The sequence below is a fragment of the Centruroides sculpturatus genome, unplaced genomic scaffold (assembly GCF_000671375.1).
Source record: "Centruroides sculpturatus isolate CEXI.00-Female unplaced genomic scaffold, Cexi_2.0 scaffold448, whole genome shotgun sequence".
NCBI classification, from domain to species: Eukaryota; Metazoa; Arthropoda; class Arachnida; order Scorpiones; family Buthidae; genus Centruroides; species Centruroides sculpturatus.
The window spans coordinates 474695-529987 of record NW_019384639.1 but is presented as its reverse complement, the minus strand read 5'-3'; the positions used below and the strand labels follow the sequence as shown (position 1 = coordinate 529987).

Sequence of the window (55293 nt, the reverse complement as noted above, 5' to 3'; positions counted from 1 at the left end):
GCGCACGTTTTAAACGTGTAAACGTGTACGTGTGACGTTCGGCGCCGCTTTCCCGTAAGCCTAAAAGTTTGACAATGGTGTTTGGATAGTCGGTGGAATCACGCTCGACATTTCAAACACCATCGTCAAACTTTTAGGCTTACGGGAAAGCGGCGCCGAACGTCACACGTACACGTTTACACGTTTAAAACGTGCGCCTCAAACTCTCTATTATTGTACTAACAGAACTTGTAGTCTATAAATTTTATTTTTGTAACTGTAACTAGTTTTAGTATGATATACTGTATATGATTCTAATTGTATAGTATGATATGATATATATATATATGTATGAAAAATAAATACAGTTTACTCTAAATTTACATATTGAATGCTTCACATCTGTAAGTAATTATCATTAGCCTTTAAAATATACTAACTGCCAAATACAGAAACACATTAAATTATTATTATTATTATTACTATAATACTGTATTTTCTATACTTGTGGTTTGTAAATTTAGTTATTAATAAAAAATATGGTTTTAGCTATCTTTTGAACTTCTGCTTATATCTTTATACTATGGCTGGATTTGCACGTAAGCTAAACAAGCTGCAGTTTATGGTCTGTTCAATAGTGCTTACTGGTTGGTTAGTAGTGTTGAATGACATCATTGGTAGTTGGTCATTTTCTAACTTGCTTTTGAAGATTGGAGAGCCTGGGAGCAACCAGTATATCACCGGAAACTTTGTAGATAATATTTTTGAATGATGCCCAGTCTTGGCTGTTGAACTGGCAAACATCTCTGAATGGATCCTTTTAAAGTCTTGTATTATGAGTCTATACCTTAGGACCTCATTTTTTTACATGTATGATTGTTTGGTGGAGGGTCAGGGCTGTTTTATGTTTTAGTTCAGGGCTATAACAAATTTAAATCAACTTCTGATCTGCACTATAACTCATAATTAGATGTATGTAGAAAATATCATTGTTAGATGTAAGAGAATCAAATTTATGAGACAAGATGTGAAAAGTGTCCTTTGTGTTGAAAATAATACAGTTACTTTATATTATTTTAAATGTACTGTACAGTACATCACTTTCAATCTGTTTGTGCACCTGCTTTAATCTGTCACACCTTTGCATTGCATCTGTTTTTACTTGCACTATACAATATTAAAATCCTTAATAATTTATAATATAAAAAAGAAAAAGTTGGGGTGTCTTTGTCACCTTCATTTCATTCCATTTTCTGAAGGTATTTAATGACTTTTATGTCATTTGATACTTAATAAGTTATAAATTATTGAATTTGATAACAATTTTGTTTTATCTTATTGAAAAGTCTTTTAATTAATTAAATTCATCAAAATTAAATTAATGACTTCAAATATTGTTGTAAAATGATTTAAATATTGTTAATAAATTGTATTTAAATAAGGAAAAGTATGGTAAATTTATTAATCTGTATAACTATATATATTTATATACCGTATATAAGTTCGATATACATCATCAGTAAAGCATATATAATGATTAATATCTTGTATAGGACTTATTTTTAAAACATGAGTTTAAATTATTTATATTTTAAACCATAACCTGACCATTATTTGTTATATTGATTGATTATATGGAAAGAGAAGTTTGTTATTAATTCTCTGTAAATTCTTTATAATGTATTGGAAGCAGAGTATATAGAGAATATATATATGTAGGAAAGTAAATATAGTGTACTTCTTGGAAGGTTGCAAGAGTAGAATTAAAGTAAATTTAATACTGCATGAGCTTTATTCTCTGAATTCTCAAGGACAAATATAATAAGAGAAACGTTACTTTTATCATGCGTATAGAGCTTAACCTTTAATGACTTGCAAATGTACATTACCAGAGTGCTGAGTTTCTAATGAATGAAATTAGAAGCAAAGAAAATTGAACAAAGAATGTATGAAAAGAATTATGTAATGCAGATTTTTAGAATTAATTAATGAAAGAATGAAGTAATTTAAAATTAATAGTTTAAGTAGTAAATTATAATACAGAACTATATACAAAGATAGATATAAATGAACGCATCGACAAAAGTAATTGTATTTACTATAAAAATTATGTGATAGAATATTTTTATCTTTTATTTTTATAATTTTTAGAAAAATTTTATCTTTTGGAAATTTAATTATGGAAGAAACAATGAGATACAATCTCTGTATAAGAGCAGTTGTATCTCATTGTGTGCATTGTATTTCTTGTTATTAAAAGGAACTTTTCTCTCAGTTTAATTAAGAGTTATTGTGATTTTAGATACAAAAATAAGACTAAATTTAAATTCTGAAATAAATTAAGATATGAAAAATATAAAGGAAGTATTAAGAACTATACACACATTTTTATCTTTTATCATTGAATGTGCTGATAAAAACAAATTCGCATAAACTTCATGTCAGATATTCATAAAAAATTATTGTAAAATTTCAAATTAAATAAATAAATTATGAAATTATAGTAATTAGACCTATTCATAATCAAAAAATTGGTATTTGTGATTTTAAATTTTTATTGTAATAAATTTAATAAATAAAAAAAGAACAAACATTTACATGAGATAGTGAATTAGTAACATTGTCTTTTATCATTAAATTCTACAGTTTGACCAAAAAAATATAGTGACTTTATTCATAAAAAAGTCCATCTTCAGACAATTTAAACATTATCTTCAAAATAAGACCTTCCTGCTACAATACACTTAAGGAATAATTTTTATTTTTAATCTGAAAATCTTCTGTTTATAACCAATTGTTCATTCCATGATTTTGTTCTTGAATTTGAAAATGTCTTTTTAATGCTTGCTTTGAAGCATGGAAAAAAAAATGTTTATCAGTGACAGATCCAGGGAGTAAGGTGGACAGGGAGTGAAAGTAAAGAATTTGCTGCCAAAAATTCCTGCATTAGCATGGTTGTACGGGGTGTTCCAGCTAAAATTTGGAATTTTAATTCTTAATATCTCCTGAATAAATAAGTTAAACAATATAAACTGAACTTCTGTTTATCCATATACTTATTTATTTTCGATGTTGTCAAATGAAGTGTTCAACATGTCTGCCTTTGCAAAACACCAACTTGTGTAATCATGTGCAGAAATTCCTGAATTTCCTGATCATGTGCAGAAATTCCTGAAATCACATATTCCTGGTGTAATAGCTTGCAAAACTTGAATTATACAGATGCTCAATCTTAATGCTTGTTATGTGGCATCCAAGCTCTTCCTTTTTTAAGAATCCCTATGAAAAATAATCACATGGCTACTAATGTGTCCATGTGATTATTTTTCTGGTTATAGGTCTATACATTAATGTGTACAGACCAATATCCATATACAGGTATACCTCGACTTACGTTGTTTCGAGTTACGTCGTTCCCGATTATATGTCGTTTGTCAAAAAAGTATACGGAAAAATAAAAATCAAGTTTAAGTCATTTTATTCGACTTTACGTCCGTCTGCCACAAATATTGAAGTCGTAATATCACTAGAAAAGCGTTTAAAGCACATAAAATCATATTAAAATATATACATTTACAAGTATGTACTGTATTTACAGTACAGTACATGCATTCGTAAATTTAGATTACTTTTTTCTGTACTCTATAAAAACTAAAATTTATTTGTTTGTAAGCTTAAAATAGATTCTTATTAACCATATATTATTAAAAATGCATTAATAAATAAAATACAGAACTGGAAATAGTAATTTATGGTTTAGCCTAGTGACAAGTAGATTCGGAGACAAGTAAATTTGACTTACGTCGTTTTTCGACTTAAGTCGTTTTCCTGGATCCAATTACCGACGTAAGGCGAGGTATACCTGTATATGTAACTAATATTGAATCTAATATAACTCTTTCTAACCTGTTACCGGTGCGTCTACTAACTCTTAACGATCCAAAAATGAACCAAAACTAACATTTTCGAACCTAGACGCACCGGTAACAGGTTAGAAAGAGTTATATTACTATTTTCCGGTGTTGTGGTAAAGATGTCTAATATTGAATCTTTCTGGACAGCAATGAGAAATTACTCTCACTTTGAATACAGTGCTAATAAAATGCAAAGCCTTGTTTGTAAGGTTCTGCCCCATCCAGCATGAACCATACTTCAATGTTTGTTCTGCTTTGATGTTCATAAAATTGTTTAAGAATATGAATGCATTATTCAGTTCTAATTCTCATAAATGCCATGTTTTCAAGAACACAAATACTTTCTTGACACATGATGAAACCAAAGAAATGGCACTTTGGTTTGAAAAAAGTGCAAAGAATTAAAAGGATGTGCTATTGAGAATTAAAATCTTGACTCTTTGCTAGGAAACCCTGTACGTGGACTTGCCTTATCATGAGTACGTGCCAAGTTTCCTTCCACAAATCTGATCCTTTTTTTTTTTTTTTTTTAATCAAATTTGCTCTAGACATTGCAAAATACAACTCCAGCATCACTGACATTTGTTCCAAATGATACATGTTTATGACACACTAATTCACAGCAGTTGAAAAACACAATAAGCTTAACTTTCACATTTGGATGATTTGTGCTTGCTTAATTTTAATAAGGTTTATTTAATTTTCTTTATTTTGCAATATTATTGTTTAGTTTTGATGTTATATTGTAGACTTTGGTTGTAACACTTGTAATAATGGATTTCAGAACATTTTTAGCTTTTCTTCAGCCTTCTCAAGCAGATCCTTGTCAATTTCAAAGCATTGATGTTTCTGTTCTTAACTTAAGATTCTAGGAACAAATTTTGCAGCAACACTTGTTTTCCAGGCTATCAAGGATAGCTTGACAAGAATTGTAAAAAGTGTTGGTCAGAGATTAACAATACATGAATTCTTGTATTGTTAATCTCTGATTTTGCCTAACCAAAGTTCTTTTTGTTATTGGAAGTGGATGTTGGCAGTTTTCCTGATCTCAGAGCATCTTCAATTGACAAGCAACCAGTGGCTTGTGGTGACATTTGATGATAGGGAAGCTGTGCTGGTCCTGGATAGAATTATTGGAAGCATTATATGATATTTTTGTGTGTAGCATCCATGAGCTAAACCATGTGAGGTTGGTGCTCTGTAAAGCACATGCATGTAATCTGGCTGCTTTACACCATTCAAATAGTTTGGCCATGGAAGCTATCCTGTATTCGACAATACAGAGCTTCCATTGGGAACATGCATGTATGAATTTATATTTGAATGTGCAATAGATATCTTATCTTTTTTTTCACAAGTAATATAGTAATTTGTAATAAGATACATAATGCAGTTATAATAGAATATTAATTTTAATTAATTCAAAGTACATTAAAATATGAAAATGTATTTACTTTTTTTTATGTAAAAAATTATGTAAAATGTATATATACATATGTATAAATGCACAGTATGTATTTATATTTATTGTAAAATCACTTACGTGTTGTGGCATTACCACAGTGAATTATTCAAATATAAATATAAACTGTTCATGAGCACTTTTGGTAATGTACAGTTACCATCTTCAGGTGAAATGAATACTACAGTTTTCTGTATCAGAATTATAGCACTTCTTGAAAAAGCAGTGCGGCTAAATGGAACTCCAAAATAAATCAAAATTTTCTTGCACTTCAAAAATGTTTGGAAATGGAACGAAAAATTGTAGAAATTTGCAAACTATGGTTTCTATGTGACCATGAAGCTCTAGCAATCTAATTTGTAATATTTAAATAAAATAGTCCACGTTCCATTTAGCTACACCGCTTTTTCAAGAAGTGCTATAATTCTGATACAGAAAACTGTAGTATTCATTTCACCTGAAGATGGTAACTGTACGTTACTGAAAGTGCTCATGAACATTTTATATTTATATTTGAATAATTCACCATGATAACGCCACAACACGTATTTTACAATAATTATAAAGTCGGCGTGAAGCAATAACCTATTTTATGTATTTATATTTTAGAAAATACAAGGGAAGCTGCACTTCCGCAGCTTCCACAGACAGCACGCCACTGCAAGCAACCACTTTTAGATCTGTTATACCATTCAGAAATCTTTGAATGTGACATAGCTTTTTGATCATTTCAACAATTTCTGCATGCATTTTTCCCAAATTAAAGCAAAATTTGATGCATTTATACTGATGCTCTTTGAAATTGGCTGTTTTGCACAATAGCAGAACATCAATCAACTTAATTAATAATGTTATCATAAGCCAACAAAGATAATAGAACAAACTTGAAATTTGACTCAGGATTAGGAGCATATTCATTTTCTCTTCTTTTCCTTGTAATTTTTAATTTTATTGCTTAAAAACATAATGGTCCATAAAATAAACCCTTATATGTTTTGATCAGACTGTATATTTAAAATAATAGTAGTTATTTAGAATAATGCAAATGTTTATAAAGAATTAACTTCTGTGAATTGTGTTATTTACATCATTTAAAATGCAAACAAATAATTGTACATGAAACAATGAACTTCATAAAAAATGCAGGTGAGTCACAATCAATAAAAGTGCCACTTCTGTTCAACGTCGAAAGAAATTAACATTCTTAATCAAAATTTCTTGCTTTCTTTTATGAACATTAAGTAGTTTTTATCTTTTACAATTTAAGATTGGTGCTAGTTTAAGGCTTAAATTAAATTTGTGTCAGTGGATTGATAATTTTTAAAATTTCAAATCCTGTGTAATGCTATAAATAAAACCAATTAATTTAGATGCTGATGCATTTTAAAATGCGTAAATATAAAATTTATCATGATTAGAGACTTTAAATTTGTACGTAAGTTGCTTAAAATAGAAATTTTTAACACAAATTGAAACATGAATGTTTACATTAGTCGTCTATGGAAATAAAAGTCTAGATTTAAGCCCTAGTTTAAATTTCTCTCTGCTTATTTTAAATCTGTTTTATATGGTCGACAATAATCAGTTTACGTGGTGTGAGGGGGAAGAGTTGATTGACACACAGTGTTATAATATTTATTATTCTTTATTGATGAGTTTTTCCTTGGATGTATTATATTTATTTGATTTTTTAATTGGGTTATGTTGGATTAGTTGAGTGTTTTTGCAATGAAAGATTGCACTAATTGGTCAGTAGGTATGATTAAATAAAATATTAATTGCAAAATATAGTGTTTTCAAGAAAGAATGCTATCATTTTAAATTATTGTTCAAGAATATCATAATGTACCTTAAAACATTGGAAAACTGTCCAAAGTTTTACATTTGCCTATTATGTTTCTCAGTGTGTACACCTTATGTCATGTGGCACACATCCAACTAATATGCAATTTCTTCCTATGCTTGCTATGGCATATCTGTTGTCGCTCCTTCCATGGCAACCACAATTCTACAGCTCCACAGCTGCAAGAGCTGTATAATTGCTATTTGGCTAATATTTTTCATTAATCATTTCAAAAATAATATACAAAAACTGGTGATGTTCTTGGAGTCCAAAAAATTTTATCTTGTACCATAGATATTCATCATCATCCATTGTATTCTGGCTTTTTTCATATCAAGACACCCAAATGTGTTAAGCTGTCTTTATGCTGTGGTGAGTATAAATTACAGCTGTGGCTGGCAAAATATTGCAAGTTGAGCCAATTGATTTTGAGCTGTGCTATTAACTACCAATTTAATTCTGCAGTTTACAATAAGATGAAATAAAAGCAGTGGGATCTGAGCGGGTTGAACAATAAATTGAGGTTCACAGGGTTGTCTGTGTATGCTAGTTCATATACTATTGATGCCAGTAGTAGATCCAGTAGTACTCAAACTTAAAAATTAAAAATATTTGAATGATTAATAAGTACCTTTTATTAACATTTGTGTGACAGTTGTATTGTGGCAAATCCAATAATTCATTTATANCATCATCAGTAAAGCATATATAATGATTAATATCTTGTATAGGACTTATTTTTAAAACATGAGTTTAAATTATTTATATTTTAAACCATAACCTGACCATTATTTGTTATATTGATTGATTATATGGAAAGAGAAGTTTGTTATTAATTCTCTGTAAATTCTTTATAATGTATTGGAAGCAGAGTATATAGAGAATATATATATGTAGGAAAGTAAATATAGTGTACTTCTTGGAAGGTTGCAAGAGTAGAATTAAAGTAAATTTAATACTGCATGAGCTTTATTCTCTGAATTCTCAAGGACAAATATAATAAGAGAAACGTTACTTTTATCATGCGTATAGAGCTTAACCTTTAATGACTTGCAAATGTACATTACCAGAGTGCTGAGTTTCTAATGAATGAAATTAGAAGCAAAGAAAATTGAACAAAGAATGTATGAAAAGAATTATGTAATGCAGATTTTTAGAATTAATTAATGAAAGAATGAAGTAATTTAAAATTAATAGTTTAAGTAGTAAATTATAATACAGAACTATATACAAAGATAGATATAAATGAACGCATCGACAAAAGTAATTGTATTTACTATAAAAATTATGTGATAGAATATTTTTATCTTTTATTTTTTTTATACAGAAAAGGTTTAATAAATAAATAAAATGAAAAATTAATTATATTTTCCGGTAATAAATGTATACACACACACAATTCGAAATTCTGAAGCTCTATAGTATTTATTGATAAGAATATTATAGATTGCAAGCGTGTAAATTTAGCAGAAGTAAATAATAAATAGAGAGTGAATGCACCGGTGCTCGGCGCCATCTTTGAATCGGAAGTATGATGCACCTCCCCCTTCTGGCAGTTTCGCATTTCCAGCTGCTGTAATGATATTTTGACGTTATTTAAAGAATTTATATACCTGAAGTTAAATTTCAGTGAGATAGGACGTTGGGAAAATGTTTTTTTAATATTTTAGGAGATAGTTATCGTTTGGCTGCAATTTTAAAAAACTAGACCTATAAATTACCGCTTGTGTCCGTCCGTGTGTCTGTCCTCCTTTAATCTCGAGAATAGAGTTAGTTAGTTGAAAGTTGAGACCGGATACAGAAAGCTTAGGAGTGGGAAAGTCTCGATTAACACTATATGAACTTCTGGTCAGAAAGTTATGTTATTTCAATTAAACAATTTTCTCCCGAACGGAGTCAGATAGATAACTGGCATGACTCCATTCTTTATGAGAAAGTATGATGTGTGGGGGCAAGATGCTACTAAAATTGAGAGCATTGTGATGACACCACAATAAATAATTGCTCATATATACTCGTATTTCTTGTGGAAGAGCGATGATCAAATATTTGTTAACTAAGAGAGCTGCCTGCATTTTCCTAAACAAAATGGTCTCAGATACCAATTAGAATAGAGAGGTTGAGGCGCACGTTTTAAACGTGTAAACGTGTACGTGTGACATTCGGCGCCGCTTTCCCGTAAGCCTAAAAGTTTGACAATGGTGTTTGGATAGTCGGTGGAATCACGCTCGACATTTCAAACACCATCGTCAAACTTTTAGGCTTACGGGAAAGCGGCGCCGAACGTCACACGTACACGTTTACANCTGATCTTTTTTTTTTTTTTTTTTAATCAAATTTGCTCTAGACATTGCAAAATACAACTCCAGCATCACTGACATTTGTTCCAAATGATACATGTTTATGACACACTAATTCACAGCAGTTGAAAAACACAATAAGCTTAACTTTCACATTTGGATGATTTGTGCTTGCTTAATTTTAATAAGGTTTATTTAATTTTCTTTATTTTGCAATATTATTGTTTAGTTTTGATGTTATATTGTAGACTTTGGTTGTAACACTTGTAATAATGGATTTCAGAACATTTTTAGCTTTTCTTCAGCCTTCTCAAGCAGATCCTTGTCAATTTCAAAGCATTGATGTTTCTGTTCTTAACTTAAGATTCTAGGAACAAATTTTGCAGCAACACTTGTTTTCCAGGCTATCAAGGATAGCTTGACAAGAATTGTAAAAAGTGTTGGTCAGAGATTAACAATACATGAATTCTTGTATTGTTAATCTCTGATTTTGCCTAACCAAAGTTCTTTTTGTTATTGGAAGTGGATGTTGGCAGTTTTCCTGATCTCAGAGCATCTTCAATTGACAAGCAACCAGTGGCTTGTGGTGACATTTGATGATAGGGAAGCTGTGCTGGTCCTGGATAGAATTATTGGAAGCATTATATGATATTTTTGTGTGTAGCATCCATGAGCTAAACCATGTGAGGTTGGTGCTCTGTAAAGCACATGCATGTAATCTGGCTGCTTTACACCATTCAAATAGTTTGGCCATGGAAGCTATCCTGTATTCGACAATACAGAGCTTCCATTGGGAACATGCATGTATGAATTTATATTTGAATGTGCAATAGATATCTTATCTTTTTTTTCACAAGTAATATAGTAATTTGTAATAAGATACATAATGCAGTTATAATAGAATATTAATTTTAATTAATTCAAAGTACATTAAAATATGAAAATGTATTTACTTTTTTTTATGTAAAAAATTATGTAAAATGTATATATACATATGTATAAATGCACAGTATGTATTTATATTTATTGTAAAATCACTTACGTGTTGTGGCATTACCACAGTGAATTATTCAAATATAAATATAAACTGTTCATGAGCACTTTTGGTAATGTACAGTTACCATCTTCAGGTGAAATGAATACTACAGTTTTCTGTATCAGAATTATAGCACTTCTTGAAAAAGCAGTGCGGCTAAATGGAACTCCAAAATAAATCAAAATTTTCTTGCACTTCAAAAATGTTTGGAAATGGAACGAAAAATTGTAGAAATTTGCAAACTATGGTTTCTATGTGACCATGAAGCTCTAGCAATCTAATTTGTAATATTTAAATAAAATAGTCCACGTTCCATTTAGCTACACCGCTTTTTCAAGAAGTGCTATAATTCTGATACAGAAAACTGTAGTATTCATTTCACCTGAAGATGGTAACTGTACGTTACTGAAAGTGCTCATGAACATTTTATATTTATATTTGAATAATTCACCATGATAACGCCACAACACGTATTTTACAATAATTATAAAGTCGGCGTGAAGCAATAACCTATTTTATGTATTTATATTTTAGAAAATACAAGGGAAGCTGCACTTCCGCAGCTTCCACAGACAGCACGCCACTGCAAGCAACCACTTTTAGATCTGTTATACCATTCAGAAATCTTTGAATGTGACATAGCTTTTTGATCATTTCAACAATTTCTGCATGCATTTTTCCCAAATTAAAGCAAAATTTGATGCATTTATACTGATGCTCTTTGAAATTGGCTGTTTTGCACAATAGCAGAACATCAATCAACTTAATTAATAATGTTATCATAAGCCAACAAAGATAATAGAACAAACTTGAAATTTGACTCAGGATTAGGAGCATATTCATTTTCTCTTCTTTTCCTTGTAATTTTTAATTTTATTGCTTAAAAACATAATGGTCCATAAAATAAACCCTTATATGTTTTGATCAGACTGTATATTTAAAATAATAGTAGTTATTTAGAATAATGCAAATGTTTATAAAGAATTAACTTCTGTGAATTGTGTTATTTACATCATTTAAAATGCAAACAAATAATTGTACATGAAACAATGAACTTCATAAAAAATGCAGGTGAGTCACAATCAATAAAAGTGCCACTTCTGTTCAACGTCGAAAGAAATTAACATTCTTAATCAAAATTTCTTGCTTTCTTTTATGAACATTAAGTAGTTTTTATCTTTTACAATTTAAGATTGGTGCTAGTTTAAGGCTTAAATTAAATTTGTGTCAGTGGATTGATAATTTTTAAAATTTCAAATCCTGTGTAATGCTATAAATAAAACCAATTAATTTAGATGCTGATGCATTTTAAAATGCGTAAATATAAAATTTATCATGATTAGAGACTTTAAATTTGTACGTAAGTTGCTTAAAATAGAAATTTTTAACACAAATTGAAACATGAATGTTTACATTAGTCGTCTATGGAAATAAAAGTCTAGATTTAAGCCCTAGTTTAAATTTCTCTCTGCTTATTTTAAATCTGTTTTATATGGTCGACAATAATCAGTTTACGTGGTGTGAGGGGGAAGAGTTGATTGACACACAGTGTTATAATATTTATTATTCTTTATTGATGAGTTTTTCCTTGGATGTATTATATTTATTTGATTTTTTAATTGGGTTATGTTGGATTAGTTGAGTGTTTTTGCAATGAAAGATTGCACTAATTGGTCAGTAGGTATGATTAAATAAAATATTAATTGCAAAATATAGTGTTTTCAAGAAAGAATGCTATCATTTTAAATTATTGTTCAAGAATATCATAATGTACCTTAAAACATTGGAAAACTGTCCAAAGTTTTACATTTGCCTATTATGTTTCTCAGTGTGTACACCTTATGTCATGTGGCACACATCCAACTAATATGCAATTTCTTCCTATGCTTGCTATGGCATATCTGTTGTCGCTCCTTCCATGGCAACCACAATTCTACAGCTCCACAGCTGCAAGAGCTGTATAATTGCTATTTGGCTAATATTTTTCATTAATCATTTCAAAAATAATATACAAAAACTGGTGATGTTCTTGGAGTCCAAAAAATTTTATCTTGTACCATAGATATTCATCATCATCCATTGTATTCTGGCTTTTTTCATATCAAGACACCCAAATGTGTTAAGCTGTCTTTATGCTGTGGTGAGTATAAATTACAGCTGTGGCTGGCAAAATATTGCAAGTTGAGCCAATTGATTTTGAGCTGTGCTATTAACTACCAATTTAATTCTGCAGTTTACAATAAGATGAAATAAAAGCAGTGGGATCTGAGCGGGTTGAACAATAAATTGAGGTTCACAGGGTTGTCTGTGTATGCTAGTTCATATACTATTGATGCCAGTAGTAGATCCAGTAGTACTCAAACTTAAAAATTAAAAATATTTGAATGATTAATAAGTACCTTTTATTAACATTTGTGTGACAGTTGTATTGTGGCAAATCCAATAATTCATTTATAAGAGCCTAGAGGCTTTCCCTCTAGGCTCTTATACACGAAATAAATTTATAAATTTTATTTTTAATTATTTCATTTGGATTAAGTTGTTTTTATGTTGATGTTTGTTTTTTTTATTAATATGTATATAAATTAATATAGTTGGAGAGACTCCAAAGATATATATTTGTTAAAGAGTACCACACTATATCATATCAAAACTATTTTTAAAACTTCCTGATAATTATTTAATTAGATTCTGTTATACACAATAAACAGGAAGCTACATTTTTTTTAAAAATTGGATTTAACAGAAGTTATATATTGTGTTAATTTAAAAAAATTATTTAAATTAAAATATCTTGACAGAAATATGCTTGAAATTGTTTCCTTTTTTTAATGTGTTCTACCAATTTACAAAATTGTCAAGAACACCACTTGTAAACACTGACTATTCTATAATATATAAGTTTTTCTAAAACAAATGTGCAAATTTAAGATAATTTTGCTTTAATTTTAAGATAGTGAAAATGATAAAACAGAAATTTTCAATATTTTTGTTTTGGTAACATGTTTTATATATGGTAAACCTATAGCATTTACACTTGTAGTTGTTATAACAGATACAGGAAGTAAACTTCCTGTAGCTGTTATAACAACTTTAAATTCTTCTTCAACCAAACTATGATCATATACATTATGCATAATCAGAGTTATGGTAGTAATTCTTACATTAATGTCACTAAGATATTCATAAATATTTTTGGTATACTGTATATAAAAACTAGAATTAATATAATTCTTGTTTTTGTATATTTTTTTATAATTAGGATTCTTCATTATGTTGTTGTTACAAATTAAAATTCTTTACCATAATATTTTTATATGATCTCCAGTTTATCTTAAGAATATCTTCAATCCAACTTCATGAAACATTTAAAAAAATATATATATACATTATTATGTTTTAGTTATCAAAAACTAAACTTTAAATTAATTGGCTGTTTGAAAATAAACAATATTCTATCAACTGTGAATTAATCTACTGACAGTTTGCAGAATATTAACTACTGCCTTTTTTTTTTATCTGTGAAAATTTGTTTAATTTATGTCAGATAAAAAGGTTTCTTACATTTTGGATTGTTTAGTCTGTTTAATAATTATCATCATCATCATTTCCTTATCTTGTCTAAGTATATTGTAATAGATGCCAGCTGAATACTGATTAAAATGTATTAAATCGACTGACTCCAAAACCTAGAAATGGCAAAATTTCACTTACTATTCATACAAATGTTTTCATCCACTTTCAATTGGACATCTTCAGGCTGTAGATTGAATTGTAACTGTATGATTTGAAACTGATTGTCTCATCAGTTTCCACACATTTTCAAATTATTCAAAACTTATGAGACGTCAATTTCAAATCATGTGGTCTACAGCCTTAAAATGTCCAATTGAAAGTGGATGAAAACATCTGCACAAATAGTAAGTGAAATTTTGCTGGTTTCTAGGTTTTTGTAGAGTTTTTTTATTGTTTTTGTCTTTAATCTATCTCACATCCTAGTCAGTTCTATCTTTAACTATATTCTTTAAATTTTGTACTTTCTTATAATTTACTCTCTCTAACCTTTAGACATATATGTCAAATTTTTCATTTTATTACATTTTGTTTTTATTTACTTTATACTTAAATGTTTTAAAAGTTATTTATATGCTGCAGATAACATAAATAGAAAAATATATCTACAGATGTATTGCATTTTACCCTGGTAGCAATATACGGTGGAAACTCTATTATCCAAAATTCCAGATTATCTGAAATAATTTAGAAGGGAAGAGCAGACCACAAAGTTCAGTTTATGTTTACAATGAGATTTAAAAGTTTCTACTAACAAATTTAAATCTTCTTGTAGTTGATTGGGGTTATTGTTATATATGTTATGGACAAAGTGATTAATCGGGCATTATTCATAATGACCGGGCATTATGAATAATGACCAAATAGGGCGGGCAGTATGATAAATATTGATTAATTTATCAAATTGACCGGTCATTATGAATACTGCTATCACCTAGTCGGGCAAAGTGATAATAATAAGTTGAGGAGTGATCATCTGACATACGCTAGCCAATCGGCACGCTGAGTTGCGTGTGCGTATCGTACAGCGTTTAGTACAGAATTTTAAACTTGATTAAAAAAACTCCACTTATTTCATTTATAAATATTTATTTTTTGTAAATTATATCAAAGTACTATTAACTATATTAATTAAACTAATATTAACGAAAAGTATTATTAACAATTTTTGGTATAAATTATATAAAAAATTAAATGCTTTTTAGTTTATTTATTTGAGCAATTAACATTTTCATGACATTTGGAATTACATAATTTTTTTTTCTTTGGTAGCATTTGCATCTATTAGATTTTCAACCAATTTTTCAGCAGCATTAACTATAGTTGTGGCCATCAGGAATTGATGACATTCTTGCACATTCTCTAAGCGAAATTTCTGCACCCGGTACATCTCCAACAGAAATAAAGTTTTCTTTACAAACAGTAAATTGGTTTCTGGAATATAATAGATTTAATATGCCATGTTTGGTACCCAGTTTGTAAAGGTTTTTATCTTTAACCGCAACAACGACACCTAAAATATTTTTTCCATCACTGCGGGCTCGATCTTCATCAGGTACACGAATCCTTACTGTATCACCAACAATAGCTGCTGTGTATTTGGAATTTGATGTATTAATCATTTTTTCTGCTTGCTTTTTAAGATTAAACAAAGCCCTTGTTTTAGACACACTTCTTATTTTTTCTTCTTTTTTTGGATCAATTGTTTGGATTGTTTCTTCTTCATTCACCAATTCTGTAATACTAATAACATCCTGGTTTAGATTTTTTTCACGTGAAGACGATGTAGATCTTTGAACTTCATCAGTTATATTGCTATGTAAGGGTGGCATTATCAGATAATATTTCATAATGTTTTCTTGGACGGTACCCGGACTTTCAGAGTTTGAGCAACTTTGACTTACTTCGTTGATAGTTTTAAAATGTCTCTGTAGATCCTCTTCCGTATTAACGTTGAACAACGATTCGTTGGGTATAAAATTCTTTAGTCCAACTTTTAACTTTGCTCCAAACATGGCCTCATAGGGGCTGCAGTTTATACCAGTATGATGCGCTCGATTTTTCATCAGTAGTACAAAACGTAATCCTTCCGACCATTTGTTAGTATTGTTAATCTCCAACCAAGAACTAAGCATATTTTCTACGTCTTGATTACATCTTTCTACTGAACCCTGACTTTGTGAGTGCCTGGGCTTTCCATGCACCATTTTTAACTTGGACCGCATATTACACATTTGTTTGATGATATTATTGGCGAATTCTCTGCCATTATCGCTTTGTAGAATACTTGGTGCACTGAAAATTGTAAAAATATCTAAAAGACCATATGCTACTTCTTCAGCCCTTTTGGTTTTTAACTCATTTAATCGGTTGTTGAAGCGATTATTCATATCACTTAATGATTCCTTCATGATCGTTACTTTTGTCAAAGAAGAAAGATTAACTACTGGTCACATAAATTTAAAGTTCGGTACTATATACAATATGCTTGAGCAAGTAAGATGTAAGTTCTGATTGGCTAACGTATGCTGGATGATCACTCCTCAACGTATTATTATCACTTTGCCCGACTAGGTGGTAGCATTATTCATAATGACCGGTCAATTTGATAAATTATTGAAATTTATTACAATGCCCGATTTTGTTGGTCATTATTCATAATGCCCGTATTAATCACTTTGTCCATAACATATATTTTAATGCCATTGTCATAAATTTTAAGGCCCATCTTCAGGTAATACAGAAGGTATATTATGTTGTGCATAAACTGATTATTTAGCTTCAAAATTTCACAAGATTTCACCTACTGTCAAGTGCTTAGTCATACAAGAGCATTGAGGAATTTTATTGTGTTGGACTATGGAGATTCTGAAAAGATTTGGATTTTTATACTTTTATAAATGTAACATTCAAAAATTTTTAGCATGCTTGCAACATGTATAATTTGGTTTATGTGAGATTTTATCCTTCTTAGATACGGAGTAATATGTAGGTCCATTCGTTGATTAGGTATGAAATTGCTGGGATCCACATAACATTTTTCAGCTCCGAAGGGGAAAGCTCGGAGACAACAAATTATATCAATAAATTTTTATTTAATTATTCAATTCTTTTAGGGTTTTTATTATAAGTAGATTATAAAATATACAGTAGTATTGCATCAAAGCATCCCATGATCGAGGATGTAAGGTCTGTCACTTTTATGATTATAATTTATGGAATTGTTTACTTGATTTCGAGAAGGGGCAAGCACCCCTCTCTGAGAACATCCTTGCATACAATTATTATTGAGCAATTCTGGGAAGATCTACCTGAAGACAGCTGTAAAAACAGCTGAACTTTTTTACAAAAATAATAGGAATTCTATCAGATCTACAGTAAGAGTTTTTATGTGAGTTAATTGCATTTGTAATTTCAAAAAAAAAATACAGTGAGTGATCGGTTAACGAACATAATCCGTTCCAAGACTTTGTTCGTTAACCGATTATCAATTTACCATTTGTTTGTATGGGAATTTGATTAATTCGTTCTGGAGACCCCAAAAATTAAAAAATATATACTTTCTTACTACGTTCATTTATATGCAATAATAAAAATACATATATACGCAGTCTTGAATTTTTATTAGTTATGTTTTGTTTTTGTTTGTGGGGGTTAAGGAATCTGTCTAAAGTCAATTGCTTTTCTCTCTTCTTCAGGATTTTCAAAAGTAATTACAGTAATAGCATTGTAATTGTAGAGATCCCCAAGCCTATTAATCTCAACCTGGTTTTATGCCATTCTAAGACCGTTGATCTGACATCCCCCACTTCTTCAAAAGATCTTTAATTAATAGCAGATATCGGCATCAATCCTCTTTTTCATAATAAAACATATCTCGCCGAGTTTCTTGGTGTTCTTTATTTAAGAGTTCTTGACGTTCTTCTGTCGTCAGATCAGTTTCAGGTTCTATTATGAGCTCTTTAATGTTCTTTATTTCTCAGAAGTGATTTTTGTTACTCCTTTAGCTGCTTGAGTCTTCTTGATTATACTTTATCTTTCTTAGATAAGATTGAACTGCACCCTACTGTAGATTTGTTCAAGCCATACTGCCCAGCAACATCAGACATCTCGCGAATACTATAAAAGAATTGTTTCTGTCAGAAAAATAAAAGGCTGGAATTACAAGGGAGAGTTTCAAAGTTCGGAGGACTACTATCTGATCAGTATATTCCGAGTTGAGTGTCAATGTCGACGTCTCCAATGCTCCGAAAAGTTTCGAATTGTTGTCTGAAGACAAGGGGAAATTAATTAGTATTTGCTATTTTCGTCGCTTTTTTTTTTATGTCTGTTCAGTGAAGTGTCCATTATCCGAACATGTGTTCGTTGTCTGATCATAAAAATCTTTCGCGAAAGTGTTCGTTATCCGATTTGTTCGTTAACAGATCTGTTCGTTAACCGATCACCCACTGTATATCAAATTTAAAAGAAGAAAATACAGTATTAAATTCTATAGGAGATAAATTTTGATTGTCTGTGACAATCAGAATTTATCTCCTGTAGAATTTAATGTGACAGTTCCGTCAATTAGTGGCACTGTCACAGATGAATATGCTGAAAGTATGCAAATTTAACATGTATCCAATGTTGAGCACCCAAGAATTTCTTTAAAAGCCCCATCTCTGTGAACAGTGAGTTAACAACTTTCTATCTGGATATGCTGCACCCCATTGTTGCAGCTGTTGTTACTATACTAAATTGTGTGTTATACTCTATGATGGAGGACATGTCAAATACTTGTTTTCTAATAAACATATTGAAAGTTATCTTCATTGTTGTTTGCATGTCTATTCATTGTCTTTTGTATGTCAATGCCACATATGGTAAATTTTAGAACTAATTTTTCCCCTTATCAACTGCAAAAACTTACCGTACGATACTTACTTATTTTTTGTTTTCACGATACTTACCGTGCAAACTGCATTCATTCTGATAATTCTTCCTCCATCTTTTATGCATTTTTAAAGTTTTTGTGGACTTTTTGCCCACCTGGCATTTATCATCACTTAATGTAAATGCATTAAGAACTATTTTGAAATTCTTACCGCTTCATTACATTGTTATTTATTTTTGAACTAGTTCAGAAAATATCTATTTTATTGATTCAGTAATGCCTCGACTTACGCTACCCCGACTTACGTGAACCCGAAGTTACGCATTTTTTAAATCTCGTCGATTCGTCTTTTGTTTGAGCGCCACGCAACTCTTGATTACTCACTCCCCCCATACTATTGTTTAGCTTACATGTTCGGATGTGTCGCGCAGAATCGACCCGTAGCTACAATTCATTTTGTGTTATTTATTTCTGTGTTTGTTATATCTACTGAGACTCGAGAAACTCTATGTGGTGATTTCTTGTAACCGTGAACGAATTAAAAGACGAGATAAGATTAACGAGAACATTTATTGGCTTACATACATTCGACTTGGATTTTACACAAATTGCGAAATTATACCCCGACTTACGCGATTATCGCTCGGTCCCACCTATTGCGTGAGTTCGGGGTATTACTATACTTGAAATTTAATTACTTCAATTTTTTTTTATAATTACCAAATTTTAATTTTATTTTCTGTTTTTATATAACTTATTTAATCTCTTAAAATTTTTTTCTTGTTTATATTTTTCATTAAGAATAACTTACTATATCAAAAATTTTATAATTTCAGTGTTATTTTTCAAATGTACCAAATCCTAAATTGAAGAAGCTTTCTCTTGTCAAGCTTTTATCTGTTACCCACTTAACATTGTTTTGTTTATGTGGGCTCACTACATTTAAAATGTTTTATTAAAGATCTTACAATTCTTTTCTGCTAGGAAATGTTCCTGAATGTACAGTAAGTGAAATAAATTAATTATATGTTATAAGCATATAAACATTTGATGATAAAATGTATAATTCTTTCCTAATTTAAGCCATATCACTTTCCTAGACTTAAAAACTTGCCCCATTTGAACTCATTTGCTTGCGTCGAGTATCACTTTCTAAAATATTTTAATGGAAACTGGACTCGTCAAAGTTGAGCTAGTTTATCGTTGTTTCTCTTTTTGATGGGCTCGGCTGCTTGTCCAAGTTGACCTCATTTGTGTGTTGTGGTTTATCTAATCTGGTTCTCAAATTTTTTTTGTCTCATGACTTCTTTTGGAGGCTTGCTTGGCACTGGTCCATCTTGTTTGGAAAGTTTCAGTTGGTATTTGTGAATAATATCTTATTGGTCGTCTGATTTGGCACAACATACTGACTAGGAGTGGGGAAAATGGCGAATACAAATATTAGTCGCGAGTAAATCGTCCACACTACTCTTTATTGGTCAAATCTTTGCTTGGCATTTGGTGATATTTGAACGTGTGGAAACACGTTTATAGTGCAAAATGCAAGTAGATGTATAAGGGTGTATAACAATTGTATACAATTTCTTTACATGAAATAAAATATATATTTTTTCTCTGTTTTCATACTTTTTTCCTCAAGAATAATGTCATGTGAATCATTAATTCATACATCAAAATGTAAAAGATTGTTTCCAAACATCATTTCAGTGCTATGCATTCTGAATAAGAAATTGTGACAGGTCCTGACCATCTCTAAGCAAAAACTAGATGATTACTTTTTTGTTTATTTTGTCTTAAAATTTCTAAAATTGTGTTTTAGCTCAAGAGTTTGTTAATGGGGGTGGTAGTCATACATACTTTTAAAGCTTTATCCATAATAATAATTTAAATAAATAAATTACAATGTATAAAAATCGGCGACAAAACCGGAATAAAACTGGAAAATAAGTGAATAGATGTAAAACGGTATATAAAATCATAACCTTCGTGAAATCATTACACATTAAGTTGCTTGACAAAAATTTTGTATTTATGTCTACTGATTCATTTTATTATATTGTTCAGATAAACAGATGTTTTGATGTAAAAATTACTTTTAAGATATTCTGTTTTGATAGAGCTTAATTTATTAAGTAAATGTTTCTGGAACATTGCCATTTGTCTTCCAAAATCTCTAATTTGTTTTAAATGGGATGAATCGTCTGTAATTTGTGCAAATTGGTAATGAAAATGAATATAATTCTTTCTTATATTGAATACATTGCTTGTATCAATAGAAGAATATAGACCAGGTGTGGCCAAACTTTTATCCCTTAGGGGCTACTTTTTTGGTAAAATATAGTCTGTGGGCGACTATGAATATGGGCAAACAATTTTAGGATTTTTATATGCGCATGCGTTAACATTCGTTTGCATTGTTCATAGGGATAAATACAAACAGTATGGGTACGTTTCACAGACAGTCTATTATTATAAGAAAAAATTATCGAATTTAGATTTTTAAACATTAATTTAAGTGAGAGCAAATTGTTCAACTTTAGCTTCATGGCTACTTTCAAAACTTTTGCGGTCGACCGGTTGACCATCCCTGATATAGACTGTGTGAGAATTTGATGTTTGAAAATGAAGTCAATTGCTATATATTAACTAGTTTTCTATGTTTGATGATATATAATATGAAGATAACAGTTGGAGTTTGAATATTTTTTATATTTGAATTTTTAGGAGATGAATACTAAACCCTTTGAACTGTTTCTCAAATAAGAGAGTAGCCAGACATCTGTTAAATTCTTTTGACTTGACAGTCTCCTATATTCTGGATACTCTGTCCACTCTCATTTGTAAAAAACCAATTTTTCCCATTTATACTCTTCATTCTTTACAACCTTTTCTTATAAAATTGTTATAGTCATTAGTTGAAAGGGATTTTGCTCATTCTTCAAAGACTAGGAATGCATTTGAGATACTTAAAGTTCTTCATAATATTTCTTGGCTTATCTCATCAAACTAAATCTTGCTGCCTTCCAACTAGCATATGTTTATCGTTACTTAAATCATTATTATTAATTGCAAGAAGCATTAAATAGCAGTTAAGTTGAAATTTTATTAAATGTAACTGAACATTGTTTATCTTTCTATAATAATAATAAATCTTTGTTCCACATACTTACTAATATGTATAATATATGCATGCATGCACGCACATGTGCTTGTAAAGTAACATTAAAATTAACTCATTGTAAAATATTAGTGTGCTTTATTTATTTAATTTGTATAATAATAAATTTTAATCTGAAAGATTTAACAGGACAAAAGATAGTCATTAAGATAATTTGACTTTTAAATATATTATTTTTATCTTAAAACTATTTTTCTTAAGATTCAATTACAATAAGAAAGAAGTACAAGTAGAGGATGGATAAATATTGTTTTATAGTTAACTCGTTCTCTAGATTCCTTTGTTAGAGCTTCTATGTAAGTTTTTTTCTTATGACCTATATTTTCTGACTGGTAATTAGTAACGTTGAATGAATCTTGCAATGCCAGTTTGTTACTGAAGATTTAAAACTAGGCCATAAGCATATTAAAGCTGCAATTTTTAAAATGCTGATAATCCTATTATCCTTGTTGTTGTTTTAAATGATGATATAAATTTTTATATACATCAGCAAAACTCCATGCACGAGTATCAGTTTTATATCAACAGGTGGAATACCAAAAATGGTTTGTGCATATTCTCTTAATATATACATCAATTCTATAGCAAAGAAACCTAGATTTTAACACACATTAGAATGCATATCGATTTGTTAAATGCTCAAGAAACCAGAAAAATATCTTTATTATTAAATTATAGATTAATGTTTTTGCAATGTTTATCATTTCATTAACAGATCGTTGTAGTTTAAAATGTTTGAATTGCAGAATTCTAAACAAGTTGTCCCATTTGAGTATACAGAATATATATGTAGATATGAATTAGTTTGAATTACATTTTGTTCTTTAAACATCTCAAAATGATAATCGGACTTTTAGATGTCACGATGGAAAAAAATACTGCTCGAGGAATGAATTCTGGTGTGAGAACTGACTGCATGAACTGGGTCTGGTGGTTATTTGAGACATTCCTCTGCTGAACCTGCTGTTGAACGAAAGTCCTCGTTTTCCAATTACTGTTGTATTAGTTGTATTAGTATTAGTTCCAGATCTTGAGAAATGGTCAGTTTTATTGGTATTCTGAATTTTGACTTTTAGATAAAATATAATAATAAAGAGAAGGACCAAGTATTGGAATAAATGGTTTAGGATTGGCAGTTTGAACATCTGTTGAACACAGACGATGGAATAATAGACATTGCAAAATCTTTCACTTAATAAAGACATTTTTTGATATTTTGAGAACTTTCAGTGCTTGTTTAACTAAACAATTTATCTGTATGAGCCATCATATTTCCAAACCATTACCTAAAGTAATAATCAGACAGCAATGTATCCCATATGTTATTGTAGAAACGGAGTATTCCAACAATCAGGACAATAAATGCCGAAAACACCAGTTTCAATTGAACTTTATCACAAAGAAGCAAGTAGCCTATAACTTGCCAAAATGTATAATGGCTGTATTCAAATACATATTAGAGTGGATCTTGTTCTCATTTCTGTGAGTGTTATGTATATATGTGCATACATATTTTATTCAAATAATTTATTGAAATGAAATTGCACTTATTTCAATGGTAATTTTATTTAATTTAGTTGTCGGAGCCACATTATTTCTTTCATGATCATGTTGTGTTATGGAGTATTGCTAAGCATTACATACACCCCACACTTTAATTTTAGCAATGCAAGAATTGCAAACCAAATAATATTTTTTAAACTCTAATTTAATTGTAAATTGTTATTGTTAAATTTAAAATGAATTACTTTATTTTATTAACAATTATTTTTTTACAAAATTAAAAGTAATTTAATTCTATTTTTAATTCGTAGATTGGACAACTAGATTTGCTTTAACATGCAATGAGAAGAGTTTTTCAAGTTACCCTTTCTTAACTCTTGATTTCTATGTTGAAAAATCCAGGTATTCCCTTTGAAATTTCATATTTGTCAATTTGATTTAAAAATTAAATGTTTTTAAATAAGTTAATGAATAATGAACATATTTAAACACAAAATTTATTTTTGTTTATTTTCTTGTAAGCTTTTCGGTCATCTTTAAAATATGTCAGTGTTAAAACATTTTCAGAACTTGGGTATTAATTCTTTTGTTTAGGAAGCCACAGTCAACTTCAGAGGAAGTTTAGAGCATTGTTTGCATGTAGTACTTGAAAGCCTATAAAATAAATAAAATTACATACAAATGGAAATACTTATAAAACACTGTGTTCTATTTGTTCTATTCTAACACTTAACTCATCTCCAACTAAAATAAATCTCTGGTGTTGAGTGTGGCTTTGTAATTAAGAAAACTGATAAATGAGTTTTAAAAAAATAGAGAAAAGGAAGTGAATGGAAAATGTCTCTTTTTTTTTCGTTTGCTTTCTACATAAATGGAATACAATGTTTTGTATGTTTCCATTTGTGTTATTTTATCCAGTTTTGTACACGAAGCTCTAAACTAATTTGTTAATAAACTGAAAATTGTACAAACTTCTCATTTTCATTGATTTTTATGAATTATTTTATAGCATTTTGCTCATAAAATATTATGCTTCGGCTTTTAAAAGTTTACATATTTAAAATTGAACTATGTAAAACCTTACAACTTTGGAAAATTTATAGAACTGAATGAATGAAATATCTTCCTCCTAATTATAAAGATATAACTTTTCCATAAAGAACTTCAGTCAATTATTGTCCATAAGTATAGCAGATGAATTATTGGGGATAAATGACTAAATCTCTCCATTATTACAACTTTATCTGTGGTAAAAGTAACAATGTCTTTGCAACAAATATTGAACATTGCTAACTTAGCTTGAAATATCTCTCAACATTTTTCCACTAGCATTTTTTCCATTAACCTGTAGAAGATTAATATCTCATGATTTATTTTTTCTGCCCATTATTTACATTCATGCATTGGCACATTTCTTGTTGATGTCCATTTATCTTGCATTACACTAAATGAAGCTGGGGTTTTCTTGCAAGAAAATATTTCAGCATAATCCAGTACTATTTTTCTAACATTTGTTGGGAAATTTACACAGGCTTTAGAAGGCAGTAACTATTATAAGATGACTATTATAGAAGACTATCAAACTGTAAGAATGTTAAATGTATATTTGTAAAAGAATATTGGTAGTAGGAAGAGTATTATCAGTAACAGTATTACTGGTAATACAACTTCTAATTTCTTGCCTTTAATGAAAAATCATGAATAAATCAAAGCCTATGAATAATCTGACAATTTGTTTTAGTTCGGGTAATGACTTTTGTATTAACATAAAACTATTATCTTCACTAATATAATGCCAAAATTAATAATATCATTAAGATATTGAATCTTATTTCCATAGTTTAGATAAATAAATTGAATAAAATGAATATTTTTTTTTCTTTCAGTTAAATAATATATATCATTTTACAGAGAAACTGTCTCCCTATGATTATCAAAAGATTCCGTTGACTGGATCGGTCATGCGGAATTCTCGCTTGCGTATCTTCCTTTATGTGTTGTTAGGAGCAGCTTTATGTTGTGTCGTATATTTATTGAAAACAACTCATTCCCGGTTTAAAGAAATAGAAAATTCTCGTGAAAAATGCTTACAGCAAAGAGATTCGTTATCTGCACAGTTGCAAGGTTGGTCCAATCTTTTTATTTAAATTTAAAACTTGCAGTACTGGTATCCCTCGTGCAATATGGCACTTCTATGGTGCAGTTTTACACTAACACGATTTGAAAATTGGGGAAATCACCATACAACACAGTTTCTGGCTTTGCTCTAACATGGTTCAAGAATTTAGAAAAATCCCTCAAACAAAATTTTACAGTTTTTAACTACAAGCTCTGTTATTTGATATTTTTTCTTCAAGTGAGCATGCATGTCATCTCAAATTTTCCCACAAATTTTAGAATATTGAAAATTTTCAATTTGTTTTGTGCATTTCATCAGGTTTGCTTTAATAAAAACTGATAGTAAAAATTTTTTTCTTTGTTCTAGCTTTCCTATCCACCTAGTATCATTATCATTGCTTTCAGACTTTAGCCTTTAAGACTCTCATGTGTTTTGCTTTTATAGATTTATCTTTGTATTTAGTAAAATTTATTTAAACATGTTTAGGTAAGTGTTATTAAACTTTTTTAATTGTAGGTAAGTAATCATTTATAAAAATGACTAATGAAATATGGCAATATAGTACTTGAACAATTCACTATTTGAATACAAATTCTGCGGCCAAAGTTGCTTGGTTCTTGTCTGAACAAATGTGATCCACTAGAACAAATTTTTGATCAATAACATATTTTTATTTTGTTGACCATAAGAATTTTTTATGATAAAACTAAACGTCATGAAGATGTTGGTGATATTAAGATCAATGAAAAAGCTCGGAAGATGAGAATACTTTTAAAAAGAAAATGCTTTTGTTTAACTAAAGTTAAAATTAATGTGTAATATAGTATTTGCAATTGTTAGTTAATTATTGCTTGATTTAATAAACCTATTTCTCTTGGTAACGAAAAATAATGGTATACTTTTGTTAACTTTTGGAATCTAACCTCATGTTTTGTATTATTCCTTTGTTTCATGTAGCATGGATTTGCATGACACTGCACTTTTTCAGAATGTAACTACCATGTTATACAAGGGATACCTGTAGTTAGATTATTATTCATTTTAATCAAGATTAATAGTGATTTTATTCTCTTGCAGTTGTTTATGAGCATAAAAACAGACTTGAAAAGTCTCTACAACAAGAAAAAATTGACCATAAACACACCAAAGAAGGTAAATGATTTTATCATTTTAAAAATAAAACATAGATAATAAAATAACATTGTAAAAGAAAAGCAGTCTATATATAATTAATTTTAATTTCTTTATACTTTATTTAAAAAGTTATTTTTAAAGATCTATTATTATTAGATTTAATAATTCTATTTTTTTTTATGTCATTTACAAGATTGATTTGCAAAATTCTGAATATATTTGTCATAAAATGACTGCATTAAATTGAGTTGTGTTACAGTATATTAAAGATATTTTGTTTTTTATATCATGTACATCGTAGAAACATGTTTAAACAATAGCAATAATGATTAAAATGAACATATCTAACATCTGAATGTCTTTGTTTTTTATTATTAAGATTATATTAACTTACTATTATTAATATCATTGGAAACAATAGTATGAAAGTTTGTTCATAAATGAATTTATAGTTACATTAAACAATAAATATATTATACACTTACCTCATATGCCAATAACAATTAAAATAGAAATTATTCTTGAAATAAGATAGATAAATGTATTTAGAGCTGATCTTCAGTTTTTTTTTTAAACAGTACAATTTGAGTAGAAGCAGAATATTGTCATAGATTGGTAAGCAATACACAAAATCACACTTTGCAATATTCTAGTATTATGCTTAATACTAGATGTAAAATCATCTGTAAAATGATGTAAAATCCATCTAATTATAAACAATGAATATTTTATCAATATTTTCATTTTTCTAAGCACTAAGAGTTTTTTTGTCGTCATAGCTTATTCAGCTTCTAAATAAAGTGGTTAGATTAGATGGATGTGTCCAGGTCAATCTTGGATTTGACCAGACTCAGATCTGGGTTCTTCATAGCGAGAAACTGATGCTTTTACTACCTTGGCTATTTGATCGTTTTTATCAGTTCTAATGTTTGTTTATTCAAATAGCTTATCATTAAACAGGGTCATCAAAAAGTCATGCAACTTGTGTAGGTAACAGTTTATTTGTATTTTATTCTTACATCAAATGCTGAAATAACCACTTCCTCGGTCTTCACACTACCAAAGCATTTGATCATTCGTGAACATCACGAAATGACATCTATGGAACCTTCTGCGAGGTCTCCACAGATATTATTATTCATGATGCTCAGAATGTTAACTTGTAGTTAGGCATGTAAGTGAGGATGATTGTTGTATACAGAACCCTTCAAGTAACTTTACAAAAGAAAATTAGAGGGGTTCAACTTGGGCTGTCTGAGGGATACAGCTCTCTGGTTATCAATGATACCATAATACCATCATCATATGAAAGGAAGAATGAGCAATAAATGACTAATTTGTTCTCTCATGGATTGTATGACTATTTGAAGATCTGATAATATAATATAAGGTTCAGTGATAAATGAGATATCCATTTTATAAAATCAGTTTGAGAAGAAGTAGACAATATGACCAGATTTTAAAAAGTAGTTAAAATTATTTATTTTAATCATATATATATAATAATTAGTTTTGAATAGGATTACCTTTTACCTGTTATAGTGGTGCATTTTTCCAAACATTCAATACATTTTTTCATTCTGTGCATAAAAATTTTTGTTTGTTTTTTCTTCAATCCATTCCTTACAATAGTTTTAATTTCTTCTTCTGATGAAAGTGTTGATTTTTCAGTACCTTTAATTTTGGGAAGTCTGATATTGCTGGATCTGGACTGCAAAGAGTGTTTGGAATAACTTATAACTTCAGTTTCTTAAGAGTTTTCATTTTTTTTAACTGCAGAGCAATCTTATGTTATCATGGTGTAGAGAAAACAACAGTTCTTTTCTGGCATAACTCTGGGAATACATTTTGAGTTTTCATACAGTTTTACTATACCTCCCCTGATAGTTCCTTCTTTTTTTGAGTATTCTAATATTAAAGATCCAGTTATTGATCACTACATTGTACGAAATGTGGGAAATGACTTTATGTTGACTTTTGCTGCAACAATGCAATACAATGAATTGCAATTTTGCATTCTAGACTAGTGTTTCTTAATCTTTAATGAATTGTTGCCCCCCTTCAATAAAACCATTGCGTAGTATCCACCCCCTTCACTTCAAAAACAATTTTGTTGGTTTATTAGTTTAATTTTTTACAAAGTATATAATTATCAAATAAGCATTTATTTACTCAGAATACGTATTAGATTTTGATATAATTAACAAAATTAAAATTAAGCATTATTCACTGTGAATTCCTACTGCAAGCTTCAAAATTCCAATGCCGAGGGCCGAGGCTAATGCCAAATTCATATTGCATTGAATAGACTAGTGACTAGTATAATGTTATTTGTTTAATTATTGTACGATATAAAGAATAAAATATCTAATTATTCTTAATATAATGTNAATGCCGAGGGCCGAGGCTAATGCCAAATTCATATTGCATTGAATAGACTAGTGACTAGTATAATGTTATTTGTTTAATTATTGTACGATATAAAGAATAAAATATCTAATTATTCTTAATATAATGTTTTACTATATTGCCCAGAAAATTGCTTTTTGCCCCCAAAATGTAAATTGTTACTAATTGCCCCCAATATGGAAAAATGGCCACACGGAGTGATATTGCCACCGTTGAGAAACACTGTTCTAGACACTTCAGTTATTAAATGGCAGTAGTCATGTGTTTCTGTTCTCAAACTTCGCAAAAGGAGAGCTTATTTATCAATCAATCCTCTATATTATTTAATAGCTATATACCAAAGTGGCTAAACCTTGTTAGGATAATTTCAGTTTCACCAACACCTAATTTTGCTGAGCTTAAACTTCTTTTATTTTTACAAACGTTTTCAACCTATTTACTATAGGCCATTGTCAGGTTTAATATTATAAATGTTAGGTTAGGTTAGATAAAAGCCATATACTACTAATCAGAAATATGAGAACAACATCCTATATTGAAAGAGTATTTTACATATAATCTATATACTGTATATATATACACAGACACAGACACACATACTGTACAATATATATATATATTAAAAATAATATTAAATATTGAATAATGTCCTCCATGCTGGGGATAACATGTTGTCCCCTAGCATTGTTATTACATTTACATCCAATACAAACACATTACATCTTCTGACAGTCAATCAGACATTTGTTTTATATATTAAATTACTACATTCCATCATATATTCTGTTCTGTTACACATTTCCAAATAAGTTTTTTAATTTGAGGATTGATTGCTAAAAGTAATTGAAAACATTTATTGTTTCCATTGTTGTGTTTCACGAGCTGGATTTTTGGTTTTGTAAGGTTTGTTTTGAATATTATTCAGTATTTATTATGTTTATTACATATGACAATGATTAATTTAAATAACTATTGTCGTAACCTGTTGCTGTTTTAAGGAACAACAATACTGTTTTATTTAATTCTCAAAAAATGTAGACAAAAAGAATTAAATTAAGTGGCAAGTAATATGGCAATAAAATATTTACAAACACAACTTTAAATCACGTGATTTTTTCTGTGGAAATTTAATTATAGGTTCAAGTGTGCTGTGAGAGAAAGGTTGAAAGACACTGACTTAATTGACAGATGTCAAGACATTTTAAAGACAATAAAAATGTTGTTGTTGTTTATTTTCTCTGCATTATTTTAAATTATGCATAACTTTCTATTGTACTATTGCTTTTATTTATTAAATTTTTTATTAAGTTATTTAATCTATATATAGCATTAATATTATTTATATAAAAAGTATTACAGATTGTAAAATATTTATGTATAAAAAGTATTATTTGTAAAATATTTTATATCCAATTGAAATTTATCAGTATCTCTAATAATAAGAAATAATTTTATGATGTATAAAACTCTGATATTGCTAATTGTAAATTTAAAAAACTATAATGTATAATGATTACATAGCAAAACTTGTAAAATACAAATAATTCTTTATCATCAAATAAATGAATTTAATACATTTTTGAATTACATTTACAATATAAATACTCAGATATTTTATTTATACTTTACTAATATATTTATTTGATATTTTATTTAGAACAAGATAGACAGAAAAATGAACTTCATGTACGAATGGAAAGAGAAAAAGTAGGCTCATTTTTAGTTTAATCATAGTTTAAAGCAGTAGTTCTCAAAATATGGTTTGTGGACCACTGGACTCATACCTGGTCTGCAGACTGACCTAGTAATTTTTTAAAATGCAATTTTATGCTTTCTAGCCAGAGAAATGACATTTTAATGCACCACATATCTTACATTAGGTTACCACATTCTATATTTTGACATATAATTTATCATTATCTAAGGTGATATTTACAAGATAAGTGGACGGAGGGTATAGGTTGTCCTCGCTTTATCTACAACTTGGTTCAAGTGGTCCAGAGGTTGATAGCTTTGAGGACAATTGGTTTAAAGAAATGTAGACTTGAATAACCAACCTAAAATATTCTAATAAATATCAATAACTTTGGATAAATACTAAAATTTTATTATGTTGTGAACAATTTTCAGCATTTAAAATTTCTATTTAAACGAAGAAACACCCAGAAAGTTATAAACGTAAATGCTATACATTACTCTACAGACCGATATGTAAAAACATAAAAAATGTTCTAGGGATACGACACAATCATAAACGTATTAACAAATATTTAACAAATATAATGGCCAGGACAATAATAATAATGGTAATGGTGATGATAAATCTAATTTTGTTTAATTTAATAATAATATACATTATATTCTTTTCTGTGTTGGATTTTTAATTAATGATTAATTTACCATACAAATATATTATTTTTCTACGGAATTTTCATACACACACATTAATATCTGAAAAGAAGGTACTTTGTTAGTTGAAAAAATAAGTTAAGGTATGAAAGTGAAATAATGCAAATGTCAATGACTTATGTCAATGCTAGCAAGATAGACAGTGGGGAGTAACTTTGTGTGACAGTAGTGACACCGTATGTTGTTATATGCCAGTTTGGAAAGAAACCTTCCCTGTTTCAAGAATGACTGGTCATTATTTTTCAAACAAACCAATGACATGTCTAGTTTTATGTTATACAGTAATACCTCGACTTACGCTACCCCGACTTACACAAACTCGGAGTTACGTGATTTTCAAATCTCGTTGATTTATTTTTTGTTTGAGCGCCATGCAACTCTTGATTACTCACTCCCCTCACACTATTGTTTGGCTTACATGTTCGGACATGTCGCGCGGAATCGATGCACAGCTACAATTTATTTTGTATTATTTATTTCTGTGTTTGTTATATATACGGAGCCTTGAGAGACTCTGTGGTGATTTCTTGTAACCGTCAACGAATCAAAAGATGAGATAAGATTAACGAGAACATTTATTAGCTTACATACATCCGACTTGGATTTTACACAAATTGCGAAATTATACCCCGACTTACGCAAATTCGACTTACGCGGTTATCACTCAGTCCCACCTATCGTGTAAGTTCAGGGTATTACTGTATCTGTTTGCTAATTTTCATTTTGTTCTCTAAAATTTATATTGTCATATAAATTAAAGTTTTAGTGAAATTGTTTTTAAAAATGGCTATTTTGAGATTTAAAAAAAGCTGCAATGAGTCTTGCTCAACTTTACTGGCACCTGAATAAGAAGTTAAGAGGATCAGGGAGGAAGTCCAATGACTTTGAATTATACTATAAAATTTAAATAATAAAGTGTAAAGAGGAGTAATTTGTTGAATTAAGAGAAATATCTCTATTTTTAAAATATTTAAGTTTAAAACAACACTAAGACACCTTAGCACAAAGTTAAAATTTTGTGGGATGCCGTCTGTTCTGAGTTTATATTAAAACATTTTTTTATTGTATTATTATAAAAAAGCAAAAGGTTTAATTTGGAGGGTAGATATGTGTTTTAAGGAAGTGTAAATGCCAGTAGCCAGTAAAATTTTCATGTTTGACCTCACTCAAGATGCAACACAAGATGACCCCTCTATTTTCTCACTTCAACCTATATTGATCAAAATTTAATAATATCAATGCCCTATAGATAGAAATAATCTTGCAAGTTTTGAAATTTTTGGTTCGTCCAGTCTTAAGTTATAATAAAAAGTTGATATACATGCAATTTTACAGCGACTTTTATGTTTCTTAGACTCCCGGAATATCAAAACATTGAGAAATGCAAAACACTGAGAGGTAAAATTTGACTGATCACCATACTTTCTCTGTTATATTCTATAACATCCAGAAAATTAGATGCTATAAATTTAAATTTTTTAAAAAAAAACAAAAATAATGCAAGAGAGATGAACTGAAAGACACTAGAGATAGTTGTATCAAATATAATTTTTATTATCTATAAAGTTGTCAGTGATATCAATGATCAAACGTTGTTTTAAAAATGAAAAATTATAATAAACATTGTATTTATTATGATGCCAATTTTTGAATTGCAACATGGATTTTACTTTCCTGGCTGTTAAGTATATGTTTGGCTCAAAGACCGAAATCGCTCATTTTGAGTTAGCCACAGTGCATTGTGGCTAACTCAAAATGACCACAAAGCGAAATTCTTGTTGTGGCTTTCATGATATTTGACCACTACATATTGTGGTGATTAAGAAAAGCCATAATGTGTTTTGAACGTTAGCTGATGCAACCACAATATGAGGGATAAATTGTAACTTGTCAACGGGTGCATTGCAAACACTTGTGGAGTTTGTATAGTGTTCATTTTTGACCAGTGCTGCCATTTCTAGGGTAATTACCCTTTTTTAGAGTAATTTCAACCTGTCAGAGTAATGTTTCGGGTAGTCTTATATTTAGGGTAAAACTAACCTGTGTTCTGATGTTATTACTCGTCGCTCCACAAGTTTTGCTGGAAAAAGTTTTAGCCTAAAACCATTCTGTTTTTCCCTATAACTGGAGGGCTTTAGGATAGGAAACAGAAGCTAAAGAAATAATGCAGATTGATGCTAGGTACATGGGTGTACACTGTACAGTGATACTTTGGTTTTCATCGATAATCTGTCCCAAAACAATTGGCAAAATCCAAAACTGATGATAACCGAAGTCATCGAAAACCAAGGTATTACTGTATATTACACCCAAGTAGGATTTTGCTTTTCTCAACCTTTATGCCATTGAGCCATTGGCACTCTCCATATCAGATGTAAATTAATACCTCTGATAAAGCCTAAAAATTCTAAGACATTTTAGTTGTTAAAATTTTCAAAAACAATGAATTAAGAATTGTTCTGATTATTATTTCACAATAATAGTACAGGGATCTGTATCATAGAATCGTTTGTCTTATTTTTTTTTATTTGAGCTTGGAGAGTTTTCTCAATTTAGGGTAATTTTCTGCAGTTGAAATTGATTCGATTGCTTTAGTTAGAATGCGTAATGTTGGTAGGGGACGTGCAGCTCCCAGAAATGTTTTAGCTGCTGTTATGAGCATTAATCCATCAGGTCTCTATCAGTTAGGAAACAAGGAAAGTCTTCTTGATCGACTTTATACTCGTAATAAATTTACAATTTCTATAGTAACTTTATTAACATTCGGAATGTACCCTCAACTTTATTAACACTTTGCTCAGCATCCATGTTAACATCTGGAACTAAGCAAGTGTTTATAATGTGTCAGTGTAAAAGATACTGTATTGGTAAAAATGCAAATGTTGCTCAAAGAACATAAAATACGTGAATAATTAAATGTTGTAAAGTAACCAAGTTAAATTTCTGTATATGGTAAATAATTTTGTTATCTGCTTATACAAGATGATTGAAGATAAATAAATCATAATGAAAAAGAAAGTTTTATTTTCTTATCATCACCTCATTATTAGTTAACATCCGGAATATGTGATGGCTTTTAACCATAATAAATTTGTTGCATAGTGGTTTTTTAACTTTAGCAGCTGATTTTTATTTTATCATGTATAGGATATCAAGCACCTACAAGTATATATAGTTAGACCTTTAGCACTTTTTAGCAAAACAAAAGAAACGAATCTGTATTTTTCTCCATATATTTTATTTTTTTGAAATTTTTTTAAGTATAAAAATTAAATTTCTAGGAAAACTTTTAACTAATGTTGTTCAGCATTAAAAATTGTAAATAAAAATGTTTCATGTCTAGAATTCATATTTTAAAGTTACAAACCACTGTGCATTATATGATCTTGTATTGTGGTTGCATCAGCTAACGTTCAGAATGCGTTATGGCTTTTATTAATCACCACAACGCGTAGTGGTCAAATATCATGAAAGCCACGACACGAGTTTTGCTTTGTGATTGTTTTGAGTTAGCCACAACACATTGTGGCCGTTTTTTTGCTCATTGAGCAATTTTAGTCTTTCAGCCTAACATATACATTACAAGGGAAACGTAAATTAGAATCATATTAAATTTGACCCTTCAACTTTTTGCAAATTTCTGTTTTGAGATCTTCTGAACCAAAACAAGTTGAAAAAATGTCAAAAATTCTGTGTGTTGTCATCTATTTTGTTTAATATCTTGGAATGGGGGAAGATTAAGAAACAAGATTTGTCATAAAAGCTTGCCTATGAGCAGTATTGTTGCTATTAAATTTCGATTATAAAAGGTTAAGGGGAAGGAGAGAAAGAGAGAGAAAGTGGTCATATGTCTTGTCTTATGTGGGGCTGGACTTAATGACGATTTTACTTGTTGCTAGCATTTACAGGTTTTTATAAAACTAATCTCTACCCTCAAAATTAAGTCTCTTGCCATTTTATAATAATTAAAAATATAGAAAATTTTTATAACAAATACTTAAGTAGTTCGTCACTGACTGCCATAAGAAAAAAACAACTGTGCAATTGGTGAAATATTTGTGCTGTAATGTGACTTACAAAACCTTATTTTCAAACATGTGCAAAATAACTCAATGTTAGAGTTTATTCCACTTCACACTGGTACTNGATGGTAGAGTTAGTGAAGAGAAGTGGTGGAGTTTGAAAGTGGGCAAGGAAGGATAAGAAGAGTATCATTACTGCATAGTATTGAGTTTCTACTATAGTAACAGATAGTGCCATATACAATTCATTTATGATTAATAATATAAAATTTATTTTTAAAATAAAATCTCATAACAGCCTGAAAAGTCATGTAACTCATTGTTAGCTTTTTTAAACAACCAAAGATTTATTTCGATTTAAAAATTCATAATTTCGTAACTTTGTTTCAGCATACATTAGAATCTAGATATAGTAACTTATTACAAGAACATGAAGCTTCACAGGTACTTTTATACCTTTTTATTAAAATTGTCTTTAGTATTAATAGTAACTATATTCATTATTTCAATTGAAATTTTTCATTTCATTAATTGGCTTTTTTTTTTTTTTTACTTTTTTTTAATAACAAATCTTTGTCGTAGAATAAACAGCAACAATTACACAGTGAAATTGCTGATTTAAAAAATAACTATGCTCTACTAGAAGAAGAGAAGAAGCAGTTAGTTGGAGCAATGTCAGCACAGTTAGAATCATTAAAGCAGCAAAAAGAGGAAGAAATTAATAAAATAAAAGGTAAATCATTACATTATTGCCAGCATATAATAAGTCTTGATGTATTTCTTATAGACAATTGCATTGTCTTTTTATACTACAGAATACTTTCTATGAAACACTGTTTTTGATGCCCATTTTTTATACAATAACCATATTATAAATTTGAATATGTAATTTTCTGTTTTCTGTAACTCATCCGAAATGTGTGTGAAGGTTTTAAAATTGTCAAATCTTTCTATTTATGTTTATAAAAAATGAATGTGATAATCTATTTTTGTAAAAGAAAAGAAAAATACAAGATGTACTCTGATTATGCCCTCTATTTTGTTTTAAAGCAGTCTTGTTGAAATTCATACATGTTAAGTTAAATATTACAAGTATAGCCATCTGTAATGTACATGCATACAGCATTTTGCTTCTTCAAAGACTTTCGACAACATTTCTGGCATCACAGGACAGACAGTTGCCACATTTCTATCCATAAGCTCCTAAATATAAGTGGATTTGTTGCATAAAACTCCAGGAGTAGAATTTAGAAGTAATGCTGGGTGATCTCTGATGCACACTGCCTAATACAGTGTCCAGGGAAGAAGGTATTCGGAACTGCATGTTCTTGTCATGCCCAGTGGAGTGGAGTTTTAGTCAAAATAGGATGAATACATTACTGAGCAAATTCTGTTGACTCATGTCACATCACAAAAGATTAATTCAATCAGCAGAACATCACAAGGTGTAATATTTGAAATCCTTTACAAAATTGGGGGAAATTTCAATTCCTTGTGTTTATTTTTGAGAGAATTTTTAAGTTTCTTTCAAAAATTTCGAATAAAAAATTTTGTAATTTGACAATGGTTGCTAAAGTCTATTGAAAACATTCATGTATATGATGATTGGTAATTTTATGCTGGATTTTCGGTCTCTCTTTTTCATAAATTTTTATATTGAAAATTCTTTCAGATATTATTTCTGAAATATTTGTAAATCAAAGTAACGTGCGTAAAGTTTCTTCTAGATCTGTGAATAACATTTACATTTTGTTAAAAATTTTGATAACTTACTGTAATAACTTTTTAAAAATATAAACACATATTCTGTTGTTATTTTGATTGATAAAATATAGTTTATATAGTGGCTTATGTAGAATTTTAGAGAGAGAAGCTAAAAGTTTATTATATTTAAGAAAATTGTTATAAAGTTGTAATGTTTGGAACTGACAACATACAGTATTTTCAATGTTATTTTAAAATTTAATTAAAACCAGTTGCAAAACTATAATAGTTTGAAGGAGGATGAGAGTTTTTTACTTACCTAAAAATACTTAGATATCTTTAACAATGATGTAAAAATTTAAATTTGTATCAAGCATTAAGATTGGATTAGTTTTTTACATTATTTTTCCTTTTTATACATTGCTTGAAAGTACACAATGATATCAATCTACAAATATAGATTCAAATTAATAAATTTTTTTGATTTTGAAAATCAAACAATAGATAATTCAGATTAGTTTTGTTTTGTTTTTATCTAAAATTAATAATGTTTCATTTTAATTCTTATTCTTTGGAATTGCTTAATAACAATATTTTAGATTGTTAATTATTGTTTTGTTAGTGATATACATTTTTTTTAACCTCTGATTACGTGTGCTTATTTTTTGTGTATAATTATCCTGCGTGTAATTGCCATTCCTTGAATTTGGCAATTGTGAAAAATCCTGTATTCATCTTTTCTGTAGATGCCAAATTTCAATGTCATACGTTGTTTAGTTTACGAGATAATGTTTTGATTACAGAACAATGTTCTCGACCCTTCTCCCGTAGGGAGCCTTCTGAACTTTGCAATAACGCAGGCTAATGTGAAATGAGTTCAGCTGGAAATAAATGATGAGAGGGCTGAGGCGTTTCTCAGAAGGAAGTGATTTTTTAAATATTTTTTAAGCACAACATAAAGCCCCAAAAACGTTTAAATTGTTTAAGATCCCAACACCCAGGCTGTCTTACATAGAAGGTTGTAGCAAGTTGCAGACTGTTGTCATTACGTCATGTATGGTTGACAAACATCTATGACACCATGACTACCTCTTGCAGCAACTGTGTGAGATCTCCATCATATTAAAAATGAGATAGGAGCAGAAAATTGCCACATTGTATAATGGCAACTTTTTGCAGTGGGCTTTTTGGGGTTTTTGATAAGCAAAAAAGAGTTTTGTTTTACCAAAATTTTTATACAGTTAAATGAATAGCATGCAGCATTAAGCTATTATAGAAAGCACAGTTAAGTAAGTCAATTTTGTGTGAAAAATACCTGTGAAAAAACAAGTAGTTGCAGAAAATTTTTGATATCACATGTTATTGTTGGTTAATTATTTGAAGTTTTCTTTTCTTTTTTTACATTTTTCAATATAAAAAGTAACAATTTTATTAAATGAAACTGTAATTAAATATATGAGAGATTTACTGCTACATATTTATCAAATTATTTTTATTTTACAGCTCATATTAATCAGTTAATTTTAGAAAAAGAAGATTTGCAGAAAAATGTTGAAAATCAAATGTGGAGAGTAAAGCAGCATACTGTAAGACTTCGATTTCTCTTTTTAATGTTTATAATCATTCTTGACAATAAATAATTATTGCAAATAAAATATAATATAAACAACTTATTTGTAGGATTTAAAAACATTTTAGTTTATTGTAAATTAAATTTAAAAGTTTTGAAACTTGTTCAGAATAACCAAATAAACTGCAAAGCCAAACAACCATCAGATGAATTGAGCTACTTTTCCGTGATTATATTTAATTAATTACTAAATAATTTGTCACTAAAGGGAGGTGTTAGATTTAATTAGATTAAATTTAGAGGGAGGTATTTAAATCTAATACCTCCCTCTAAATTTAATAATTATGTTTAATTAATTATTTAAATTTTTAATTAAATTTAATAATCATAATGAAATTAATATTTATTAAATAATCTAGAATATTCCAGAAGGAAAGAATCTGCCCAGGAGTGGGACTTGAACCCACAACTTCCACTTACAGTGTGGATGCGTTGCCATTTACACTATCTGAGCTTCTGGTCCAATCTTCCCTTCCAGACATATTTAAATATAATATAACCATCCTCGGTTACATAAGGTTTGAGTCCTGCTCCAGGCCAATTCTTTTCTTCTGGAATATTCTAGATTATTTAATAAATATTAATTTCATTATAATTATTAAATTTAATAAGAGATGGCATCTAATGCCTTCCTCTAATGATAAATTATTTAATAATTAATGAAATATAATTGCAGAGAAGTAGCCCAATGTAATCCAGTGGTTGTTTGACTTTACAATTTATTGGGTTTCATGATGTTTGTTTACAGATAAAATGCATTTACACTTAAAAAATAAAGTAATGACTGCACATATTTATTTCAGAATGAAATAGGATGCACTATAATTAAACTTTTGACACATTTCATATTGCTCAATCACTTGCAACCTTGAATAGCAGCAAAAGGTTTATTCAAATGGAAAAAACTGACGTTTTTGATAATTTTTTAATAATTTTCATCAGATTAATGTTTGAAATATTGAACAGTTTACAAAATGGTGACTGACATGAAACAAAAAAGAATCAAATGCCAAACATATTTACTGTATTAATATACATAATCAAATATAATGTATTTAATTAATTAAATATAAAAGTAAAATTATATAATCTGCACATCATTGTGACATGTAGAAAAATACAAAAAAGACAATAAGATGATAACAAAAATGCACATTGCATTCTGTTGTTTAGATTTCAAACAAGACTTTCTAAACACTCAAAATCATCTTTAGGTCCTAATAAATTGATAGTTTTTACAGGTCGACTTGTAGATTTATAATGGAAGAAACCTTTTTCTACTATTCATAATTGCATATGATTATGTGATATATTGTAATAGTTATTTTTGAGTTATAATTTATACTGATTATTGTAGACTTTTTATTTGATAGTGATAACGAAACAACAATAACAATATTAACATTTAAATATGTAAATTAGGTTAATTAAACATTGAATTAGTGTATAGTTTGAATGTTTGACCTTTGGCTTTTTGAACCCTATTAATAATTAGATATTTTGTAATAATTTTTCCCCACATCATCTTAGTTTAGAAATAAACAAATTACTGTAGGTACTCACAAGGAAAGAACCCAAGAAGTTAAGAAACTTATTTGAAAGATTACTCCTACCTTGAATATTGCTTTGATTTTCTGCTCTGAAATACATTAAATTTTGAGTTTTAACAGTTGAGAAAAATACATACATGTCTATGGCCTGTCGAGAGTTATATTTTTTTCCCCATGATTACAGTGCGATTCTCATGATGCATGGTGCTACAAATAAATAATTTGTGATCATATAACTAAGCACAAAGTTTATGCATCAGCATTCTCAGTCTGTTAGTCAGCCATTTTTGAATTTGAGCATTTGAACAAAATACATATTTCCCAGTCCTTAAAATTGAAAATTTAGTGCTGTTCAGGTGGAAATTGGTACAATATTCAAGATAGGAAATAATCTTTCAGATAAGTACCTTAACTTCAAGACTGGCAAGAGAAATTTGCAAGAAGTTTAGTTTACTATTACTTTATTTATTTTGAAAACTCAAACATTCACTTAAATTTTAATATATATTTAATATAAATTCTCTATGTTAATATTACTACAAGTTAAACTTTTTATAACTACACATAAATTGGTTAATTTTGATAGAAATTCTAATTTTTATTAATATTTTAATCAATGAATATAGATAAGTTAATGTTGTAACAAAATATTATTTCCATTTAAAAACATTTTTATATATAAAACTTATACTGTAAAACATGTGAAAGCTTGAATTGTATAGGACTATAGAATTAAAAGAATTGGCAGGTTTTCTGTTTTATGCAGGCTGGAGCAAGAAAGTGTTTGCTACTTTGAAGATGTGAACACACTTTTCAGTGTAGATATGGTATTTGCAATATTCATTGGAATTATCTTAATAAAAGGACAAGAACATAGAAAACATAGATCATATATATCAGGCTGTAAAGATGAAATTTAGACACTTTAAAAAAAGTTTATTGAAAATTAACTCTCATTGATTACAATTAAGCCTTGTAGGTAATCACCATTAATATCAATCCCACTTTGCAACTTTCAATCCTGTAAGCATAGAATGACTGGTGTTTTTCTATATACCAATATGCTTTTGTGGCTTTGTATCAGACTTTGTCAATTTTTGGATGAAGATCTTTGATCTTGGTGTTCAAGTAATTTGGTTATTCACAGTAAAGTTTTTTTAAACAGTGATGTTGGTTGGAAGAGGTTCCGTTGTGATGATGCTAAACTATTGCAGATCATTGTCTTCTGCAGTACTGATCTTTTGACATTTGCAATAGCTGGTTGACCTTTGTTCACCCACAAATGCTTTAACAAATGCTTTGAAGATGAGGTTGTGAGTCTGTTGTGTTGTTACCACTTGAAATGATAGTACAAACAGCTTGAATTTGTTCTTTTGAAAGTTTCATATCATATATTGCTGATGCATCTATTTCCAATAAAATGTGATAAAATGCCCTTTGGTTACACTACTTTTAATTGTGTATTTACAGGATGAATTGCAGTTATGTCGTTTGCAATATGAGCAGTTAGAAAATAAGTTAAAAGAACTGACGACTCAGTTGCAGAGGCGGTCCTTTATTGGAGAGAATCATAATCCTGGTTTTATCCATCTTCATCAAAATAATAATAAATTAAAAGATAATCAGTACAATGATCTTCAGTCTCATCAAGCATTAGAACAAATAAAAAATCATAAAAATGTAGATAAATCTAAAAATCAACAGGTTAGTATTATTTTATAATAGAAAGTATTTATAAAAATTGATTTTTTTCATTTATGACAGATTTTTTTTTTTAATAAAACTAAATATTTTGGAGCAACTTTGTTCCAGTATGGAACGCTGTCTGAATGGAATATTTTGTACATTTTACATTTAACAATCCTTTTGTACTTTAAGTTGTTATTATAAAACCTCCATTTTTTCACTATACAACATAAAATCTTGATAATTCCACTAAATAATTTAATGTAAAATTTTTTCTAGAATTATCAAGGTTTTATGTTATATGAATTATCAAGGTTGTGGTGAGTTATATTTATCTAGTTGAGTGAAGAAGTTAAACTTTTTGAACCAATTTTTTTATATATATAAAAGACATATACCTGTGATGATTAAACTATGGCTTGGTGATAATATGGCTCTTTTAGATCCTTACTATGGCTCCCATATAAGTTATATATATATTTATATAGATGTTATAGTGAACAGTAACTTATACAGTGAGATATATCACTGTGTCTCCTGTATAATATATATAAAATATAGTTTCAGTAGAGAATGTTGTACCTGTATTTCTGATAGACAATATATTGTTCCTGTCATGACAAGGTTTGGTCAGCTCTGACATATACAATACTGCATTTATATTGCGTAAAGTTATAAAACAGAAGTGAATAGATGTGCTCCTCTACAGTTTAAATCTAANATATATATAATTATTATAAAAAATAATAGGCAGTTTGGTACATAGATCTAGCATGTTCACAAACACGGATTAAGAAACTAACCAATAAACATTCGTGTACTAAAAAGTAAACTGAATATAATTGGTTAACTTCTAATTTAATTTCTTGATCCTTCATTGAATATGGCCATTAGAAGAGAAATCCAAGTGCCAAATTTTTTGTCTTTTTATTATAATTTAAATTTTGCAATGGATAGATTTCTATTATAAGAAATCCTCTATAAAATATGACACTTTCCATAGAGTACAATTTAAATGGTATTGTATTTTCTTATTCTTCTCAGAATTTATCATTTTATGCAAAACTCTATGTGTAAAAACTAAATTTTGTGCTGCATAGGTCAAAATCTATGCATCAAGTTTGGTTATCCTGTATAAATATTGAAAAAATATTTGGAAAATTTACTTCTTTTCAGCTTTGTAGTACAATAAAATCCACTCAATGAACAAAGCGATAATAAATACAGATATGTCGCACTAACCTTTGTGCAACTTTTATTTTGCANTCTGCCCAGAGCGGGACTTGAACCCACAACTTCCACTTACAGTGTGGATGCGTTGCCATTTATACTATCTGAGCTTCTGGTCCAATCTTCCCTTCCAGACATATTTAAATATAATATAACCATCCTCGGTTACATAAGGTTTGAGTCCTGCTCCAGGCCAATTCTTTTCTTCTGGAATATTCTAGATTATTTAATAAATATTAATTTCATTATAATTATTAAATTTAATAAGAGATGGCATCTAATGCCTTCCTCTAATGATAAATTATTTAATAATTAATGAAATATAATTGCAGAGAAGTAGCCCAATGTAATCCAGTGGTTGTTTGACTTTACAATTTATTGGGTTTCATGATGTTTGTTTACAGATAAAATGCATTTACACTTAAAAAATAAAGTAATGACTGCACATATTTATTTCAGAATGAAATAGGATGCACTATAATTAAACTTTTGACACATTTCATATTGCTCAATCACTTGCAACCTTGAATAGCAGCAAAAGGTTTATTCAAATGGAAAAAACTGACGTTTTTGATAATTTTTTAATAATTTTCATCAGATTAATGTTTGAAATATTGAACAGTTTACAAAATGGTGACTGACATGAAACAAAAAAGAATCAAATGCCAAACATATTTACTGTATTAATATACATAATCAAATATAATGTATTTAATTAATTAAATATAAAAGTAAAATTATATAATCTGCACATCATTGTGACATGTAGAAAAATACAAAAAAGACAATAAGATGATAACAAAAATGCACATTGCATTCTGTTGTTTAGATTTCAAACAAGACTTTCTAAACACTCAAAATCATCTTTAGGTCCTAATAAATTGATAGTTTTTACAGGTCGACTTGTAGATTTATAATGGAAGAAACCTTTTTCTACTATTCATAATTGCATATGATTATGTGATATATTGTAATAGTTATTTTTGAGTTATAATTTATACTGATTATTGTAGACTTTTTATTTGATAGTGATAACGAAACAACAATAACAATATTAACATTTAAATATGTAAATTAGGTTAATTAAACATTGAATTAGTGTATAGTTTGAATGTTTGACCTTTGGCTTTTTGAACCCTATTAATAATTAGATATTTTGTAATAATTTTTCCCCACATCATCTTAGTTTAGAAATAAACAAATTACTGTAGGTACTCACAAGGAAAGAACCCAAGAAGTTAAGAAACTTATTTGAAAGATTACTCCTACCTTGAATATTGCTTTGATTTTCTGCTCTGAAATACATTAAATTTTGAGTTTTAACAGTTGAGAAAAATACATACATGTCTATGGCCTGTCGAGAGTTATATTTTTTTCCCCATGATTACAGTGCGATTCTCATGATGCATGGTGCTACAAATAAATAATTTGTGATCATATAACTAAGCACAAAGTTTATGCATCAGCATTCTCAGTCTGTTAGTCAGCCATTTTTGAATTTGAGCATTTGAACAAAATACATATTTCCCAGTCCTTAAAATTGAAAATTTAGTGCTGTTCAGGTGGAAATTGGTACAATATTCAAGATAGGAAATAATCTTTCAGATAAGTACCTTAACTTCAAGACTGGCAAGAGAAATTTGCAAGAAGTTTAGTTTACTATTACTTTATTTATTTTGAAAACTCAAACATTCACTTAAATTTTAATATATATTTAATATAAATTCTCTATGTTAATATTACTACAAGTTAAACTTTTTATAACTACACATAAATTGGTTAATTTTGATAGAAATTCTAATTTTTATTAATATTTTAATCAATGAATATAGATAAGTTAATGTTGTAACAAAATATTATTTCCATTTAAAAACATTTTTATATATAAAACTTATACTGTAAAACATGTGAAAGCTTGAATTGTATAGGACTATAGAATTAAAAGAATTGGCAGGTTTTCTGTTTTATGCAGGCTGGAGCAAGAAAGTGTTTGCTACTTTGAAGATGTGAACACACTTTTCAGTGTAGATATGGTATTTGCAATATTCATTGGAATTATCTTAATAAAAGGACAAGAACATAGAAAACATAGATCATATATATCAGGCTGTAAAGATGAAATTTAGACACTTTAAAAAAAGTTTATTGAAAATTAACTCTCATTGATTACAATTAAGCCTTGTAGGTAATCACCATTAATATCAATCCCACTTTGCAACTTTCAATCCTGTAAGCATAGAATGACTGGTGTTTTTCTATATACCAATATGCTTTTGTGGCTTTGTATCAGACTTTGTCAATTTTTGGATGAAGATCTTTGATCTTGGTGTTCAAGTAATTTGGTTATTCACAGTAAAGTTTTTTTAAACAGTGATGTTGGTTGGAAGAGGTTCCGTTGTGATGATGCTAAACTATTGCAGATCATTGTCTTCTGCAGTACTGATCTTTTGACATTTGCAATAGCTGGTTGACCTTTGTTCACCCACAAATGCTTTAACAAATGCTTTGAAGATGAGGTTGTGAGTCTGTTGTGTTGTTACCACTTGAAATGATAGTACAAACAGCTTGAATTTGTTCTTTTGAAAGTTTCATATCATATATTGCTGATGCATCTATTTCCAATAAAATGTGATAAAATGCCCTTTGGTTACACTACTTTTAATTGTGTATTTACAGGATGAATTGCAGTTATGTCGTTTGCAATATGAGCAGTTAGAAAATAAGTTAAAAGAACTGACGACTCAGTTGCAGAGGCGGTCCTTTATTGGAGAGAATCATAATCCTGGTTTTATCCATCTTCATCAAAATAATAATAAATTAAAAGATAATCAGTACAATGATCTTCAGTCTCATCAAGCATTAGAACAAATAAAAAATCATAAAAATGTAGATAAATCTAAAAATCAACAGGTTAGTATTATTTTATAATAGAAAGTATTTATAAAAATTGATTTTTTTCATTTATGACAGATTTTTTTTTTTAATAAAACTAAATATTTTGGAGCAACTTTGTTCCAGTATGGAACGCTGTCTGAATGGAATATTTTGTACATTTTACATTTAACAATCCTTTTGTACTTTAAGTTGTTATTATAAAACCTCCATTTTTTCACTATACAACATAAAATCTTGATAATTCCACTAAATAATTTAATGTAAAATTTTTTCTAGAATTATCAAGGTTTTATGTTATATGAATTATCAAGGTTGTGGTGAGTTATATTTATCTAGTTGAGTGAAGAAGTTAAACTTTTTGAACCAATTTTTTTATATATATAAAAGACATATACCTGTGATGATTAAACTATGGCTTGGTGATAATATGGCTCTTTTAGATCCTTACTATGGCTCCCATATAAGTTATATATATATTTATATAGATGTTATAGTGAACAGTAACTTATACAGTGAGATATATCACTGTGTCTCCTGTATAATATATATAAAATATAGTTTCAGTAGAGAATGTTGTACCTGTATTTCTGATAGACAATATATTGTTCCTGTCATGACAAGGTTTGGTCAGCTCTGACATATACAATACTGCATTTATATTGCGTAAAGTTATAAAACAGAAGTGAATAGATGTGCTCCTCTACAGTTTAAATCTAAGCAATTTCTTTAGTTTTTCCATCTATGTTATTAATGTATACATTTTCTTGTCCTTAATTTTTGTAGTTTAATTTGTTACACTTTTACATTTATAATTTTAAAATGGAATTTATAATTCTGTATACATTTTAAAATGTTCAATCTGACATAGTTTGTTAATGAATTATATTCTTGTTTAAAAGTTGAGTCAAAATAGAGTTAGGTACTGGAACTTTCATTATAAATCCAATTGCTTGAAATTAGATTTATGACAGTGTAGTGATATTGGGTCTTCTCTTTTCCCCCAACTGCTGTCTTATTGGACCATATCCAATCTCTTTACAGGCAGTCATAAAAGTAATAAACTAGGGTAGACAAACAGACATAAAAAAAGGCTAGAAAAAAAGGCAGAACGAGAGAAAAAGAGAGAGAGGGATGCGTGTGGAAGAAGGAGAGTCAGAGTAGTGGTGGGAGGATGGTAGAGTTAGTGAAGAGAAGTGGTGGAGTTTGAAAGTGGGCAAGGAAGGATAAGAAGAGTATCATTACTGCATAGTATTGAGTTTCTACTATATACGATCAAGTGTGATTAAAGTGTTTTTGTTTTGTTAAGATATTTGACTATTTCAATTCAGTACAAGAAACTGGCAGGAGGGAATTTGTAAATGCAGGCTCTACAGATGGATTAATTTATAATTATGAAATTAGAAAAGTTGAATATGTAAAATAAGGAGTACAGTTTCCAGGCTGTGTTTAAGCCTGCCTATATAATATCACTTGTGTGTGCATATTGTAATCTGTTTACTAAACATCTATGCCATAATGCAATAAAACTGTACTGTTCAGATGTGTTGCACTTCAAATTAAGTGCTACTGAACACAAGCAATATTTTGACACAATGTCAATGAGATGTGTCTGTAAATATGTAGAAGTAAATGGAAGCATCACTGCTGCAGGAACTCATCATGTATGCATTGCTTTATTTGCTTTCATGTATTTATGGACAGTGAGTCATAGTGGTGCCACATCCTCACATCAAAATATTGCTTGTATACACCTGAACTAATTGGGGGAACTGGTTTGATGCAGACATGGTGAATTTGACTTTCATCCCTCCAGAACCTTGCATAGGTTGTCTGGACACAGATTAGATACAATGTCACTGCTGCAGCAACTCGTCACATGTGATCATTCTGTTTTCTTCCATATACTTACAGATGCTGTGTCCTCATATCAAAATATTGCTTGTATGCACTGGCACTAATGTTTAATATTTTAACTAAATACTGTATTCTGTTAGTAAAGATTCTCCGGCTTTTGCAGATAATCAACAAAGTTAAAAAAAAATAAATAAAACCCATACTGAGAGATTAAAATAATCTTTGTGTGGGATTGACTTTAAATAAATAAATATTAATAATAAAAATAATTTATTATTAATTCACTTCAACTTTGTTATAAAATTAGAACAAAGACCCTGGACTGAGTAGTTCTGCAGACAGTTTCGTTTTCACTTTTGGAGAGCTAATGACAAGAACCCAAGTTATAATTAAACGTGAATAAACTTCTCATTTATTATATAAACTCGTTCATTTCTTATCACAGTATTACATTTAACATTTAATTGTTAGGCCAAGGTTCCACTAGCATAAAAACGGGCATAAAACCCCTTGCTGTAAAAGCTTTTAATCACGTGACCATGATATTTTATGCCTGAGCAGGTCATAAAACCAGCATAAAAGCAAGTTGAGCAGTGTTCAACTTTCGACACAAATACGGCTGTGAAACGATACCATCCATCAATCAGAACTCAGTGAAATCTAGGTCATTGTGTCACAGTGCGAAAATGGCAGAAAATGAGCTTTTGTGTATGTTCCCTCGTGGCTACTCTAGAATAGATCTGGAAAGATTTATCGAAAACATCAGAAAGTATTCATGTATCTACAACAAGAAGTATCCTGATTATAATAATGGATGCCTAAAACACGCGATGTGGATGGCCAAAGGAAAATCCTTCAATTTAGAGAGGTATATAATGAAAAAAGCTAAGCTTATAAGTGTTGTATATTATCTTAATTAATAATACGATGATAAAAGTTAATATATGAATGTAAAGATATTATTTTTACTACATTTGTAATTATAGTGCAGAAAAAACTCGTAGAATATAATCATTGTCTTTATAACTTCAATAGTACCATTGCCATAAAATTTCGCTAGCTGGACCTCCACTGCAATCCAGGCGCAAACACAAACAGGTCACACGATTAAAAGTTTTTACGGCAAAGGTTTTTATGCCTGTTTTTATGCTAGTGGAGTCTTGGCCTTATACTAATCTGCTAGTGAATGCAAGATGATTGTTCAGATTTAAAAATAATATTTTACTACACTAGTTTCGGTCATTGTAAGTACAGATGTTTGTAGGTAGGGACTGGCTATGCTGCTTAGAAGACATGTTATTAATAAATGTTTATTTTAATTAACTTTTTGTAATATTTTAATAATTCTAAAATGTTTTCTGCAATTAAAGACAAACCAAGTCATTAAAAATGATGAGAGGAAAGAAAAGGATGAAGAAATTGATAAAGACATGAGCAAGAAAGATGAACAAGGAGTACAACCGAAGCTATTACAAAGGCCGAATATAGTTCCCAGTGTCAAAACTGAAGGCCAGTCACAATCTTTGAATGTTCTACCTTCTCCAAAAGAACATGGCGATAAAAATATTGATAATCTCGAACATGAAAATGTTGACACGAGGAAAAAAGCTATTAATTTAGATCTAAAGGACAATGTTTTACGTCCTCCAAATATTGTAAAACCAATAGACACTCATCAGAATGAAGAACATTTACCCCAAGTTCAACCACCGCATAGTTTTGATAAAGCCGAAATGAATCATGACATCAATAAATGGGACAAGGATCCAAAGGTAATTTTATTTTTTTAGTAAATTTGATATTACAAAGTTACTCAAATGGAAATTTGTAGATAAAAGGTTATATAATTTGCTATTTATTTACTTCTTACTACATATAAAATTGTATTATAACAAAGTTAAATATAGTAAAGGTATTAAAAAACATACATAAATTATTTACAGAATACTGAATTAATTTGCCTTTTTTTTTTTTTTTTTTCAGAATAATTACGACATAAATTGTACTGATTTCTCTTGTATTATTTATACATTTCAGAATATAGCTGAGTTTGATCAGTATCATATGCAAAATCCTGCAAATAACAATGGAATACCCCACCCGCTGAACGTAAAAGATGCAGATGTTCAGAACGAGAAGCAAGCCGGTCCCGATGATATGCAAGATCATGGCGTTTTGATTAAGCCACCGCTGGATAATAATCAAGAAAGAAAAATAGGTCAAGATGTAGAGGGTTTAAAGAGAGGCCCTCAAATGATAGATGAGAAAAATGGAAAGCATAGACAACAAGAAGAAGATGGAGACTACGCAGAAGATGGTAAGTATTATTATATATCAGAACAATACTGCCTCATACATTAAATCACAATTAAAAGCAAAATATGTATTTTAATAAGCCATTCTCTTGATTTTTGTGATATAAAAAAAAATATCTAACAGAAAAAATTACCTGATTCATGTTTAGGAAATTGCTTAAATTAATTAGTCCTCACATCTTGTGGAAATCTCTTTGGCTAGAATAAATTTCTAGCAGTAAAGATTTCATTTCTGTAAGGTGAAGTCAAGATTATATAGTATCTCTGTTGTTAATACACTGCTAAACAATCTAACATCTGTGAAATTATCAAATGTAAAGTTTAGTTTCGAGGTGTAGACTTGATGGTACCAACAAGGAATTTGTTTTTACTCTTTCCATGTTGTAGACATTGAGGTCCTTTTTTAATCATTCCACGATGGGTGTGAACAGGTGGTGAGGAATGAAGCCCAATGTATTCAAGATGGCCACCTCCCCAAAAATTCCTGTGGACCACGTAGATTTGAATTTAATTGCCTCATTTATTATTCTTTTTAGAACTGTATTTCTTGACTTTGATGTAAATATTTAATTTTTAATTATGTTGTTACATTTAAAATATTTTATAACAAATTATTTGAAAGATGATGAGATGAACTAAGATTTATTGTTAAAATTACATTATAATTAATACTTGGAAACCTTTACAACATTTTCCTCCTGCTTTAACCAAATTGTTTGATTATAAAAATTTAAATTCTTTCAAGTATTAAAAAAAATTGCTAACATTTTAGGTGATGATGATAATGCTGACGATCAAGAGGGAGAACCGAATAACGGTGACGATCAGTTAATGGCCGATGAGCAGGCCCATCATCCTAATGCCTTTAAGGATGCCGATTTTGACGATCAGGTAAAATTAAGTCGGAAGCTTAATAGATATTTCTCGTACGTAAAACTTTATTTTTATTATTTTAAAACTTTTCCGAAAAATTTCTAGGAAAATGCCGACGTCGAAGATAAAAATGTTGTAAATCAAGATAAAGAAGAGGGTGTTATGGTAGCTCCAAAATAAATAAATAAAAAAAAACAGTTTTTAAAACGATGAAATTCCTAAACACATTTAATAAGCACTGTGAAATTAAATTAGAAGACAATTTTCGGACTATGTAAATGGGTCTTCTTCATTCTCTACATTTGTCGGGATATGTAAATTTTTTCCACTTGCGAATATTTGCAAAATGTTGTTTGCCAACGGTTAAAGAATGGACTTTCGGCAGTGCCGTCTGGTTCCTTCCGTAAGTGAGTACGAGAGGCATTTGTTAAAAACCAGCTATATTCTGCCAGGTAATCGTAAAATTTAGAATAAAAGCAGAAATTCTTTTGTTTTTTCTATCTTCTATATTTAATTTAAAGTCATATAAAAAATTTATCACGTTTAATTTCATTGGGAAGAGAACACTGCAAAAATATTTTCCGATCGTTATCGAGTACTTACCATTCATATTGCAGAATTTGTTGAAAAGTAAGAAAGATAAAGTTGAACTTTTGTTTAGCAAAATTTCTCCAGAGAATTTGAATATGTTTGAGATTTAAAAGTTTTTTTATTCTCTCTATTTTGAATGAAATTGTAGATAATGAATAATTTCCAGTTTGTAAAATTAAGAGTGATTTTTTTCTGGAATTTTTTTTTTCAAGCAAAAATTAATTATACATTTGCCAAACAGTAATTATTCTTCTAAAAAATAGCATTTAAAATAATTTCAATCTGGAAGTTATATCGACTTTTGGTACAGATAAAAAAAAGCAAATTTTTGCTCAAATGATCAAAAACTAATGTGAACTGGAAGAGAAAGTATAGTTTTATTTTTACACAAATTATGCAGATTATTGTGCTGCACAGTCTGTTTACTTGCATAATTTTTTTAGAAGTTATTCTATTATTCAAGAGCTATAGATTTAGAACATTACAACAAGAATAAGATAAATATTGTAGTTACAATTGGTATGATTTCTAACTATAAATCTGTGTCAGCAAATTAATTTTTTCTGCTTAATACAAAATTAGGAATTATTTCACACGAAATTACATTGTAACGAAGCTGCAGATCTGGAAAGGTATTGTATTTTTGCTTGACATATCCTATACAGTCTATAAAGGTAATATCTCACAGTTCAATGAACATATTTGCATGTTTTACAGTAGCATTATCACATACATTGCTTGATATAGAAGCAAATTAATTGCAAAATGAAGTATTTATTAATGCTTAGGGTTATTTTATGATCTTTGCAGCAAGTAATTTCAAAATAATGTGTTACATTTTTTAGTCAACAATTCTATAACAATGTTATGAATGCAATTTCTAACGAAAGTTATTTTTGTAATAAGCTGATGACAAAAAACAATTTTCTAATTGAAAAAAAGCAGTCTAATGATAGAAGATTTGAAAATTAGAAGATTAATTTCACATCTGTACCATTAATATAACATACTTACTACATTCTAAATTTGCAAGCTATAAAATGATAATATCTTCCGAAAGGTTCTCGAACTAAAATTACGTGAGGAGCCACTCAATTAAATTACTTTATGACTCGCTCTCAGCTTGATTTAATAAACATAAATGGTAAGAAAATGTTTAAAATGACTCGTATTGATTATTAATTTGCAAGTTACATTTTAATGTCACTTCTACGAGATCACAGTTTCTTGCAACACAACAATATTTCAAATGATAAATTGTTTTCGTAGCAATTTTGTTATGCAGAAGTTCAACTGTATTGTTGATTCCAAAGCTTTCTAAGTTCCCATTTATTTGTTTATGAAAAATTATTGTTATTATTGATACCTTCATTTTATTGGTTAAGGTGGGGCAGACTTTTAAACAATTTGCTGAAGGTTTTTGGCTTATTTTAAAAAAGCACAAAGATAGCAATCTTTTGTAAGACAATTTACTATTTTCTAGACATTTATGTTGACGAAATTGTTAAAATTTATTTCATATTTTGTTTGTATATATTTAAGATAAACTAATTTAGAATTATGTATAAAAGAAATGATGTGAGACAAATCTTATCATTTAATTTACTTTAAAAAATAACTCCAAATTAATTATAACCAACACGAAAATAGGTTACAATTACACTCTAAAATTAAACTGTAAAAAGTTGTATTTTAAATAAAAAAAATCTAAAAAAAAAGAGAAACATTTTAAATAATTTAGAAAAAAAAACAATTCGTTTCCTATTACTTTTTTTGTATAGTACGACAATGAAATTTTGTACATTACAAAAATAACGGAATATGTATAAATTGCTACTGTTAGAAAATTTTAAATATATAATAATAAAATAAAAAATATATATAAAAATTCAAATGTCAAGTTTTTATCTACCGTTTACCAATAAGTCAAGTTTGAAATATTTTCTTTAGTTAACATAAAAGCCATTAATGTATAAAACTGTAAAATATATTTGTATTTGTTTGCTTGTTTGTGTGTATTATATATGTTGTGTGTATATATATATATATATATATATATAAGCATACATACATTTTTATACACGTAAGTTGAGTAAACTTATGATTACTATGCAAACAAAATATATAAATAGCTTAAGAATAATAAATTTATATTTGCATATACTTTTCATTCAATTATGTATATATATTTTTTGTAAGATTTGTGCTGTATCTTAAACTTAAATTTTTTTTTTTTTTAGTTAAAGATTCATTTTATGCAACATTCTTACTTGTAGATAGAACTCTGTAAGTCTTGGTTGAAGCATTGTTTGGTGATGCTGACGGTAACAAGCAAGTATATTTTATTTTATTGAGAGAGACAAACAAGAAACATGTTTGAAATAACTTAAATGTAAAACAATTTTCAAAAAATAACAAAGAAAACAATTACTATGTCATTCCAATTCTCAAAACTGTCGTGTAGTCTGTCTTCATTTATTTTAAAATTCCATTTGTTTAGTGCTTTCAAACCTTGAATCGTCTCTAGAACTTTTTTTTGTTTTAAATATTGAGAAGAATACTACAAAGATGAATTGTAAGGTTTGAGAGCACTAAGCAAATAGTATTTTAAAATAAGTGAAGTTCTGTAAATAAGAGTTTTTAAAGCTTATCTGCAACAAAAACTTTTGCATCAAGCATATAAAACAGATCAAACGCACATGCAAAATTTTCAGATCCTTACAATGTAGATGACAGATCGAAACATATTTTTAGTAATTTAGAGAAATGTTTCTAATTTAAATGATAGATATTTTGTGATGATATAAAGTAATTTGTCTTGTAAAATGGCAGATTAACTAATTCTCTGTTGATTGAGGAATGATTAAGAATTAAGACATTCATTCAAAGATACAAATTTATAAATGACAGGTGATGTATTGATATAATTTTGAATGAGTAGAATGCAATAATAATGCTTTCTAAATTGCGCACACATGCTTTATAAATTGATTTAGTATTGCTTAGATTCTTAAATTATTTACTATAATTTAAAATCTCTTGTAATGACCAAAACTGGTAGATTAAACTGCAGTTTTATCATCTATTTATTAGTGATGGTCTTTGTTTTAGAAAATATAAAGCTAATTTAGTTTAAAAACTTAAAACAGTTATAAAGAGAAAATTCCAAATAATAATTAATCTAAATTAAATTTATATATATTCTAAAGCA

At 28.9% G+C, this 55293-nt stretch overlaps 3 protein-coding genes across 5 annotated transcripts; 2 read left to right on the top strand and 1 right to left on the bottom strand.

Annotated features, from left to right (window-relative positions):
* Window positions 1-15420: 15420 nt before the first annotated feature.
* LOC111625955 (SCAN domain-containing protein 3-like) lies at window positions 15421-16518 on the bottom strand. Its single transcript, XM_023369216.1, has 2 exons — window positions 15579-16518; window positions 15421-15518 (listed from the first exon to the last, which is right to left on the bottom strand). The coding sequence occupies exons 1-2, from the start codon at window positions 16516-16518 to the stop codon at window positions 15421-15423; spliced, it is 1038 nt and encodes a 345-aa protein (XP_023224984.1).
* A 3290-nt stretch (window positions 16519-19808) lies between these two features.
* LOC111625946 (Golgi integral membrane protein 4-like) lies at window positions 19809-42375 on the top strand. 3 transcript variants are annotated; one of them, XM_023369207.1, is made up of 9 exons: window positions 19809-19984; window positions 23973-24063; window positions 25573-25785; window positions 26858-26932; window positions 30981-31030; window positions 36145-36198; window positions 36337-36487; window positions 38962-39044; window positions 42109-42375. In XM_023369207.1, the coding sequence occupies exons 2-9, from the start codon at window positions 24048-24050 to the stop codon at window positions 42358-42360; spliced, it is 894 nt and encodes a 297-aa protein (XP_023224975.1). In that variant the 5' UTR covers window positions 19809-19984; window positions 23973-24047; the 3' UTR covers window positions 42361-42375. The 3 variants fall into 3 exon arrangements, with proteins under 3 accessions (XP_023224975.1, XP_023224977.1, XP_023224976.1); XM_023369209.1 differs by having other exon boundaries at window positions 25548-25785; XM_023369208.1 differs by lacking the exon at window positions 36145-36198.
* A 3804-nt stretch (window positions 42376-46179) lies between these two features.
* Window positions 46180-53216, top strand: LOC111625944 (homeobox protein 12-like). The gene is made up of 5 exons (XM_023369206.1): window positions 46180-46464; window positions 49674-50075; window positions 50341-50620; window positions 51391-51509; window positions 51597-53216. Exons 2-5 carry the CDS (start codon window positions 49734-49736, stop codon window positions 51669-51671), a joined length of 816 nt encoding a protein of 271 aa, XP_023224974.1. The 5' UTR covers window positions 46180-46464; window positions 49674-49733; the 3' UTR covers window positions 51672-53216.
* Window positions 53217-55293: the final 2077 nt, after the last annotated feature.

What these genes read in the sequence shown, in the direction of transcription:
- LOC111625955 (XM_023369216.1), bottom strand. Translation starts at nt 16,518, where the DNA reads ATGAAGGAATCATTAAGTGATATGAATAATCGCTTCAACAACCGATTA. An exon ending in TAAAAACCTTTACAAACTGG is followed by an intron (nt 15,519 to 15,578) that starts GTACCAAACATG and finishes CTGTTTGTAAAG; the next exon opens with AAAACTTTATTTCTGTTGGA.
- LOC111625946 (XM_023369207.1), top strand. An exon ending in GTTATCTGCACAGTTGCAAG is followed by an intron (nt 25,786 to 26,857) that starts GTTGGTCCAATC and finishes ATTCTCTTGCAG; the next exon opens with TTGTTTATGAGCATAAAAAC. An exon ending in GGAGAGTAAAGCAGCATACT is followed by an intron (nt 39,045 to 42,108) that starts GTAAGACTTCGA and finishes GTGTATTTACAG; the next exon opens with GATGAATTGCAGTTATGTCG.
- LOC111625944 (XM_023369206.1), top strand. Translation starts at nt 49,734, where the DNA reads ATGAGCAAGAAAGATGAACAAGGAGTACAACCGAAGCTATTACAAAGG. An exon ending in AATGGGACAAGGATCCAAAG is followed by an intron (nt 50,076 to 50,340) that starts GTAATTTTATTT and finishes TATACATTTCAG; the next exon opens with AATATAGCTGAGTTTGATCA. An exon ending in ATGCCGATTTTGACGATCAG is followed by an intron (nt 51,510 to 51,596) that starts GTAAAATTAAGT and finishes AAAAATTTCTAG; the next exon opens with GAAAATGCCGACGTCGAAGA.